Source organism: Musca vetustissima, unplaced genomic scaffold, assembly GCF_032173495.1.
Source record: "Musca vetustissima isolate MV318-11 ecotype Yass unplaced genomic scaffold, APGP_CSIRO_Mvet_v1 utg10440, whole genome shotgun sequence".
NCBI classification, from domain to species: domain Eukaryota; kingdom Metazoa; phylum Arthropoda; class Insecta; order Diptera; family Muscidae; genus Musca; species Musca vetustissima.
Window position 1 is genome coordinate 21,833 of NW_026888210.1, and position 72,089 is coordinate 93,921.

The 72,089-nt window shown below is 34.2% G+C and overlaps 3 protein-coding genes across 3 annotated transcripts; 2 read left to right on the forward strand and 1 right to left on the reverse strand.

Annotated features, from left to right (window-relative positions):
• Window positions 1-12,355: 12,355 nt before the first annotated feature.
• Window positions 12,356-13,436, forward strand: LOC133336008 (uncharacterized). Its single transcript, XM_061544300.1, has 3 exons — window positions 12,356-12,836; window positions 12,908-13,283; window positions 13,432-13,436. The coding sequence occupies exons 1-3, from the start codon at window positions 12,363-12,365 to the stop codon at window positions 13,434-13,436; spliced, it is 855 nt and encodes a 284-aa protein (XP_061400284.1). The 5' UTR covers window positions 12,356-12,362.
• Window positions 13,437-46,702: 33,266 nt separating this feature from the next.
• Window positions 46,703-47,723, forward strand: LOC133336010 (uncharacterized). Its single transcript, XM_061544301.1, has 3 exons — window positions 46,703-46,765; window positions 46,827-47,309; window positions 47,373-47,723. Exons 1-3 carry the CDS (start codon window positions 46,703-46,705, stop codon window positions 47,721-47,723), a joined length of 897 nt encoding a protein of 298 aa, XP_061400285.1.
• A 7,239-nt stretch (window positions 47,724-54,962) lies between these two features.
• LOC133336011 (uncharacterized) lies at window positions 54,963-56,762 on the reverse strand. Its single transcript, XM_061544302.1, has 3 exons — window positions 56,687-56,762; window positions 56,148-56,587; window positions 54,963-55,298 (listed from the first exon to the last, which is right to left on the reverse strand). The coding sequence occupies exons 1-3, from the start codon at window positions 56,760-56,762 to the stop codon at window positions 54,963-54,965; spliced, it is 852 nt and encodes a 283-aa protein (XP_061400286.1).
• Between the last annotated feature and the right edge of the window lie 15,327 nt (window positions 56,763-72,089).

Sequence of the window (72,089 nt, forward strand, 5' to 3'; positions counted from 1 at the left end):
GGTTTTCCTACACATAAACTTGTAATTTGCAATTTTTGTGAAATTGTAAAGATTAGTGATTTTGACATCCTTTATTAGATTATCGCCAAGACAGTAGTAGTGTTCTACAGGTTGTTGGCTGCTACAGGAAAGAGGAAAATACACAATTCAAGATTTTTATCACAAATTTATTCCATTATTAATGACGTATTTTTTGTTGGTGTAATATCGATGCTGGGAAATCTATTGGTGCAGCGATCGAAAAGAATTTTAATTAATAATAAAAAATGAATTAAATTCGTTGAATGTTGGGTGCAGTAAGTAAGTGGGGGCTAGTTGTAATAAACTGTGGTGATTAAAGTAGGGTGGAGCCTATTCCGTGGGACAAAGAGGAGAGTATTTTTCTAGGAGGTGTAAAAGGCAATACGTCCCATCTCGAAGTGTTATGTGGGGTTATCTAAGTAAAATACAGTGAATCTGGATGGGATTGTTTTGTTTTGATGTTCGGAATATATTTAGGGCTCAATTACTCCAATACACATTTTCCTAATTGGAGTAATTGAGGGAGGAATTTCTTGAAACATCAATTTGGTTTTTCGACATATTTTCGATGCAGGAATATAAACGCGGCCTATTTTAAAAATATATTTTTTCAAAAATTATTATTACTATTTATGGCCAAAAAAATGGATCTCGGGCCCATTGTGCCTCTGTATATTGAAATCACGATAGAGATCGGAATATTTAAGATATAGTTTTCGAGGCGTACTGTTGTACTACGCCTTGAATATATGTATATATATATATATATAGTTTCCTCATAAAGGTACCGACCCATTTTCGACATTTTGAAGTTTTTAGCCGCAATTTCCAATATAATATACTTTAATTGGGCATTCCGCGTTTTAGGAGACTGTCATATCTCTATGCAGAAAACTATCAATCAGGTTCCTCCCTATTTCGGCAAATGTATCGTATTGCATTATGGGTTGGTAAAGGCTGACATACATAATCCCATAACCCATATAAAGATCGATATTTTAAATTTTTAGTCGAATTTTTTAACTAATGCAGTCATAATAAGGACATTTCGGTTTCTTGGAGGGTAGAAAACATTTTTGCAGAAAATGTTTATAGGTTACGATAAAATTTATAGTTTTGAGTCGCAATTTCCAACCGAAGTTGAGGTAATTTGGAATTGTGGCTTTTTCGGTGCTGACATGCGTGACAAATTTCCATATCGACATATTTATTAAGAGGGCATCCAGATAAAGTTGCAGGACATTTTAGTATACCGATCGTCATCTCTGCGTGTCCGTCTGAAACGAAGTACAGATCACAGTTATGGTAACATTTTTCGTCAAGAAATTTTGTAATTCCCAGAAGGTGACCTGACCAACGAATAATTATGGTTGCTTTTGTGGTCAATATATAGCGGGTCACATGGACCCAGAGTTTTGTGTGAAAAATAACAAATTTACTACCAATAGATAAAAGTGAAATCAAGCAAGCCAAGAAAAAGTGTTACTTTCTGCAAGTCGATAGAAGAGGCAGCAAGGTTTCAAGTACACTAAATCCTTAGAGGCGACTTCCAAATCCAAACAGCTGTGGATTCGTAGCTCATTAGCAAGTCAGTCAGCAAATTATAAACTATATATAATGCACTTTGCATAGCCAAATTTATATCGGATTCTAAAAGAGATATAAGCTATTTTCAGGATGCATATAAACAACTCTGTGGAATCTGCACTGCATGGGTTTCTAAAAATAACTTTCTAAAAATAGGAGGAGATTTCAACAACGGAGAATTTGAATCCATTAACCTCTCATTTAAACCAGTAAGGAAAGTTCGAAAGTCGGACGGGGCCGACTATATGATACCCTTCACCACTTTGGGTACATGCAAGAGATGATAATGTGTACAATATCCTGTTGATAGATCGGGTGAAAAACGAATGTGATCTACATACCATACCATTTAGAAATCAATAATCAATCGGACAGACTTGAATTTTTGGTGTAACATTTGTGTGAAATTCGGCAATTTTATTTGGGAGATATATGAAAAATGAAATGAAAATTTCACACACTTCAAACTGGACTTAATTCAGTAAGCTGTGCAAAATTTTGTCTCAATCGGTCAAATATTGGGAATTTGGTGCATCATTTACCTAAAATCGAACGAAAATATATATCTAAATCTAGACCGATTTCAACAAAAACTTCACAGATGTCAAACTGGACTAAATTCCGTAGGCTGTGCAATATTTTATCCCAATCGAGCAAATATTTTCAGTTTTGTGCATCATTTACCTAAAATCGGACGAAACTATATATGGGAGCTATATCTAAATCTGAACCGATTCCAACAAACCTTGGCATATAATGTAGACCTAATTCAATACTCTGTGCTAAAATCTGAACCAATTTCAACAAAACTTCGAATACATCAATCTGGACCTAAGTCAGTGCTCTGTGCAAAATTTTGTCTCAATGGGACTAATATTGACAGTTTGGTGCTCAATTTACATAAAATCGGACAAAAATATATATAAGAGCTATATCTAAATCTGAACCGATTCCAATAAAACTTCGCATACATAAATTAGGACCTAATTCAGTACGCTGTGAAAAATTTTGAACCAATCGCTCTAAATTTTATTCTTTGGTGTTCCATTTACGTAAAATCGGACGAAATTTTGCATATATAATTCTGGACATAATTCAGTACACTGTGTAATTTTTTCTCAATCGGACGAATATTGGCAGTATGGTGGTCCATTTACCTAAAATCGGACGACACATATATGGGAGCTATATCTAAATCTGAACCGATTTCAACAAAACTTCGCATACCCCAAACCGAAAGATAATAAGGGACTTTGGTACACCATTTACCTTAAATCGGACGAAAATATATATGAGAGCTATATCTAAATCTGAACCGATTATCACGAAACTTTGCACACATCATTCTATACCTAATTCAGTACGCTATGCCAAAATCCGTGCAAATCAAAAGATTTCCAGGGACTTTAGTGGACTATTTACCTAAAATCGGGCGAAACTATATATGGGAGCTATATCTAAATCTGAACCGAAACTTTGCACACATCATTCTAGACTTAATTCAGTACGCTATTCCAAATTTCGTGCAAATGGAAAGATATATAGGGACTTTGGTACACCATTTACCTTAAATCGGATGAAGATATATATGGGAGCTATATCTAAATCTGAACCGATTTTTCCCAATTTCAATAGGCTTCATCCTTGGGCCAAACAAATGAGCTGTGCCAAATTTCATCCAATTCGGATCATAAATGCGACCTGTACTTTGTCCACAAAAATACATGAACGGACGGACATGCTTAAATCGACTCAGAAAGTAATTCAATGCATATTCTGTTATTTTTGCCTGTTACAAACATATGCACAAAGAAGGATATAAAAATATGGGAAGATCCAAATGAAGGTAATACTAAGCTAAACTTAACGCTGAACAAAAAGCTGTATTCTCACAGGGCATATCAGCCTGCAGAATCTTTAACACAAGATTGGGTGTAAGGGCGGCAGCTGGTGTAGAACGGGGAGGAACAGCGAAACGCTGGAACATTTCCTATGTCACTGCCCAGCCTTTTCAAGACTTCGTAAACAATTCTTGGGAAATGACACTATGCCCCAATTAACCGACCTAAGGGGGTGTGAAGGGAAAGGTCATAAGGACTTCACTAAGAACACAGAATTCCTAGAAGTAAAAGAAGTATACTCTTGTGTTGGCACCAATCGATACCATTTATTTTTGGAGCGATTAGTCGGGATCAAAAAATAACTTGTAAATGCTGCTGCTGGTTGTGGTTGGTTAAACGACATGTTAGCTCTCAGGAGGTTGATCGACAAGTGAATGATGCGGTGCATGCAATCACAGAGGATCGCGGTGATTGCTGAGGATCGGCAGTCATTTAATAATACATTTACATATTCCAATAGGAGAAAAGGTCAAGCAGGGAGAGGAAAACAGCAACAACCACCGTGGAGATGCCCGTGGTGTCAATCAGCAGACGTGATTGACTGAGCTCGGTAAGTTGAGTCAGAACGTATCAAACTTATACAGTCGTATTAAGTTTTATTAAAATCAGTTCATTATTAAATATAGCTCCCATAAATATGACCTATATGGTGCACCAAATTTGGACAAACGTTGGGTTTTTATCATAACATGTCAAATAGAGCAACGAATGATATATTTCAAGTTCTGTTGAAATTGTTCATATTAAGATATAGCTTCCATAGACATTATTCGGACTCATGCAAATATTGAAATTCGGAATTTTTGCATGAAATTATAAATAATTACCAAACAGGTCTTGAAAATATATTTTTCTACAATTTTATTTTCAACCAACTGATTTCACACATCGACATTCATTTCAAAAAACGACTGCAATTTGTGTTCTAATTTAATTGTTTAGCCAATATCACACCTAAACTACCATTAAGCTGTGATCTCAATCCGCTTAAGTTTGCTAATATATTACATTGAATTCCAATTGCACTAACAAGATTTTACAAAATACGATTTGACCAAAAGCCAACTCTATTTCAAACAAATCCAACAACAACGACAAAATACAAATGATCACGAACAATGATCTGTTGCAAGTACGTATCTTGACCACGTTACGATTAATTAAATGTCTCATGTATCACCACTGACAATTTTCGGCCAACCACAGCAAAAAAATTGTATTTAAACATCTGAAGAAACAACTGCTAAATGCTCCGACTGGCCTGCTCGTAGGCGTAACAAACATAAATATTTTGAACATTTCATATTACACCAGTCGTCGCGTACGATTTTAATGCTCTTAAAATGGTTTTGGTCATCGATTTTCTAGCAGCCGGCTCGGTTGCATAGATTTGCATTTAGTCAAATCGCCCCTCTTACGATTCATTCATTACCATCATATCATATAGGAAACAGCATCGCTGCCACCAGCCCAACTCCATCACAGATAGTCGAAAAGGAAAATGTTAAGCATTTGCTCAAAATCAAATCCCACTGTGCTGGAGACAAATGTGTTCATTAGTTTGAAAAAAGTGCAACATGTTGCTGCTGTTGACTCGTAAAACTGCGCTATGATGTTTTTTTTTTTTAACGTAAGCGCGGCCTCATGAATAGCTTGATATAAATAAATTCAAATAGTTTTTATTTTCTATTTTTTTTTTTTTTTTTGTTGTTTTTTTCACTAAAAATATGCAATTCATTTGTACCCGAGCCAGGATAAGTGCTTACGCGGTATGTTTAGCATTTGGTTGGCTAATGTTTTAGTTTCTGTTTTCTACACCACGTCTCCTGTAAATGTCATAAAATGCTTTGATTTATATGAAATTAGTTTGGACACACGTTAGCATTTTAATGTTGCACTCTGGTGAAGTTTGCAAGGTTGCCAGATTTGGTAAAATTCACTGTATTTTCTATAGAAGAAAATAAAGTGTCCACAGTTCAATATGCCAGGCTTTGTACATGGTATCAATCTCAAATAGGGTGTATAAAAGAATGGCAGGATTTTTCGACCCAGACTCCTCTGGCCAAGTCGCAAACTGCTGAAACTTTTTTCTGTGTTATAATGTCATCTTTATTACCATCCAGATCTCAATTGTGCCAAGACCACTGTGGTTTGTCGTGTTAGCCGAGCATCGTATTCACACTATATTCTCGAATTGCTTCCTCAACTGCATCCATGTGAATCCGACTCAAGCCTGATTGAACAGCCTGATGATCTAGAGGTTCCCTTTTGTACCTTTGGACCACTCTCTCCAGATTATGAAGATCATTCCTGACATACCTAGGTGGTGGGTGCATATACATTAGGAAATGATTTGGATGACTACTTCTATAACACCCAAACAGGTATTGCATCTACAACATCTTATTGCGTTGACGCACAGGATGGATCTTCGTCATCTCATGTAAGTGGTCTATCGGAGTCATGAGGACTAGGTTTCTTTGTCAGCTCCCCAAGTGCTGCCGGCAAGAGACTTCAGAATTTTGTTTCTGCTCATGATCTTATCACAAATAACTGTGACATGCGCGTATGTATATAGGCTATCGAATGTGACCCCTAGAACCTTGGGGTAGTTGGTGGTCGGAATTGTGGACCCATCGACCTACACATTCAAAGCTAGCCGCATCTCCGCTGTAAATGTGGTAACCAGTGTAGCCGTTGATTTTGTGGCGGATATTTCCATATTCCTCGTTTAGCTTCTCGCAAATGTCATAAATGTTGGGTCCTGACGCCATGATTGTACAATCATCCGCCTATGTTACGATCTTTGTGCCGTCCGGTGGGAGTGAAATTCAAGAAAGGCAGAGGTTTAACAGTTCCGGAGATATCATGAGCAACTAAGTAGCATTCACGAATGCTAGGGAGTAATAATGCCTTAACTGTCTTAGCTACTGACGACAAAAGTGAGATCGGCCCGTATGACTCACCTTTGCAGACATCCATGTCTGGCTTTAGTAGCGGAGCCACCCTGCCCATTTTCAAGGTATCGGGAACTATTAGGGTGGCTAACGACAAGTTAAGGACTTTAGTTAGGTACTCTACTGGCTTATCAAGCTGCTTCAACCTTACCATAGAGATTCCGTGTGGACCATACGCCTTAGATGATTTCGCGCTTCTGATGGCACTTGCAACATCCTCCAACGTAAATTGTGGTGGTTCCTTCTCCACTCTTGGGGTTGCTCTATAAACTGCTGATTCAAAAAACTCGCGCACCTCTTCGAATCTGTCACCTCATCGCCGTTAAATTAGACAGACGTCCGACCATCCTTTCTTCCTGGGCTCGAGAGCGACTTAATCGTTGCCCACAATTTACTCACTCCGGACTGATGTTGCAACACTTTTTTCCGCTTTTGTTCGCCGACTAACCTCTTCACTTCCTTCATCAGTTTTCTGATTCTGGGGATTGCTAATCCCACTGCCTTTTCTGGGAGGTTTTGCCTTAATTGGGGTATACGACCCGCAGGTATATAGCTAACGGTTGCAGCAATGATGATGCCCCGGAAATACCTTTCTGCAAGCATCAGAAGGATTGGACAGTTTTCTAAAGGGACGTTTGGTGAAATTTTTGAACTCTTGCCAATTGGCTTTCGCATGATTAAGGAAAGTAGGACGTTCAGAAGTTATGAAGTCGGGAGGCCTGTTGATGGGAACTGAATGAAATGACGAGTTGCAAATCCACGTCATTAGTCAGACCTGGATACTCGGTGGAAATGTCTGGTGATGTTTTGCGGTCTCCCCTTATTCAGGTGAGAATGTCCTCATTCGCCATGCAAAACGTTGAACTATCAATTTGCTCGGCCAGCTCCATGTCCCTCTAGTTATTACCTAGGACGGAATGCCATAATTCATGATGTGCATTGAAATCCCAGACGGTTATTGCCTTCCAATAGATGACTAATGTCTGACAAGTAACACGAGGCGCAACTATTTAACGGCGGAATATAAACGTTAAACACCTCTACCTCGGTAGTACAACACTTGACAGCTACCCACATACATTCCATGTATGGGTCACTAGAGTCAAACTTAAGCGAGATAGGTCAGAGTGATGCAATAGGAATGCTAATCCTCCACCTCTCGTGTTGTTGAGCTTCGTTTCCTGGATCGCAGTGCCTCTTCGACTCATAAAATCCACGATCTCGTTGATTTTTCCTCGTAATACATAGCAGTTGAATTAGAGAAATGAGACATTATCAGGAGTTGTGACAGCAATGTGCTGTGTTAGCGGTTCCGGAGGAGTCACGTAGTCCTTAAACGACGATGTTGACGTGAACCGAGGTGATGACGACGACTTACTGGGGACTGCATTGGCGCAGCATGAAGCAATGTAATCTTTTTCGCTATACTCCTGTATATCTAAATAAACCCATTCTCCGGTTCCGGGGTTTATTTCAATCCCTGCACGAACCAAAAGAATCCAGAGCAAATATTCTGAGCAATTTAGCTCCCATGTTGAAAAAATAGACGAGCATGTACTTGCTGGATTGACAGCTCTTGGTCGAATTTTGGTTCTTCCGAGTCATTCCGTTGCATAGAACCGGCCGTCGTGGGACTGTTTAATTTTGGTAGGAAGATTTCCTATCCTGTGGGAACCTAAAATATGAAATTACAGATAATATCGAATATTAAGAGACACCGTTATAATGAGCTAACCGTGATTTATAAAAAAAATCCCTCAATTTTCGAATCCTCAAAATATGCATCTGGCAACATTTGTCGGCTTCGCTTGCGGTGGAATGATAATATTGATTTTACATTTTCTGTGGCTTCCTGCGGTGGCGACAAGCCATAGGGTGTTCAAATGAATGCGTCGCTGTCGGTTGCTTGTTTTCAGTCTACAAATATGATCTTAATTTTTGACAGTATTCGGAGCACAAATTCAATAACGACGGCAGATCGTTGAGAAGGATAGCTGAAAGAAATTAGTTTGGCCGAAAAAAATAGAGTTGTGATATAATCTCTGACACTGGACTGCTGCGTAGTCATGGTGGTGGTGGTAGTAGTGTGATCATGTCATTAATGCGAATGACATATGAACATGTAAATGATTGTTGTTGTCGAGGTATTCCAACGGTTGTTTCGACTAGCTGTCGAAATAGGCAGCTATGTTTTACGATATTGTAATAACATATATATTAAGAAATATTCAAAACAAACAACAAGATCTACTTTAGTTTTGATATAATCTAATAAGTTTATGATATTTAAAAAAAATATTTTTATTATTTAAAATGAAATATGTTAATTGCATATAGCCTGGAAAATTAAAATATAAATTATTTAATATTTTCATACAAATTTTTAAATGAATAAATTATATATTTATATGTGTACCTTATAGGCCGCACTTGTATTTGGTATATCAACTATATTTTTTCAATACCAAATGAATACGAAACCCATCCCACATATTTATCGAATTGAAAGAATTTCAAATATTCTATTAAAATACTTGGAACCAACCATCCATCCATCCACAACCCCTTGGGCAAGAAGATACAAACCAAGCCCTAACTATTTTCTTCATCTTTCGCTTAGCTTGTTATGGGGCCACATATTTCCTCACCCAAGTTTCTTTTTTGGAAAGGACCACACATTAGCCAAGGCAACATTGTTTTGCATCTCCATAATGACACAAACGTTGAAATCATTTTTGCAAATTGTATTTGGGCGCCACTCTCATTAGAAAAATCAAACTTGACGAGTGGCGTTTCTTAACAACAACACAAAACACATCAAACAAAACAATAGCCAGCCGTAGATTAAAACGCCAGAAGCTATGGTAGAAAACTGATAGTCGTATCTTAGCTTAAATTGTTTGAAATCAATAGAAATTTTGTAATAGAGAATTGTTATTATTGTTTGAATTTAAACAATGAGTCAAAATAAAAAAAACGAAAGAAACTGACGGGCACTCCCAAGTCATGCTTTGGGGGGAGATAACAATTTCTAATCCATTACATTTTAAGCTGCAAAACAATTTGTTGTTGCAACAAAAAAAGCCCTTACCCAATTGCTGTCAACATTAGAGGAGATATTTGTGTTTGTTTGTTATCAGCAAATTTGCGGAGAATGTTGCAGTAACTAATGGGTTAATGTACAAATAGATAGTATGAATTAACGTTAAAGCATACTTTTAGGATGACAGCACAAAAATAAACAACGTTTAAAAAACAGGGTGATTACAATACAAAAGCGTGACCGCTGATTTTTCGAAAAGTATATCAGAAATTATCCTTTTGGAAAAAAGTGGCACAAATCTTTTGAAAAGGTGTCACAAAATTTGGCACACTATTTTTCTACATATTAATGGAATCTGATGAAATTATATATAAACGGTACTAAAAAATTTTAAAATCGGTAAAAAGCTAAGTCTTATATTCAAATATTTCAATATTTGAGACGATTTAAATAAAATGAACATTATTCCCATCCCAAGCCTGTATCCCATGAAAAGTCATTGTAGACTCTATTCGATACCCAATGGAAAACTTTTATGTTTTCATTTACCTACCTTTATTTGGGTTACAAAAATATGTCATAAAATGCACAATAACAATTCCCTGTACCACAGGATGTAAAAATTCTAATGGGCAATTTCAATAAAACCAATTAAAAAATGGTTCACATGAATATTTCCTTAGTAAATATCTTCATGTACGAGCATTTCAAAACAAAGTGGCAAAATATAGGAAGAAGTTGGACAAAATTTCAAAAAGTGGCACATTTGGTATCAAAACAAAAAAGTGGCACAAGAGTGACAAGGCCGAAAAAAAGTATCAAAATTGCTACTTTTGTGACATAACGGCCACTCTGGATGGAACCTTCCTTATGGGGATACAAGCTTTGGTGAGTATATTAGACATCCTGATAGACAAATTCGCCATAAGTCCAGTTTTTAAGTAACGACAACAAAGGCGTGGATTTATTAAACATATTTATACCCTTTACCACACTGTGGTCTTTGTGCACATGTTTGTAACAGACAAGAGGAAACGAGATAGACATATGGTTCCTTTTGAGAATATCCACAGAATCACTTTCTAAGTCGATTTATGCATGTCCGTCCGTCTGTAGATGTTAAATTGTAAACAAAGTACAGGTCGCATTTATTATCCGATTTAGATGAAATTTGGCACAAGTCACTTGTTTGGCCTAAGGACGAAGCCTATTGAAATTAAAAATCGGGTCAGATATAAATATAGCTCCCATATATATTTTCGTCCGATGTAATGTAAATAGTGCATCAAAGTCCCTATATATCTTTCGATTTGCACGAAATCTGTTATAGCGTACTGAATTAAGTCCAGAATGATGTTTGTTAAGTTTCGTGAAAATCGGTTTAGATATAGGTATAGCTCCCATATATATTTTCGTCCGATTTTATATAAATGGTTCACCAAAGTCCCTTTGATTTACACGAAATTTGGTACAGCGTACGGAATTATGTCTAGAGTGATGTGTGCTAAATTTCGTGAAAATCGGTTCAGATTTAGATATAGCTCCCATATATATTTTCGTCCGATTTAATGTAAATGGTACACCAAAGTCCATATATATCGTTCAACATGTACGAAATTTGGCACAGCGTATTAAATTAAGTCTGGAATGATATGTGTTAAGTTTCGTGAAAATCAGTTCAGATTTAGATATAGCTTCCATATATATTTTCGCCCGTTTAAGGTAAATAGTGCACCAAAGTCCCTTTTATAGCCTTCGATTTGCACGAAAATTGGCCTAACGTACTGAATTAAGTATAGAACGATGTGTGTTAAATTTCGTGAATATCGGTTCAGATTTAGATATAGCTCCCATATATATTTTCGTGCGATTGTAGCTAAAAAGTGCATCAAAGTCCCTTTATATCCTTCGATTTGCACGAAATTTGGCATAGCGTGCTGAATTGAGTCTAGAATGAATTGTGGTAAGTTTCGGTTTAAATGGCTTAGGAAACTCCTCAAAATTGAGAATTAAATCGAATATAAATCGATTCACATAAGTTTGCACCTTTGTAAACAAACGACTCTATATCTGTCCAAATGGACAGTAAGGTTCATCCAATTTCTTGCTAACGGTCCTTCAAAACAGCGACGTCTGTTAGAACACATCTGTTGAACATACCCAAAGCGGTGAAGGGTAGTCCGACCGACTTTTCTACTTTCCATACTGTGTTTCTTTTTTTTTTTTGCAAATTAATATTCAAAGAGCTGTAAAATACACAACACAAAATAGCATGAAAAATAATCTATTTAATATAAATCTATTTTTCATCTCATTTGTTTACATAGTTTACAAAATTCACATTCCATTTTCAATAACACACCTCTCATGCCACTTAGTTTTTATGCGCGGCTATTAAATTAATTTCCAATAATATACTCGGAAATAGCCTCAACTAAATACGAAATCAATGCAAGTCTACGAAGAAAAATCCCATAACATAAGCTTATCAGTTTAGGAAATAATGCGTAAAAATTTGCAATCAAGGAGTGGAACTAAACTCTTATCGCTATTATAAAGCGCAACTTATTCTATGCAACTGAACTTGATCTTGAAATCGTTGACTATAAAACGGATTGTAATGTCGACAATCATAATTATTTCAATAAGTATATTTCGCCAAGAAAATAGTATTGAAGAAAGAAACTCAAAATATAAAAAATTAACAAAATGAATTTTTTATTTGTGAATATTTTATTAAGTGCCATCGTCCTGGCAGGATTTACATGGGGAGTAGAGGTAAGTAAAATAAAATTCGGCTGTTGTTTTCTTTAAAGAGAATATTCTTTACTGTAGAGTAATACTGTTGTTGTAATGCCGGAGGCTATGTATGCAAACCCAAATCCCGGCGCCAAGGTGGAAAATTATGTCCTACAACATCAACGTCAATTTGAAGATCACATTAAGGATTTAGATGATCAACTGGAGGATATGCGTAGTAATTTCAATATGCGTTTAGATGTTGTGGAATATTACAATGTCGTGGTGGATGTGAAACTGGGGGAGTTACAAAATAAATTGGATCCCATGGAAATGTTGGGTGATGTCAATGATTATTGTGTGGAAAAATATCGTGGTAAAATACCAGCGGAGGGTACAATTAAGGAAACGTTGAAAACTTGCATTAACAAGGCAAAAACTTCATTTACGCCACTGCTGACCAGCCCTGAAAATACCCTGAAAAATATTAAAAATCATTACAACAATCAATTCACCAATGCCATGAAGGAATGCAAAAGGAAGTTTGAGAAAAATGAATCGAAATATCAGAATTGTGCTGCTACTGGGGTAAGTTAGAAGTGGATTAAAAAACGGGAGACTTTTGTTCCACTAATTTATTTTCCAAAAATACATTTCAGATTAAAACAACCAGCAATTATTTCACCACCAATACCAACACCTTCCTCAATCAAATGACCACAGTCGAGTGTAATGCTAACACAAAAATAGATGAAGCTTTCGATTGCTATTCATCGAATGTCTATCAGACTTTCACATCAATTGGTGAAGTGACGGGCCTCATAGAGAATTGTGTTGCCGGACATGAATTCTGTCCGCCATGTAACAATGAAGATTTAGATGCAGTCAAAGGACGCTGTCCATACCAAATGGCATGGCATTTGGCCGATGATGACTTGACGGGTGATAAAATTGTTAATCCCTTTAAGGGTATCAATAGTACGACGCCATGTTTACAGGTTAATTTTATAACTAAAAATTTTGGTGTTAAATTGAATTAAAATTTTGTTATATGGATTTGAAGTTTTTATGAAATTGTTTTAATAAAAAGTTGTTATTTATGAAAAAATCTTTTTATTCGAAAGATTTAGTATTATTCATTCATTTGTATATAAAAAACGATTCGAAATTGTGTATCGAATAGAATAGAAAACATATTATATTTACCATACAGACATACAATTAATCCGATACAAAATCGTATTTATTATATAAATATCTAAATTGCGCCCATGCTCCGACCGAAGATGAAGATGAACATACATATTTTACGAGCGCCTAGAATCAGCATATAACCGTTGCCCTGGCCATGAAATCAAAATTGTGCTAGGAGATTTTAATACAAAAATCGGAAGGGAAAATACCATTGGTCCCACCATCGGAAAATTCAGCCTCCATGAAGAAACATCAGACAACGGCATGAGGTTGATTGACTTCGCGGCAGCTAAAAACATGGTATTTAGCAGCACCAGATTCAAGCATCTCGATATAGACAAGGCCATTCGGATTTCTCCCGATCGAACAACGAGAAATCAAATCGATCATGTTGTAATAGACGGAAGGTATTCAACAAGTGTTTTAGATGTCCGATCGATCCGAGGAGCGAATATCGATACGGACCATTACCTTGTGGCAGCCAAGATACGCACCCCTCTTAATGTAGCAGCAAAGGTGCGATCTAACACAACACGGAAACTCGACGTCGAAAAGCTGTAAACACAACAGGTAGTAGAAGCCTACTCCGCTCAACTTACCCAACTGCTTGATGAAAGCACCCCTTGTCACGATAATAATATAGAAGCACAGTGACAGAGAATTGACCACTCCCTAAAAACAGCAGCAAAAGCAACACTTGGGTACCAAATACCACCATCAAGAAATCCGTGGTACGATCAGGAGTGTCGTAATGCTACTGATATGAAAAACGCAGCGGGTAGGGCAACCCTGCGGACAGTATCAAAACGTAATGCTATAGAGAACTACCGGGAGAGAGGAGAAACGTATTTTCACAAAAAAAGAAGAAAGAACAAGAAAAACGTGAGCGTGAGCTAATCGAGATGTACAGGAGTCAGAATTAAGTTCGTAAATTCTACCAACGGGTAAAACACCAAACCGAAGGCTTTGGTGCAGGCACATCCCCTATAGGAATGAAGAAGGAAACCTGGTGACAGATACAGTCAACGTGCTGAGGATCTGGAAGGAGCATTTTGAAAAACTTCTGGTATCAAATAGTAGCGGTGAAGAAAATACCCCAGAACAAATAATAGATAACGGTATAGAGTGTATACCACCTAGCCAAGATGAAGTCAGAATAGCAATCAATCGGCTGAAGAATAATAAAGCAGCAGGGGCCAATGGGTTACAAGCCGAACTATTCAAGACTGGTGGTCAGATGCTGGTAAGGAGCATACACTAGCTGATTAGTACAATGTACTATGCATGCCCAATGATTGGAACCTCAGCATCCTGATTGGAACCTCAGCATTGGAACCTCATCTCGTGCACAAAAAAGGAGACAAGACGATATGTGCCGACTATAGAGGAATAAGTCTCCTTCCCATCGCATATAAAGTGCTATCCAGCGTACTGTGTGAACGACTGAAGCCAATGGTCAATGACATTATTGGACCATACCAATACGGCTTCAGACTAAGCAAATTCATCATTGACCAGATTTTTACACTGAGCCAAATCCTGGTAAAACCCCACGAAAAACACATCGACACATTCCACCTATTCGTCGACTATAAAGCCACATTCGACAGCCCTATTGCCCGTTTAAAGGTGTTTAAAGCCATGTCAGCGTTCGGCATTCCTGAAAAATTAATACGGCTATGCAGGATAAAGTCGGAAAGGACCTCTCAGTCAATACCGAACGAGGAGTCAGACAAGATGACAGTTTGTCGTGTGACCTGGAAAAGGTCATACGAGAGGCATGTTACTCACCTTTAAAAAAATTGAGAAGAAGTCTGCCAAAGTGGGTCTGGCAGTAAACGGCGAGAAGACCAAGCTGATGGTATCAACGCGCAAGACGTCCAGTAGACTCGGGCCAACTGTGGAACTTGAGAACTACAGCTCCGAGGTAGTCAAAGATTTTATATACCTTTGTACCGCCATAAATAAAACTAATCATATCAGTTTTGAAATTCGGAGAAGGATAGTGATGGCCAACCGGTGTTTAAAATACTTTGAACAGATTTTTGTGTTACAGAAGAATTTATCGTTGGAGTGTTTTAAAATAAGAGTATAAAATCCCACATTTATGACGCACACGATGGAAAACTCTCCACAGATCAAATTCTACTATTAGAACAAATAGTTTATTGATAAGTAATTTGTGTTTGAGATTAGGCTAAGCAAGTGCTGTTTAAGTAGAACCTAAGGATAAATATTTTAAAATAAAATTAGTGCCCTACAACCACTCAAATAGAACGGTCGGGAGCACTCTGTCGCAATAATTTTTTATACAGAGAAGTGCCTTACAATCACTCCACAAGAACGGTCGTGTATCGCCGTGTCTCATATATTTATTATACAGACGAGCTGCGGCTGTCTGCATTTTTTACAACCGCTGCTACTATGGTCTGAGCAAACAACTCAAAAGCAAATCCACCTCCCGCCAGACCAAACTCACACTCTACAAGACGCTGATACTACCCGTGCTGTTATATGGATCTGAAGCATGGGTTCTTGCGCAAGCAGATGAGGAAGCTCGTGGAGTGTTTGGGAGAAAAATTCTCCGAAAGATCTATGGGCCGATCTGGGTTGACGGTGAATATCGCCGTCAAATGAACCATTAGTTGTACCAGCTATTCTCGGACATCGACATTGTTAGACGTATTGAGCTGCAGCGACTACGTTGGCTAGGTCATGTTGTGAGAATGGATGAAGATGCCCTAGCCAAGAAGGCATATAAAAGCGAACCAGCTGATGGTTCACGCAGAAGGCGAAGGCCACGTATACAATGGAAAGACCAAGTGGAAGACAACATTGCAGAATATGGTCTTTCAAATTGGGAATCAAAATGGAAATCTCTTTTTAAGCTCGGCTTATTGGAACGAAAGTTCTGCCGCAATCCAGTAAGTAATTTTTTAGGTAAATTTTTAATCATTGTTAATAACTTTATTTATATATATATATATATATATATATATATATACATTTTATGTAATTTGTCTTTAGTCAACCTTCAAGAGCAAACAACTGGGAACATCGTAACGACCATAAAATGGATTGAACATTGTATCATTCTTAAGGTTAACCAAATACGATGGTATACGTTCGACGTTTTCACAATATGTTCCATTTTGATAGAAGATATTATTAGAGCCATGAATGCAGCTATCAATTTCTGACCTAACCTCAGCTAATGATGATAAAACCGTACGTTGAACATTAAAATTACAGTCTAAGGCCGATTGAATATAATCATTGGCGGAGCATGTTGCCGCCTTCAATTGTCTATTAAAGTTTCTTTGATTTGTTGCAGTATATGTTTGGGCATTAGTAACCTGTAATAATGAAATAAATAATTGATTTTTTATTTCAAACAAAAAAATAAATGTTCAAAAACATTTACCACTTCAATGAGACAATCAATGTCATTGTCACACTTTGCTACACCCTTTTCATAGGCATAATCATAGTACTGCTGTAAGCGATAGCGTATCGATATTGGTTCAGCAATCAATGTTGTTAGTGTATCATTAGCATTGGCATAACATTGTTCAATTGTCATCTTCGTGTCAGCAACTTTGGGTAGCCGATATTTATATTGGTCTACACATTTCCTATGACGATCGCCTAGCAATTGCAAATCATTTATGTTTTCGGTAGTTTGTTTTATACTAGCATACAGGAATTCCGATTGTACATCAATGGTGTTCAGACGTCCACGATAGAGTTGTTCAAACAAATCCAATTTGTAGTTGTAATCCTTTATGACGTCATTATGTTGACTTTTATTTATTGCAAGAAAAGCTTTTATTTGACTGGTGTAATTGTTCTGTAAAAAAAAATAAAAAAATAATAAATAATAAAATACCTAACCATGGTCGGAACCATTTATGTGGAGCTATAGGCTTGGATTTTTAAAGAATATTTTCTCAACCTATATCCGAGCTATAGGCGTGGATTTTATAAAGAATATTTTCTCAACGTATATCCGAGCTATAAACAATATTTTCTCAATGTATATCCGAGCTATAGGCTTGGATTTTTAAAGAATATTTTCTCAACCTATATCCGAGCTATAGGCGTGGATTTTTAAAGAATATTTTCTCAACGTATATCCGAGCTATAGGCGTGGATTTTTAAAGAATATTTTCTCAACGTATATCCGAGCTATAGGCGTGGATTTTTAAAGAATATTTTCTCAACGTATATCCGAGCTATAGGCGTGGATTTTTAAAGAATATTTTCTCAACGTATATCCGAGCTATAGGCGTGGATTTTTAAAGAATATTTTCTCAACGTATATCCGAGCTATAGGCGTGGATTTTTAGAGAATATTTTCTCAACGTATATCCGAGCTATAGGCGTGGATTTTTAAGGAATTCACAGATTCGCTATTTTATTTTCAAATTGTTTTAAATTATATTTACCTGTGCCTTGGCAGTAGCCACGATAACCAAAACAGCTAATAGTTTTCCGTAAAACATTACTCCGAATTATTTATTGAAAAATGACTGCAATAATAGTGGCAAATTGAATCGCTTTTATACCCTGATATCGAAAAATGCAATTCTTCGAATTGTTTCTTATCTAAGAAGAAGCTTCCCATCCAAATTACATCGAAGTCTATCTAATTAATTGAGTGTGCACTTCAATCCATACAATTGAATAAATTTGTTTTTGTAATTCCCAGAAGTAAAACTTTGTAAACGAAGTCTAAATATAATTTTAAACTGTTAAAAGTGATTTATTACCACCATAAGTGTGAATTAGGTACATCATCAGAGTAACAATGTAAAGGATTATTCATATCGTGGTTTCAAAATTTTTGGAACTATTGAGGAGAGGACATTCCAGAAAGTGTGTCGGAAAGTATGAGTGGATCTTAATTCTTCGGAACTACTACTAAAGTGTAATAAATTTTGGGCTTAACTGTAGTTTAGTAAAATCAATCAGATTTTTTTGAAATTTTTCTTTCTCTTTGAGGATACACCCATTTATATGATCTAGGAGTTCTATGGTCCACCAATCCTAACTCAAATGATACACTATCCTGAAATTTGGAGTTAGGATCACTGTTGGGGTGTAGGATTCAGGTGATCGGATCGAGCTGAAAATTAGAATTAAGATTGTTACTTATTTCTACTAAATTTGAATTTGGGTGAACTGGAATCCTGAAATTTGTAAATATGATTTCTATTGGATTGTGGTGATTTGGTTGAACCTATAGAGCTCGAATCATAAAATGTGAAATTAGTTATGGTAAAAAATGATCTAAAAAGCACAAAACAAAATAAATGGTACAGAGCTAGATATCTTTATCGGGCAGAATTGGTGTGTAGTGTTGAGATATGGAGATTGTCTTGGAAATACGCGCTATAAGAGAACCAAGGTACTAAAATGGTCGGTATTGGTGTCTAGCTTGATTAGCTCTTCAGGCATTTGAAGTTTTCGTGAATGAATTGTATTTAACATGTCAAATCGAATGAGGACTTTTTTGTAAAACAATCGAATCCAATGGGGAAGTTTTGTAAAAATATCTTCCTTATATCTCGAGTCTTTGTGCGGCTATATACCACAAATAAAATATCACCTTCAAGTATTCTATAAAAATGTCGCTCAAATAGTTATACCCTTCACCACACTGTGGTACAAGGCAAAAGAACCTATTGAAATTGGTTAAATCGGATATATGGGAAATTACAAAATTCTTTTAAAATTCCATTTAAAAAATTTTGAAAATTTTTTTTGCGAGCACATTTATGATTTTTGGTACATAGGTTAAGAAAAATATGCTGATTCGAAATCTGTTCGCGTTCACAAATTCGGATGCTGCGCACAAAAGTTATAGCGGTTTTAAATCTTGTATTTCAAATATATATTAAATGGATTCCTATTCGTTGTAATTCGCGAATTTCTTCACAAATGCTTAAACACCATTGTTTTCTTTGCATACTAGTCAAATCACACTGAAATACGGTTTAATAGTCGCGAAAAACAAATAGAAACATGAAGATATCGGAAAATAAAATAAATTAATTTTTGAATTAAAACTATTTTTTTTTTTTTTTTTTTTGTGAATTTTCGATTTTTTTAGTATGGTTAAGAGGATACGGTTTTGCCTTAATCTTCTAAAATATACGACGCTTTCTTCTGCAAATTCTTTTAGATGATTGTTAAATATCGGCAGATTCATCTGATAAGAGTTTCGACGTCATTAATGGCTAAATATATTGCATTTACAATACATAAAAATGATCAATATTGAAAAGCTTGCAATTCGCGAATTAATTGAAATCAGTTGATGCGCATGCGATTTTCGTATAAACCGAATCAATGTCTTTCAATAATTATTAATTTTTCAATGTTTAATTTGGCGGTCAAAGTGTGCCACTCGATGCACTTTACTATGCAAAAACCCTAAAAATGGCTAAAAATCACGCAACGTGCATACGATTTTTATGCGCATCCGATTTTAGTTATCTCCTATGAAAATACGCAAAAGGACACCTATTTTAAAAGGATCGGTTAAGAACCGCGGATGTGCCTCCACAATCAATTTTGGATAAAATACGCATATTATTCGCGTATCGATGTATTTTTGACCTATTTCCACGCAGATTCGCGAATTTGACAATACAAGCATAAATGCATGTAAAATTAATTCGAAGAAAACCGCGATTATTTACGCGAATTTGTCAAAATAAGTTTTTGCAGTTTTTCCCACATTCAAGGTACCTATATCCGCCGTTTTAATGGGCGGAATTGAACATGGATGGGCTCATTAGATCCGGCACGTAAAAAAACTAAAATCACGCGGGGTTCCACGGAATTTGAATGGACTTTCTTAATTTTAGACTAAAAAAATATGTTTTTTATAAAAATTTACGCACTAAATTTTCGTCTTTGGAACCCAATTGCAAAGAAGCTACAGTGAGCACATTCATGAGATATACACTAAACGAAGCAGAATCACGAGTTCTACGATCCTATAATTAGTTTATTCTATTGTCTGGATGCGCATCCTAATTATAAGAAAAATTCAAAAAACACCGAAAATCCGGCTTCAAAATGTCAGCATCCATTTTGGGTGGATGCAGTGATTATATCGAAAAATCATACATTAGAACCATATTGTCCATGGGGTATTCTGCAACTTAGTCACTGATCACATGTGTGTGCGTTGTGTAGTTTAGCCACAAATCGGGAACGAACACAAAAAAACTCGTTGGCTTCAACACATTTTCACCCATTTTTTTACATTACCACCATCACAGCTTCCACGCAACTTATTACTTATTACCAATATTTCAAGATTTTGACAAGAACACTTCATTTTATAGAATTGAATTTAAATTATATGCAATATGTTCATATTTCGCGAGTTATAACCTTGCAAACCTCAGCTTCAAGGAATTTAAAAGATTTTTGTAATTTCCCATATATTTTCGTCCGATTTTATGTAAATGGTACACCAAAGTCCCTATATAAACTTTGATTTGAACGAAATTTGGCATAGGATTCTGAATTAAGTCTAGAACGACGTGTGTTAAATTTCGTAAAAATCGGTTCAGATATATATATGCACCAAAGTCCCTATATAACCTTCGATTTGCATGAAATTTGGCACAGAATTCTGAATTAAGCCTAGAACGACGTGTGCCAAGTTTTGTTGGAATTGGTTCAGATTTAGATATAGCTCCCATATATATTTTCGCCCGATTTTATGTATATGGTGCACCAAAGTCTCTATATATCCTTCTATTTGCACGAAATTTGGATTTACAAGTAATGAAGAACTTAAAATGGGGCCGAACATGTGACTAGTTTCGATGAAATCGGCTTAGATTTCGATATTTTGCTTTAAATTTATTTACATAATTTTGTCCCATTATAAGAAACAACTCAATATCTGACCAAAATTTAGTATAGGTTGCAGAATGACATGTTTAATTTCATGTTAATGGTCCTTCAAAAAGTGGTGAAGGGTATCATATAGTCGGCCCCGTCCGACTTTACTACTTTCCTTACTGGTTTTGATAGGGCCTTTCGATAGGAAAACCTTATCTGAATTCATATAAAACCGACAATAAGAACGAAATGGTGCACAGGGATTCGATGTAGAAGAATGATATGTTTTACAAAAAATATCCCCATTTCAAATAATACCACCAATAGCTGCAAACACTGGTATAACGATTATCTATCTTCTATATATATATATATATATATATATAAAATAGAAAAAAATTGTTTGTTTGTATGTTACCGATAGACGCCAGAACCGCTGAACAGATCTTAATGAGATTTACACTGTATGTCGGGTCATGCCCTGAAAGTAACATAGGCTATATAAACTTTTAAAATTCCGCGTGTATGCGGAGTTATAACATCAATAGTAAGCATACCTCAAATTTTCTGAACATGTAATATGCGATTATCTCAAGAACGGTTACAGATAACGCCTTCAAAATGTATCTGTATATCGTAGGTGCGAATACACATTATTCATAAAAATATGAGCAAGATAAGGTCGCTGGAAATGCACTCTCCGTTACACTTAAATAATTTACATGTAGGAAATAAAAAATGTTTTGTTTCTAGACTCAAAAACCGTTGAACATATTTTACTGAGATTTTTACCGCACATCATGCCATTCGAGGGAAATTATATAGGCTATATAAACTTCCAAAATTTCGAGAGATATAAGCTCATTTTCTGAGCTTATATCTTAAGAAGGGTTACAGATTCCCACTTCAAAATTTGTCTGAGTAACTTGGTAGCAAATACGCATCATCCCTATAAAAATTGGCGTGGTACAATAGGGAAAAATGTACTCCTAACTGCATTTAATTAATCTAAATGTAGAAAATGGAAACTCTTTTGGTTGTTGACGCAAAAACCGCTAAATAGATTTTACTGAAATTTTCGCAGTAAGTCATGCTAATCCATGTAAGTAGATAGGCAAGATAAACTTCGAAAATTCCGCGATAATGAGGAATTATAGAATCAACAGTAATCATACCTCTGCACTAATATTCATTTTCTATGCATATATTTGAATATCTTAAATAAATCGGCTCATACAAATTTGTATGACACGCAGATAATTACATACTAATCATAAGTGACCAGGAATTAACAAAATTGGTCCACATCATAATTTTTGGTCCTTTCAGTTCAGTAATTCCGCTAACGTCTGGTGTTTTTCATCCCTCCATTATCTACATATTGGAATGAAATTTGTGTTAAATGGAAATTTTTGACATCCAAATTTTTACAATTTGTCAATTTGTGAAAAAAAATTTTTGTTTTTTTTTTTAATTTTAAAAATTCAACCACCATTGAAGAAAAAGACTATGAATTCAATATGGGAGATATCCAAAAGAGAAATGGTGATTGTGGAATAAAAGTTATAAAAGTCCGAAATCTGTGGTGGCTTATCATTTTAGTTGATATATTTCGAGGATGTATAGAGAAAATTACTAACTCAAACGCCACAAATCCTATCTTCGGACTTTCTTAAGAATAACAATCCTATATCTAGGTTCGGTAAAAATATTATGATGTGATGTGAATTTTTCTTGGCTATGAAACAATTAAAAATGCACAACTCAAACTTAACAAGGTTCATACGTCAGGTATCTAAGCTATATTAATCGGAGTGAGAAATGGATCCAAATCATATCATGGGGAAATAGTTGAGAATACAGACATAAAAAATTGCTGTAAAATAAATGAAGGAAGAAGCGAAGCGCCACGGTTCAGCATATCGAAAGATATATGGGGACTTTGGTACATCATATACATTAAATCAGACGAAAAAATATATAAAAGCTATATCTAAATCCGAACCGATTTTTCCTAATTTCAATAGGGTTCGTCCTTGGGCCAAATAAATGAGCTGTGCTAAATTTGATCCAAATCGGACCTGTACTTTTTTTACAATTTAACATCAACAGAGGGACGGAGAAAGTGATTCTATGCATATTCTCAAAAGGAACCGTAGTTCTATCCAATTTCCTTTTGCTTTTGCCAAACAAAGACATAATACCCTGTACCACAGTGTGGTGAAGGGTATAAATACAAATGTCAAATATAGTTTCGCCTAAATCCAAATTTAGCACCACTTAGTACACATTAATATAAATTTTCCACATACACCAATCTTATTTCCAAACTTCAGTATTCCAGCTCATCGGTTCACCTAAATCCAAATTGTATTAAATTTAGTACCATTTAGTATATATAAGTACAAATGTCCATTACTATCTACAACATACAATCCAATGGAAATTGTTTTGCCCAATTTTAAAATTCTAGCTATATCAGTTCATTATATCTCTTAATTCGAATTGTACCAAAGACATTTCCAAAACATCCTACACACCCAATCCAACACCCCAAGAGTGATATTAACTCCAAATTTTAAGATTCTGCTCCATCGGTACACATAAGTACGAATTTCCACAATTAAACACTCCAAAAGTAATCATAATTCCACATTTCAGGATTCCTACTCTGTTGGTTCACCTAAATCCAAATTGTATCAACTATAGTACCGCACATACCTCAATTCTACACTCTAACAGTAATCTTTATTTCAATTTTCTTATATTCCAGCTCTAAATCCAAATTATATCATATTTAGTAGCATGTAGTACCCATATGTACAAATTTCCAAAAGTACATCTATACCACCAATCCTACCCTCCAACAATCGGTTCACATAAATCCAAATTGTACAAAATTTAGTACAAACTAGTAAAAATTACCAAAACTTTCTACAACCCCGAATCCTAACTCCAAATTTCTGGATTCCAGCTCTCTTTGTTCACCCAAAATTCTAATTGTACCAAATTCAGTACACGAATTTCCAAAACTACCAACATACCTCAATTGTAAAAAATATTCTATCGGTTCCATTCCTATAGAATATTTTCCTTTCGTAAACATAGGTACAAATTCCAAAACTAGCTACATATTGATATCCAGTACTTTATTCAAATCTCAGGATTCCAGCTCCATCCGATTCTCAAAATTCAAATTGTTCCAAATTTAGTACAGTTTAGTACATTTTATACATACTTATTAATGCAAACATGAATTTCTAACATAGCCTCAGCCAATGATGATAAAACCGTACTTTGAATATCAAAATTACAAACTAAGACCGATTGAATAAAGCGATTGGCCGAAAATGTTGCCTCCTCCAATTCCCTATTAAAGGTTTTTTGACTATCTTCAGTCATGCTTTGAGCTTCAGTATCCTGCAATAATGAATTAAAACCAAAATTGAATTAAATTAAAAAAATAAATATTCAAAAACACCTACCACTTTAATAACACAATCGATGAAATTGTCACAATTTTCAACTTCCGCTTCATATTCAGAATCATAGTACTCCTGCAACCTATAGCGTGTCGATATTGGATTAGCAATAAAATTTGATAATGTATCATTAGCACCGGCATAACATTGTTCAATTTTCATTTTCGTGTCAGCAACATTGGGTATATATTGATCTACACATTCCCTATGAGGTTCGCTTAGCAATCGCAAAGCATTTATGTTTTCGGTAGCTTTTTTTATACGAGCATACAGGAATTCCGATTGTATATCAATGATGTTCAGACGTCCACGATTAAGTTGTTCAAACAATTCCAATTTGTAGTTGTAATCATTTATAACTTCATTATGTTGACTTTTATTTATTGCAAGAAATGCTTGTATTTGACTGGTAACATTGTTCTGTAAAAATATAATTACAAAGTTAATAAAATACATAACCATGCTTAACTATGTCAAAACATAAAACAATATTGGAAATATTCTACGAAGAAGCGGTTTAACCACCAAAAACCCGAAATACAGGCACATCGATTGAAAAAGGGGTTGTGGGATTACATGGGACCACATTTTTTAAAGAATATTTTCTCAACGTATATCCGAGCTATAGGCGTGGATTTTTAAAGAATATTTTCTCAACGCATATCCGAGCTATAGGCGTGGATTTTTAAAGAATATTTTCTCAACGTATATCCGAGCTATAGGCGTGGATTTTTAAAGAATATTTTATAAACGTATATCCGGCTATAGGCGTGGATTTTTAACGAATATTTTCTCAACGTATATCCGAGCTATAGGCGTGGATTTTTAAAGAATATTTTTTCAACGTATATCCGAGCTATAGGCGTGGATTTTTAAAGAATATTTTCTCAACGTATATCCGAGCTATAGGCGTGGATTTTTAAAGAATATTTTCTCAACGTATATCCGAGCAGTGCCAATTAAATAAATGTCAATCAGGTGACATGTTATTATTTTTTAACTTCCTAGACTCTCTTGTATTTCAAAACGTTTTCAAACTATATTTACCTGCGCCTTGGCAGTAGCCACGATAACCAAAATGGCTAATAGTTTTCCGTAAAACATTACTCCGAATAATTTATTGAAAAGTAACTACATTAATAATGGCAAATTGTATCACTTTTATACTCTGATATTGAAAACGGCAATACTTCAAATTATTTCTTATCTATGAAGAAGCCTCTCATCCAAAAGACGTCGTTGTCTATCTAATTATTTAAGTGTGCTCTTCAATCCATACAATTTAATAAAATTGTTGTTGTAATTAATTTCCAGACGTAAAAGTTTGTTAACAAATTATAAATTTAATTTTAAACTATATTCTCGATAATAGATATATTATTACCATCAGAAACATTAGTAAGTTTAATAGACAACATTTATCAAAGTTTTTTTTTTAAAATATTTCATGTGAGCTTGACTGCGTGAAACGTCATATACTTAATCCGTCTGACTGTATCCATTTTCTAAAAGTAGATCAAGTTTCTAACTTACTGGGCCCACCCTACAGACTGGGTATGCAGTATTGGCATTTTTTTATACCCTCCACCATAGTATGGAGGATATATTAGTTTTGTTTTTCCGTTTGTAACGCATCGAAATATATGAAATATGAAGTATATATATATTCTTGATCAGCGTACAATTCTATGACGATTTAAGCATGTCCGGCTGTCTGTTGTAATCACTCTAGCTTCTAAACGAATTGAGATAGATCGCCAAAATTTTGCATAGAGTCGTCTTTTATCTGCAGGCAGGTCAAGTTCGATAATGGGCTACACGGTCCACGTTTAGACATAGCTCCCGTATAAGGGTACCCCCCCCCCCCCCATTTTTTGGTATATTGAAGTTCTTGAGCGCGTTTTTCAACTGAATTCGCTGAAATTTGGTACATTGAGTTCTTATTGGGCAGCTAATTTCTCCATTAAAAATTATAAATATGGGTCCATATTTTCGGATAGCCCCCCCATATAAGGGTACCGCCAATTTTGCGGTATTTTGGGGATTTTGATCGCATTTTTCGACCGAATTCTTTGTAATTTGGTTTTTTATAGTCGTATATGGTAACAAACCTCCCTCCCAAAAATTATTAATATTCGCCCCCTTTTAGAAGTATTCCCCATATAACCCACTCTTTTATATTAAAAAGTTATCTGATTTGTTCCGCGTTTTGGGTTGGGTTCTAAGACTTTGTTGTAATCATTCTATCTGCAGAGGATATCGAGATAAAAAAAAATTAAAACGTGAGGTTCGAGAATGAACTATATAAAAACTGTGGTGATGGCCTTATATAACTGAAACCTCAAAATTGCAGTATTTTTTTTTTGATGTTCCATCCTACCATGCATCGTCAATATCGATCCACTTTTTGGGGTTTTTAGGAAAAATATCCATAAAAATTCCTGAAAGTTGTATTTCATGTATATCGGCAGGTATTCAGGCAGCTCCTGAAATTGCTGAAATTTTTATTTGATGTACATAAAGGTTTACATAAATCCGTTTGTAAAATTATCGGTATAGGTTCTTTTTGGTATTTTCGGACCGGTCGAACATAACGCTTTTTTCACTTGTTACTTCTAGAATTTTTAAAAAAGATTCTAAACTTCGAATGTGATGTTAAGTGATAAAAGTCTTACCGAGCCGTAATTTGTTTAGCATTAGGCTCATTTAAGCTTAATCGGTAAATCGAAGATTCAAGAACTTCACCAAGAAAAAAATCAAAACTATGACTCATAGCCTTGGCCAAAATGAATATTTTTTTTTTAATAGGGAACTCGAACTGGAAAAACCCATTACCATTTAAAATACATAAAATCGAATTTTTAAATGGGGTTATGCCATGGTAAATTGGTGACAGGGAAAAACATGATACCAAACTACGGGCACACATGTTGGAAATTAGGATATGACTTTGAACAAACCGATAACGTCGCATGACATGTCTATTGGGACTATATAGAAACATGGGCTGATAGAGTTGTTGACCGACCAAGCTCTCAGAATGCCAAAAAAAAGCCAAATAAGAACTTCGGCTGGAAATTTATATGGGGGACATCCCCCAAGATCGATTGATATTTAACTAGTACGAAAATTTGTACGAATAGAACACTAAATAGCAAACTAGAGGAAATTCGGTTAAAAACCATTAACAGAATTCCAAATAATCCTCAAAACATAGGATAGTATTAATAACTGTTGGTTAGGGAAATGGTAACCAGAAATATAAAATTATAGACAATTTGATTAAAAAAAGGGTATTCAAACACCCTAAAAGATCGTAATATGTGAGGTTTCTTTCTATGTGGGCAATACACAGTAGACCAATAATAATGACAATGCTTGGAAAGAAGATTTCTGCCGAAAAGTTTGTAATTTGAGTAGGGAATCTTCCTACCAAAAATTATAATCATGAGTCTACCTACAGCGGTGCCCCCAATTTTAGGTAGTTAAAATTTCCTAATGCCTCTCTCATAGTAGTCCTGCTCTATATTTGCAAAAAAACTCTACTAGACGATTTTCACAATCCTCTCTAGATACCACTTTTATATCATTAAAGAAATTTTGCAATGCAAGAAAAAGAAGTCCGGACTGTATGGCGGATGCATTAAAACCAAGCTCCCCAAGTTTTTGGCGAGTTATTGTAGAAGGGTGTGGCCTTGCGTTGTCCTGGTGGAGCACGACACCTCTCCTGTTGGTCAATTCTGGCCGTTTCTGGTCAATTACTAACTTCAAACGGTCCAGTTGTTGACAGTAAAGATCAGAATTTATCGTTTGGCCATATGGAAGCAACTCATAATAAATAATACCCTTCCAGTCCCACCAAACGCATAGCAGAACTTTCCTGGCCCTTAGTCCTGGTTTGGCCACCGTTAGAGGTGCTTCACCGCACGGGGTTATCATATGTGATTTCTCATCTCCAGTCCCCATCCGTTTAAGAAATGGGTATATCTTATTCCGCTTGGCCAAGGCTTCGCAGATGGAAATTCAATACATCCTATTTTTATACCCTTCACCACACTGTGGTACAGGGTATTATGTCATTGTACATGCCATTAACTTTGGGGTGGGAAATTCCTTATGGGGATGAAAGCCCTTAACGAAACCAGAAGAGTAAATTTTAAGAAACCAGGAGAATAAATTCGGCATAGATAACATTTTTGGATTTTTTTGTTGCTAACTGTAATATTAATGAAAAAGGCTTCAGTTACATCGAATGAGGACTATTTTTCTAAAATAGTCAAATCCACAGGAAATTCTTCTATAACGAGTTCTTGTGCTTCGTTTGGGTCGTTAATTTCTTAATCCATAATATAAATACCACAAGTCAAGATGTTGTTCACCTTCAAGTAAATCTATAGTCGTCAAAGACAAGAAATCTATATTCCTATGTTTTCATCGTTCTTTTACACGATATATAGCTGCAAACAAAGATATAACGATTATTCTTCATGAAATGTAAGGTCATCAGAACAAAATTCATCACACCATAACTGAAAAATGTGTCCTATGTCGAATTTGTCTTTCCGGGTTCGTAATATAATCTCCAAAAGAATTTCATCCTTAAAAACTTGACCTATGGCGAATTTATACTTCTGGGTTCCTAACTCTTCAAAGTCTTTCATCACCATAAGGTATTTTCTTCCTCCCAAAATCTTGTTGCTTATTTCATATATATATATATATATATATATATTTTTTTTTTTGTTACAAAGTAATTATTTATTTATTATTTCCAAAAAATATCATAAAATTATTATATGTTCTCATCTCTCATTACCTAGATTTTATCTCTATTTTCCATTAAATTATGGCATGGTCTTATTGCCCAGTTTAAACGATATCCAACATCAAACAGCTAAGTGTCTCATTACGGCCAAAGAAGGGATTTGTCATTGTCTGATTTTTAGGATTAATGGTATTAGCCGGAATACGTTCAACATTTTGGCAATAGTATCCACTGCAGGCTGTAGAATTGGTACCCTGAATGCACATATCGATTTGAATGTTAACGGTCGACATCAATTGGAAGGTATTGCTTTGAGCCGTAAAACTACAATCCAATGCCTTGTGTACTTGGCCATTGGCTGCACAGTTGGCCGTCTCCATTTGACTATTAAAGGTTTTGCGATTCTCAATTGTATAGACATTGGCATTTTCGATCTGTAAACAAATGAAGCAAAATATTAAATTGTGTTCTGAATTTTGAAAACAATTAAAGAAAATATATATTTTTACTCACCACATTGGTAACACAAAGTGTATAATTTGCCTGCGATGTTTTATTCACCATATTGTCACATTTCTTCAATTCATTATTCAGTGTTACATCATAATAATATTCCAAACTGTTGCGTGTAGTACGAACATCCGTCACCAAACTATTGTAATAACTTTTAGCCGATGCAGTACAATTTTGCAGCGTCACTGTAACGTTGTATTCCGTTGGCAAAGAGGTTTGGAACTTGGCAACACAATTTTTACTAAAATCGCTTAAAAATTCCAAAGTACTCAAACGTTCATTGGTCAGCTTCAGAGAATCAATCATGAAGTCCTTTTGAACATCGATAGTATTAAGACGTCCATTGTAAAGTTCTTCGAATGCTTGCAATTTGAAATCATATTCTTTCACGTTGTTCTCATAATTGCGCTTATTGGCAGCAATGTAGTCATCAATGCGTATTGTTGTGATGTTATTTGTGGTGTTCTTCAAGTGGCATGAAAATAGTATTTGAATTAATGTTTTATTGATTTCAAAATATTTAAATCATATGCACAGCTTATTAATTACATACAACTCCAGATAATAGGCGAGGGTCATTAAACATAACATTTTTGTGGCAAAATTTAGTTTTAATAAATCGAATCGGAATTCGTACGAATTCAAATGTCTCTTAATAAAAAAGGACGAAAATGACATACAAGGGATAGAGTTAGAATTTGTCCTCATTTGATTTTACTGAAGAAATGTAATCTCCAAAAATACATACAATAGCTACAGATCACGATATTGTGCAATCTCCTCATGTATAATAGGGTCGCCAGCAAAAAAATTATCAAGTCATATCTCCTGACCTATGGGGAAGATTTCATCTCCAATAGGAATTTTTCACTTATAACTTATTATTATAATAAAATATATATATATATATATATATATATTTTATTCCAGGTAAGTAACATGATGGAATGTTATTACACACAACCTAATTCTAGCAGATGGTAAGTCTTTTATTTGCTTCTGTAATCAGATCGGGAGTAGAATACGTTGCATTTGTGAAATTATGTAGGCACCCATTTTTATACCCTTCACCACACTGTGGTACAGGGTATTATGCCTTTGTGCATATGTTTGTAACAAGCAAAAGGAATCGAGATAGATCCATGATTATTTTTGAGAATAAGCATATAATCAATTTCTGAGTCGATTTATGCATGTCCGTCCGTTCGTCTATGTATTTTTGTAAACAAAGTACAGTTCGCATTTACTGCCAATATTGGTCTGTCAATATTGGTCTGCCAATATTGGTCTGTTTGACTTTTTGACTGCACACAGTACTGAATTAGGTCCAGATTGATGTATGCAAAGTTTTGTTGGAATCGGTTCAGATTTAGATATAACTCCCTTATATAGTTTAGTCTGATTTCATGTAAATGGAGCTTCAAATAGTCAAATTTAGGCCTATTGGCACAAAATTTTGCACAGCGTACTGAATTAAGTCCAAATTTATGTATGCGAAGTTTTATTGGAATTGGTTCAGATTTAGATATAGCTCCCATATTCAATGTATGGTGCACCATACCGTCAATGTTTGTCCGATTGAGACAAACTTTTGCATAGCGAATTGAAGTAACTACAGGTTGTATGTGTATGGGTTGTTTTTATTTAGTTCAGATATCTATGTACTTCACGCAGTTAATTTCGTCCGATTCCATTTCAATGGCCGTCAAACGATTCTATGTACAGGATATTGTACATGAACATAATTTGAAGCTATAACTTCTCAAGAATGTCTCTTTAAAATTTCAAGTGGAAATTTCAAAAACTCTTGAAGACATCGATTTATTGTGTCAGCGACAGGTGACGGCGAGAGCACTTCTCAACACTTCAAAATAGTGTTTCTACGATTTTCGAACACTATAACTCAAAAACTCATATTCACACAATCTAATTATGATGGAATCGGTGATCGTTAATTAAAACAAAAACAAATACATTTTCTTCCTCTTTAAGTCTTCCAATATACAAAATCCAGAATGTGGGGTAACCCTTATATTTCAATCTAAAATAATTCACTTTTAAACTGTACATAAAATTGGGTCTTACAAATACATAGTAAACCCAAAAAATCACAATTAAAAGATATTTGCAATTTAAAAAATACTTTTTGAAAAATCACCTGTATAGCTTTGAAGGTCATCGAAAAAATACTTTTTGAATATCCACATATATATGTCCAGAAATACGTAAAAAATCACATTTTTAGAAACAAAATTATTCAAGAAAATCCAAGCTTATTGCTCCAGAAATCCTTGAAAATTGTTTTTAAGAAAATGCAGGCGTATAGGTCTTGTAGTTCTTGAACAAATTACAAAATTTACGCTTATAGCTTCTGAAGTCCTTGAAAATATTGTTTAAGAAAATCCACGCTTATAGCTCCTGGATTCCTTGAACAAATTGTTTAAGAAAATCCACGTTTATTGCTCCCGAAGTCCTTGAAAAAATCATTTAAGAAAATCCACCTTTTTTCATGTAGAATCATAATCAGCGACCTCGAACCCCTTATATGTGATACTTATTTTTTTCCATAAGCCCACTGTTCTATACGAATATTTTTATACCAAAGAAAATATCATAATTTCACATTTTCCATACTCAATTCCATACCCAAAAATATTTTAAATTTAAATATGTTTTGTTTTAAGTTACCTGTGCTTTCACTGCAGCAATCACCACCACCAAAAGCATTAATACATTTTTAAAGAACATTTTTGCTTAACTTTTCACTTTGAGTAAATAAACGAGACTTACTGATTGGTATTCGGCTATGTTTGTTGTTTTATAGCATTTTGGGGGATGGCAAACTTTAACATTTATCTTCCGATAATTGACTACTGTGGTAAGCTTAGTTATCTCCAGTTGCAAACATTTGTCATTAACAGATTTTGCGAGCTACAAAAAAAAACAACCCATGTGTGGTATTATCTCAAACGGAAATGTTTGAGACAACTAACAAATTTTTTTGTATCCAATTGATGTTTTCAATTTAATTTGTCGTTATTAGAGTTTGTTAAAGATAAGAAAACTTTAAATTTTTTAAAAATTTGTAAAATAAACAGACACAGTATCATTGATTTGTAAATCCTCCTCTTAAAAATAGATGTAAATTTATTTTGTTAGTCCATTTGCAAAAGCTCGGAATATTTGTAGGAAGTACCATAGAAGTATTCTGCATAAAAATAAATTTCTATGTTGTTTTATACATTTCTATGTACATATACGGGTATATACATTTTGATACAGCACAAATGTGCTCCATCCAAAAAATTGATTTTGGACCCCATGTTTCTTTGGATTAAACTGTTTCAAACAATTTGGAGTCCACTTACAAATGTCCGTTCCTCCTCCACAAATTGAACAACCCAATATTTTACCAATGCCTGTATAATTTTTAAAAATAGGACTTATCGGTTCACTCCTTCTAATTTATTAAATCCTATATATTGTATTTCCAAGTTTCCGAAGCTATACCTAAGATATTACGATCTCTGTCGTGAATTCACACTGAACCATATACAGTTATCTACATTTGTATGGCTGAACTAAAATTGTGAAAAGATCACATAGCCAAGACGCACATAGTTCAGCTATACACTAATAGATGTCACTTCAAACAAAAATTAATGATTTAAACGATCATATGAACTATTAATATACAGTAGTTAACACATTACATTTCAAATTTTCAAAAGTAAAGGATTCAACATATACAGAACCAAGTTCTTAAGGGAAAAATATTTTTGCAAATCGCCGATTTCTTACCAAAAACCAAGTTAAAAAATAAGGAAGATCTTCACCGATTGGCTTTATCCTAGTTCATACGATAGCTATACACTCACAAAGAAACGTGTAAAAATTTGGAATCGATTGGGATATTATTTCACCATTTCACCGAGAATTGGGACCCCCATTAAGCCAATTGAGAATCCCCGAGTAATTGTTTTGTCTGAGATACCGCCCCATATGTGTCATTTATATGATATAGTGTTTCACACATAATGTCTACGTTCAAATTTTAAATAAAAACCAGTAAGGAAAGTAGGTATATTATACATATGGGAAATTACAAAATTCTTTTAAAATTCCATAAAAAAAATTCAAAAAATTTTTTGCGAGCACATTAATGATTTTTGCTGCATAGGTTAAGAAAAATATGCTGATTCGAAATATGTACGCGTTCACAAATTCGAATGCTGCGCACAAAAGTTATAGCGGTTTTAAATCTTGTATTTCAAATATAAATTAATTCCTATTTCCTATTAGTTGTAATTCGCGAATTTCTTCACAAATGGTTAAACACATTTGTTTTCTTTGCATACTTATCAAATCACATTGAATTATGGTTAAATTGTCGCGAAAAACAAATAGAAGCATGAAGATATCGGAAAAGAAAAAAAAATAATTTTTTAATTAAATCGAAATGTTTTTGAATTTTCGATTTTTTAGTTTGGTTAAGGGAATATGGGTTTGCCTTAATCTTCTAAAATATGCGATGCTTTTTCCTTCAATTTCTTTTAGATGGTTGTTAAATATCGGTATATTCATCTGATAACAGTTTCGACTGTAAAAATGACTAAATATATTGCAATTCGCGTATTATTTGAAATCAGTTGATGCGCATGCGGTTTTCGTATAAACCGAATCAATGTCTTTCAATAATTATGAATTTTTCGATGTTTTATTTAGCGGTCAAAGTGTGCCGCTCGATGCACTTTACTATGCAAAAACCCTAAAAATTGCTAAAAATCACGCAACGTGCATACGATTTTTATGCGCATCCGATTTCAGTAATCTCCTATAAAAATACACAAAAGGACACCTATTTTAAAAGGATCGGTTAAGAACCGCGGATGTGCCTCCACAATCAATTTTGGATAAAATACCCATATTATTCGCGTATCGATGTAGTTTTGACCTATTTCCACACAGATTCGCGAATTTGGCAATACAAGCATAAATGCATGTAAAGTTAATTCGAAGAAAACCGCGATTATTTACGCGAATTTGTCAAAATAAGTTTTTGCAGTTTTTCCCACATTCAAGGAATTGAACATGGATGGGCTCATTAGATCCGGTACGCAAAAAAACTAAAATCTCGCGGGGTTCCACGGAATTTTAATGGACTTTCTTAATTTTAGACTCAAAAAATATGTTTTTTTATAAAAATTTACGCACCAAATTTTCGTCTTTGGAACCCAATTGCAAAGAAGCTACGGTGAGCACATTCATGAGATATACACTAAACGATGCAAAATCACGAGTTCTACAATCCTATAATTAGTTTAGTCCATTATCTGGATGCGCATCCTAATTATAAGAAAAATTCAAAAAACACCGAAAATCTGGCTTCAAAATGTCAGCATCCATTTTGGGTGGATGCAGTGATTATATCGAAAAATCATACATTAGAATCATATTGTCCATGGGGTGTTCTGCAACTAAGTCACTGATCACATGTGCGTACGTTGTGTAGTTTAGCCACAAATCAAAAAAAATTGTTGGCTTCAACACATTTTCACCCATTTTATTACATTACAACCATCACTGCTTCCACCAAACTTATTATTTATTACCAATATTTTAAGATTTTGACAAGAACACTTCATTTTATAGATATGAATTTAAATTATATGCAATATGTTCATATTTCGCGAGCAAACCTCAGCTTCAAGGAATTTACAAGATTTTTGTAATTTCCCATACATACAATTGCCTTTCAATGTCCCCTCGAAGAACATACTTTCAGCAACCAATGATCAATTTAATATAATTCAGGCCGATTTTGAGTCGTCTGCGTACCATGGGACAAATTTATGGATAACGATTTATAGCAAAATTGATACACGCTATTCGGTACGCTGCACTATGGAAGCTATGGCTGCATCTGCATGAATTTCAACAAAACCTAATAACGTCATTCAAGTCTCAATTTGATACGTTGTGCAAAATTTCGTGTGAATCTGACAAACATTAGGAGTTTGGTGCAACATTTATGGGAGCTATATCTAACTCTGAACGGATCTTCACGAAACTTAGCACACATCATTCTACACTCAATTTAGTATGCTATGCCAAATTTCGTGCAAATCGAAGAATATATAGGGACTTTGGTGTACCATTTACCTTAAATCGGACGAAAATATATATGGGAGCTATATCTAAATCTGAACCGATTTTTAAAAAACTTAGCACACGCCATTCATTCTAGGCTTTGTTCAGTACGTTGTGCAAAATTTCGTGCAAATCGAAAGATATATAGGGACTTTGGTGCACCATTTGCCTTAAGTCGGACGAAAATGTATATGGGAGTTATATCTAAATCTGAACCGATTTTCCCCAATTTCAATAGAGCCCAATAAATGAGCTGTGCCAAATTTCATCCAATTCGAATCATAAATTCGACCTTGAAGCGTATCAACTCTATTTTATTCAAATTTTAATTACAATAGTATAAACACATACGTTTTATTGATCACTTAAATACTAAAATGCAACTCAGTTTTAAACATTTGAAATTAACGGTTAACTATGTAAATATTTTGTAAATAGTACCAAAATCTACATCACTGATATCACTACCTTTTTACACAACCAATACTAGATAAGAATCTTGCTTCTCATAATTAGTACCTAAGCTCAATTTAATTTCAATAAAATCAGCTTCACTCCGAGTCCTGGACCACCCGGCTCTAATTTGTTTAGCGAACACTGAAGGCTTTAAGATCATTACCCACGCTTGCCCAAGTTGATGGACTAGATCATAAGCTGGAAGTAGTTCCTAAACAAGGAGTAGCCAACATTATTTTAAATCTTGGTGTTTCGAGTTGCTTTATTGACGCCCAACGTGGGGCAAGCTTCATTGAAACCCAAGGAGTTTCTTTATTGGCGCCCAACATGGGGCAAGCTTCATTGAAACCCAAGGAGTTTCTTTAACCTGTATTTTTTTACAAATTAACATGGACAGACAGACGGACGTCCGGACGGTCGGACATGCATAAATCGACTTAGAAAGTGATTCTATGCATATTCTATGCACGAAGACATAATACCCTATACCACAGTGAAGGGTATACATATATATCATGAGAAATTTTGTTTACGCTTAAATTTGAAACCACGAAATGGATAACAGGAACTAAAAAATCAAAGCGAAATCGATACCATTAATTAATTAATTTCCATTAAATTTTTTAGGTAAGCCAGGTTGATCCCATTAACAATTATAAATATACTGGAGCCACTGAAATTATTTGTCACTAACAATTTGCCCTATATTGATTGATTATTGATTAATTAATTTTATCTCAAATTTAAAGAACAGCAACGTTTCCCCTGGATCAATTATATTTCAAATTAAATTTACTTTATATTATCTCTCAGCAGACATCTCTTCCGATCGCGTCTAAACTTAAAATTCCCATAAATATAACACTTGTTTAAATACTTTGCAAATAAACATTTATCCATTATTATGTTATCAGTTCAAAAGTACTCACAAAAATTAAAATCAACTTTATCAAAAATATACATTATAATATCTCCAATTTTCTTAATAACCCCCTTTATGTTCTACGTAATTAAATTTATTTATAGCAATTGAGAGGGTATCCCCAAATGAGGTTTGTTATCTGTTAAATTGTTTTCACACATTTGTTATCTATAATTTTTACTTTCTCAGAAGTTTATTATCTCAGCTGGCTGGGTACTAAGAAATTCGAATGTCTAGGTCATATATTTTCAAATTGATTAAATGGGTGTATGCAATTATGAAGCTTCAATGAAAAGAGCAGTAAAAATTAATTAATCATCATTCAACACATGTGTCAATATCTAGTGAAACATAAATAAATACAGTGGTTACATTTCATATATGGAGCTTGCAAAATGTATTTAGACTTTTTAAAAATCTACGTATAGAAGTTGGCGGAGAAAAATATTTTTTAAAAAATAGAAGCTTTATAGTAGGCCTGGAAAAATAAATTTTTAAAAATAATAAAATTAACGACTTGTAGTAGGTCTAGAAAATATTTTTTATAAAAACCACGCCTTGTAGTAGACTTTAAAATATATTGCTAATATTCACTATAGCCCTTCTAATTACTTGTCTGATCATCACCGAAAATTATACACGTTGTTCTTGACCATAACTAGATCATCATGAAGCATTTCTAAGCGATCAGAGCTATATTTCCTCCCTCCAGTGTGGTAATGGTTTACTAAATAACATCTCTCGTAAGCACCTGTAAATATTTACGTGTATCTCCCACATCCGAGTACATACGACAATATAATAGGTATCAATTTAAAGGTCAACCACTCCTCTTGGATATACTATCAATTTCTCGGTTATATTTAATTCAGAAGTAAAAATAAATTTTTGTCATTCTTCACAGAAAAGTCAGCGTCCATTTGACCCGCTAAATATTTTGAGCGATCTTTATCAGAACAGGCATACTTATACTTTGGCCCGATCCCCTTCTCCCTGTAAAAATTCGCGATGTTTGGGCTATAATTGCACCCTTTGGAGCGACCAGAAAAACCGACAAAAATTAAGTATTTGTTCTATTTTATCCCCTAAACATCAACCGATCATTACCAAAAACAACAGGGGTCTTCATTGGCCAGAACACATCCTACATGCAAAATTTCATAAATATTTGTCCATAACTGTGGCCTGTATCGTGTTTAAAAATTATAATGGACGGACGGACGGACGGACGGACACACATGTCTAGATCGACTCAGCTAGTCGAGATATGACGATCGGTATACTTAAAGGTGCGTCTAGGACCAATATTTCGCGGCGTTACAAACTCTTGGGGCTTCACAAAGCTATAATACCCTGACAACATAGTTGTGTAGGGTGTAAAAATTCACGACAGGAATAAGCAGTAAGGAAAGTAGTAAAGTCGGATACCTTTCCCTACTTTTGGTATATTCAACAAATGAATCCTAACAGACGACACATTTTTAAAGGACCATTAAAATGACATTAAATCCATAAACATGTCATTCTGCAAAATTTCGCGTCAATTTGATAAACATGAGGAGTTTGGGGCACCATTTACATAAAATCGGACGAAAATATATATAAAATCTATATCGCAATCTCAACCGATTTCATCGAAATTTGTCACAGGTTAGGTTATACTAATTATAGTATGTTTTGTGCATACGGGCCACATTTTGAGTTCTTGGTGCATCATTTACATAGATATCGATAAAAAATATAAATCGGAGCTCTATCCAAATCTGAATGGATTGTGCAAAATTTTGTGTCAATCGGCCTAACATTGGGTCTTTGATGCACCATTTACCTAAAATCGGACGAAACTATATATGGGATCTATATCTAAATCTGAACCGATTTTCCCAATCTCAATAGGGTTCGCCCTTAGGCCGAATAAGTGACCTATGCAAAATTTCATCCAATTCGGATCATAAATGCGACTTGAACTTTGTTTACAATTTAACATGGGCAGACAGACTTATAAAGTGATTCTATGCAAATTCTCAAAAGTAACCATGTTTCTGTCGCATTTCCTTTCGCCTGTTACAAACATATGCACAAAGACATAATACCCTGTACCACAGTGTGGTGAAGGGTATAAAAATGTAATAAATAAATAGAAAAACGTTTTATGATTGCATTAATTTCATTTATTATTAATAATTATTTTTGATAATATCGTTTTGTTTAGAAATTGTTGATAATATCCAACATTAAACAACTGCCTGTCTCATTTCGGCCATAGAATGGATTGGGCATTGATTCATTTTTGAAATCGATCAAATATGATGGCATACGATGTACCTGTTCACAATAATAACCCTTGCCAATACATTTGGAATTTTCATCCCAACCATTAAGGCATTGATTAATCAGATCTGTAGAACGTTGGATATTTGAAATGGTGGTATTTGTAACGGTAAAACTACATTCGTGGGCAATTTTAATGAAGCCATTTGCGGATCCCTCGGCTGTTTGCAGTTGATTTGAAAAAGTTTTCTGGCTGCTGGCAGTGTAGGCATTTGAAGCAGACACCTGAAAGGAGGAAATAAATATGTTTTTTATAATTTCTATATTTTAATGTGAGATTAATAAAACTTACCACATCGGACAAACAACGCGTGTATGCTTCCGGATTGGAGGCATTAAATTTACTCTGGCAATTAGTTACACCCTTTTCGAATGTCGAAGTGTAATAGGTATCCAATGAACGATTTGTCGCAACCATAGGTGAAATCAATGAGCTCGATTGACTTCTTGCATTAACCATACACTTATCCATTTCACTTTGAGCTGCAACAGTTTTGGGTATCAAATTTCGATATTTATCAACACATTGTTTGCTAAAGTCATTCAACACAATAAGGGGTGTTAAATTTTCATTTGCCCGTTCAATAACATTCAGCAGAGATTCCTTGTGTATTTCAATATCATTGATGCGAACTTTATAGGTTTCCGAGAAAGTGTTAATTTGTTGGGTATAATACCAAATGTGGAAATTATTTTGATGTCTAACAGTTTCGATATATTCATCGTTGCGTATTATCGAACTGTTACGTTGAGCATAGAAGTTCACTGCCGTGGACTGCAAAGAAAAAAAATATGTTTGCTTAATGAAATTCATTTTATAAGAAATAATATTTTTTATTTAATTTAATTAGTAGTTATTGTACTTTTTTAATTTTATTTTATTTTTTATAATTTTGTTTATTCAATTTTTTATACCCTACACAACTATGTTGTCAGGGTATTATAGCTTTGTGCAGCCCCAAAAGTTTGTAACGCCGCGAAATATTGGTCCTAGACCCACCATTAAGTATACCGATCGTCATATCTCGACTAACTGAGTCGATCTAGACATGTGTGTCCGTCCGTCCGTCCGTCCGTCTGTCCATTATAATTTGTAAACACGATACAGGCCACAGTTATGGACCAATCTTCACGAAATTTTGCATGTAGGATGGGTTCTGGCCAATGGAGACCTCTATTGTTTTTGGAAAAGATCGGTTAATATTTAGGGGATGAAATGGACCAAATACTAAATTTTTGTCGGTTTTTCTGGTCGCTCCAGAGGCCGCAATAATGGCCCGAACATCGTGAAATTCTGCACGGAGAAGGGGATCGGGCCAAAGAATAAGCTTGTCTGTTTTGATAAAGATTGGCCAATATTTAGCGGGTCAAATGGACCCTGACTTTTGTGTGAAAAATGACAAAATTTGTATTCTATAGCGTATATTTTCACCCCTGAATTACATAGACCCAAGAAGTTGATATTATATCCAAGAGGAGTGGTTGACCTTTAAATTAATACCAATTATATTGTTGTATATGCTCGGATGTGGGAGTTACACCTAAATATTTACAGGTATCTCCGTATCCGTATATTATTTAGCAAATCATTATCACTCTAGAGCGCGGAACTATAGCGCTGATCGCTTTGAAATGTTCCATAAGGTTCCAGTTATGGTCAAGGACAACGCTTATAATTTTCGGTGATGGTCAGATAATAATTTTGCAATGAAGTGGACCGAAAACTTAATTTTTTTGTGTTATTTTCGAGTCGATATATAGACCATAAATGAAAGCCGAACATCACAACACAACCCACGGTGAAGGGAATCTGGACAATAGCTGTACTGAATACTCGTAATATTCGGAAAATATGTCAGTGTGAGGAAGAGGTGCTGTTTACCTCTAATCGGGCAAGAGGATGCCAATATCACGAAATATTGCCCAGGCTCGGAATAAACATCCGCAGAAAATTTGAGTTCCGTGGTAGTTGTGTAGGGTATCGTATGGTCGGCCCCGTCCGACTATACTGCTCCGCTCACTGGTTATTTTCTATTTTCTTCTTTTTAAATTAATTTTAAAACATTAAATTTCAATATTGTTACTTACCGGTTGTACATAGGCAATAATGAACATTGCCAAAAATATCGAAATTTGTATATTGGCCATGGCTGCTACTATGCTGATTCTTTGACTTTCGTTGAAAAATTCTCAAAACAAACTGATATTTTCGAAAATAAAATCGTCAATTTTATACTTGAATTTTTTTGATGGTTCTATCCTCATTTACTCTTTTATTTGTGATTATTTTACCAGGAAACTAGACCATATTATCGATTTTTTTTATCAACGGTAGTGGGGGCTGCCTGTGCAGAATTCTATCATAAATTATGGGAATTAGGTGAAAGTTATTATTATCAATATAATATAGAGGGTACCCTTCATTTAAATGGAGGTTATATTAAATCTGGTAATCTTTTCGAGGCACTTCAAACACATTGTTACAAAATAGAATTCATGGTCTGGAATTTGTAAAAAATAGTTATCAATGGCTTTATGAAGCGTAAATAATAAACAGAGGTTTTTTGGGACCACGTGACTTATGACTGTTGTCGCAATGTATACGTCACCTTGAACTAATAAGCATTATTTTTTTATGAAGGTATTTGCAAAGACTCAGACTGATACGGATCGCCATAATTTGTTAGAAAAATATTTTATATATAACTCTATTTGAAAAATGTGGAGCTCATGGTATGGGAAGTGCGAAATTTATTCGAAATTGTCAATTTGATATTTACAGTAGGGTATATACACTTCGTATCGGACGAAAGTGTTACCATATTTAATCTTTATTAAAATTTATAGCACCTGATAATTTTAATATTAGCAAGTTTGTGCAGTTATCTTAACAGTTATTCAGTAAGCAACAATATATTAAGTGATTCAATATTTTAGACATTGAAATGAATCATCAATATAATCAATATTATGCAGAGGTCATTGTCAATATTGAAGGGAGAGAAAACCCCCGGAACCATATTAAAATTATCTTTCCAGTCACTGAAATAAATCTGGAATATTCTTAGCAATATGATTTACGAAAGTGAGCCAATTTGACTCACACAAGAAAATTTAATTTAAGTGCGTTAAGAAAACTGTTCCTATTTACTATTAATAACATATTAGGTTAGGGAAAAAGAAATCCATTAGGCAGGATCTAAAAATCGACCATAAAACTAAGTTGCTTCCATATCGCCAAATGATAAATTCTGATAACTGGGTCATTTGAAGATAGCAATTGACCAGAAACGTCCAACAGGAGAGGTGAACTTCTATGAGAAGTTCAGAAACGTCCAACAGGAGAACTTCTATGAGAGATGTATTATGAAGTTACCTTTAAAATGGCAACAAATCATACGGACATTCCGAAGCATGTTAAATAATGTCCTATAGTTCAAAATAACGGATTTATTTTTCCCTAACCTAATATATATTGCCTTTAAGGATTCAAATTGCATTTTTTGAAATAGATAAAAAAATAATTTAAATGTGTCTAATGGGCTGATACATTTTCATTTGACAATTTTGTATAGTCAAATACTTTTTCAACTAAATGAATTTCCAAATCTTCGTAAATATCCCAATCGTACATGCCAACAGTACCCCAACTCCAAATTTCAGAATTCCAGCTCTATCGGTTAATCCAAAATTTAAATTATACCAAATTTAGTACTCATTACTATGAATTTCAGAAACTTCCCAAATATCCCAATCCAAACCCAACAGTGATCCTAACTCTAAATTTCAGTGTTCCAGCTCGATCGGTTCACCCAAATTTCAAATTGTACCAATTATAGTACGATTTAGCTCTATCCGTTCCTTCAAATTCAAATTGTACCAAATTTAGTACCGTTTAGTACTTTTCCGTTACATGAGTATACACTTCCAAAACCACCTCCTTATATGGACCCAACTTCTCAATCTCGATTCACATTTATCCGTCCACATGCTACGAAATTGGAACAAATTTTTGTACATTTTAGTACGTTTCGGATACTTATAGTTCGAATTTTCAAAAACTCTTTCGTGCATCTATCCTACACTTCTTAAGTGACCCAAATCTAAGAATTCTAGATCTACCGGTTCGCCAAATGCAAATGGAACCATATTCCGTGCTTTTTAATACTTTTCGTGCCGTTCTAGTACGAATTTCCGGGAGGTACCAAGAACCCGTATTTCCAAATTAAATCCATTTCGGTGAGAAACATTTCCAAAATATCGAAAATTGTTCGGTAGGGTTATGTGGGAGATATACAATTTGTTTGATAGGAAAATATTGCAAATCAGATCCACTTCGGTTGAAACTTTGGTTACCGAAACCCCCAAAATTCTGAATAATGATATTTTAAAGTGGAGAAATTTGCTATCCAATGTTAAACTAAACTTTACAAAATATCGAAAATTTGGGAGGTACAATTATATAGATACTACCCTAACAGGTGTAAAAATATTGATATTTTTTTAGTAAGGTTTCCAGTCCACACCATGTGTTCCCAAAATACCAAGTTACAACCAAATTCGATTGAAAATCGTCCAAACTCGTCAACATCCCGAAATTTTGAAAGGTACAATAACAAACATCCTAACGGTAATTTCAATATGTATGGCAGATTTCAACGCTCTTTCATTTTTATATAGACTCCATCTTATGACGGAAATGTTGAATACAAATAGTCCTATATTTTATATTAGCAATACATTTTCTGGTCATTGTGTGGATGTGGAAAATCAAAACAATGCTACCAGTGCCTATCGATTTGGACGTGACCACAACAAATGAGGTCTGACCAATTTTTTTTATAGAAAGCTTAAACCCAAGGTCCGACAAATATTCTTCTATAGAAAAAAGTTGGACCTAAGGTTCGAGGATTTTTTTTTTCTATTAAAAAATTTGGGCCTGAGGTCCGACACATTTTATTCAAAAATAAAAAAAATACACTTGAGGTCCAACGAATTTTTTCTTTCGTTTTTCTATTTTTTCTTCTATAAAAACACTTTGATCTAAGCACGGACGATTTTTCTTCTATAGAAAAAACTTAGGAAAAAGTCCGTCCTCAGGATTTTTCTTCTATAGAAAAACTTAGTGCAAAGCACTCACAAATATTTTTCTATAGAAAAAATCGCGTTGGCAAGAACAAACAGTATATTGGAATTATTTATATTAATATTCTGAATATTTGACTCGTTTAAGTTTGTCAGGGTAGTATCGAATTATACAAACGTGAATTAGAGAGAAACGTGGATATAACTGCTAGGCAATTTCGTCGATAGACTTCATATTTTTATCACCCAATTACAACCACATAACAGCCTAAAAGTTCATAAAGAAATACCTGTACGGGGGAAGTACCATCTTTTTTGATCATCATAACAATCATAACATTTTGTCAAATGTGAAAAACTCCCCCATTGATAGCAAAAACCAGTGAGCGGAGCAGTATAGTCGGACGGGGCCGACCATACGATACCCTACACAACTACTGCGGAACTCAAATTTTCTGCAGATGTTTATTCCGTCCAGATTCCCTTCACCATGGGTTGTGTTGTGATGTTCGGCTTTCATTTGTGGTCTATATATCGACTCGAAAATAACACAAAATATTAAGTTTTCGGTCCACATCATTCCAAAATTATTATCTGATCATCACCGAAAATTATAGGCGTTGTCCTTGACCATAATTGGAAGCTTATAGAACATTTCAAAGCGATCATCGCTATAGTTCTGCTCTCTAGAGTTATAATGGGTTACAAAATAATATACGAATACGGAGATACCTGTAAATATTTAGGTGTAATTCCCACATCCGAGCACATACAACAATATAATTGGTCTTAATTTAAAGGCCAACCACTCCTCTTGGATATAATATCACCTTCTCGGGTCTATGTCATTCAGGGGTAAATACATACGCTATAGAATACAAATTTTGTCATTTTTCACACAAAAGTCAGGGTCCATTTGACCCGCTAAATATTGACCAGTCTTTATCAAAACAGGCATGCTTATTCTTTGGCCCGATCCCCTTCTCCATGCAAAATTTCACGATGTTCAGGCCATTATTGCGGCCTCTGGAGCGACCAGAAAAACCGACAAAAATTTAGTATTTGGTCCATTTCATCCCCTAAATATTAACTGATCTTTTCCAAAAACAATAGGGGTCTTCATTGGCCAGAACCCATCCTACATGCAAAATTTCGTGAAGATTGGTCCATAAATGTAGCCTGTATCGTGTTTACAAATTATAATGGACGGACGGACGGACACACATGTCTAGATCGACTCAGCTAGTCGAGATATGACGATCGGTATACTTAAAGGTGGGTCTAGGACCAATATTTCGCGGCGTTACAAACATTTGGGGCTGCACAAAGCTATAATACCCTGACAACATAGTTGTGTAGGGTATAAATATATCTTTCAGCTATTGTGCTTGTAAATAAACCAATTATTTACCCTAACATTTCGCAAAAAAATTAAACATTAAAATTAAGTAAATAAAAATAATTTTTTATTAACACATTTTCCAAGTAAAAAGGTTTATTTCGGTTGAAAAAAAATCTGATATTAAATACAAAAAAGTAAAACATAGCAGATAAAAACAAAAAACACTTGAAGATGAAATGTAATTTTCAGATATATAAACCAGTGCAATTTTACAATATATGAACAGTTGGTTTGTTAGCATTCAGACGAAAAATTGAAAACAATAAAAACCAAAAAAACGATAAAATGGTCTTTATAAAGATTTTTGCCTTTTTGGCATTACTGGTGATTGCAAAGGCACAACAGAATGTAAGTGAATTTTAAAATAATTCTCTAGAAAATAATAATTCTCTAGAAAATGAATTTTCAGACTGGTCTAATCAACTACTATAATAGCCAAAATAGTTCTCTCATACGTAACGATGAATATATCGAAGCTGTGAGACGTCAAAATGATTTCCATATTTGGTATTATAATCTGCAAATTGAATCATTCCGTCTGGGCTATTTGGATCGCATTAATTCGATTACAATTCAGCAGAAATCCCTGGTCTATGAAATTTCACGAGTGAATGAAAATCTGATACCCCTAACAGTGTTGAGTGATTTTAGTCGAAAATGTGTTCAGAAATATCAGTCGCTGATACCCTCGGAAATTGCTGCCGAAAGTGAAATGGAACGTTGTATGATATCGGGTAGAAGTCAAGTGAATAATCTGATTACTTATATGGTATCAACCAATCGCACTTTGAGCAACTATTACACGGGAACCTTTGAACGGGGTGTTACAAATTGTCGCAGCAAATTTAATGAATCGTATCCCGTAAATTATACCCAGTGTTTGGCGGATGTGGTAGGAAATTTTTTCTTTTAAAAATTAAATAAAATTTTAATATTCAATTTTATTTTCTATTAGGTCTCTGTTTCGAATGCTTATACCGTGAGCAATCAAAAGTCATTCTCTACGCAATTGGAAACAGCCAAGGGCTCGTCGAATGTCTATGTAAAGCAGGCCCATGAATGCAGTTTCTCTGTGCAAAATTCGACAATTTCAAATGTTAAACGTGCCACCACACTCATAGATCGCTGCCTTCATGAGTTAGAGAAGACAAATGCCAATTGTGCTACCACAGGATATTATTGTGAAAATGTTCTTGGCATACCATCGTATATGATTGATTACAAGAATCTTACAATGCCCAATCCATTCCGTGGCCGTAACGATACAGAAAATTGCTTAACTTTGGAGATTTTGAATGCACCTTAATGTTTTTTTTTTTCAAATAAACTTTTCTGAAAATTCTAAAAATAACAGATTTGTTCTTGCAAAATAGTCAGGCTGAATCCCAGTTTGTTGTTTTTATAAAAAAAAAACAACTATTTATTATTTGCCGAGGGGTAAGGCAGGGAAGACTATAGTTTCGGATCACGCCACTGATCCTCATCAGTTCCCTTAGTTTTTTGTTGGGATATTCTCCCCAGAAGCTATTGCTTCTATACAAAAAACATCGCGACAGTGGGAAAGGTGTGGTATTGTTTGTAAATGCCTTGTTAACCTCGAAGTGAGGCTCCAGCGAAATTCTCATGCAGTTTATGTCGTTAGTCTGCTAAGTACTTCGCTTTGTTACAAGAGACATTTGGGTATGAAAGGTTTTTTGTATAGAAGCAATAGCTTCTGGGGAGAATATCCAAACAAAAAACTAAGGGAACTGATGAGGATCAGTGGCGTGATCCGAAACTATAGTCTTCCCTGCCTTACCCCTCGGCAAACAATGCCATACATTCCCCACTAATAAATAGTTTTTTTTTATAAAAACAACAAACTGGGATTCAGCCTGACTATTTTGCAAGAACAAAATACAAATGGTATCCCAAATAAACCGCCAACACTACTGAATAACAGATTTTTATATATATTTATTATGGCTTTGTGCATATGTTTGTAACGGGCAAAAAGAATCGATATAGACCCATGGTTCCTTTTGAGAATATGCATAGAATCACTTTCTGCGTCGAATTATACATTTCCGTCTGTTGATGTTAAATTGTAAACAAAGTACAGGTCGCATTTATAAGCCGAATCAAATGAATTTGGCACATCTCATTCATTTGGCCCACTGAAAACTCCTATTGAATTTGGGAAAAATCGGTTCAGATTTAGATTTAGCTTCCATATATATTTTCGTCCGATTTAAGATAATTGGTGCACCAAACTCCCTATATATTTTTCGAATTGCACGAATTTTGGTATATCCTACTGAATTAAGCCTAAAAATCATTCGATTTGCACGAAATTTGGCTAGCGTACTTAATTAAGTCTGGAATGGTGTGCGCTAAGTTTCGTAAAAATGGGTTCAGATTTATATATACCTCACATATAGAGTTTCGCCCGATTTTAGGTAAATGGTGCACCAAAGACGCTATATATCTTTCGATTTGCACGAATTTTGGTATATCCTACTGAATTAAGTCTAGAATGGCGTGTACTAAGTTTCGTGAAAATCGGTTCAGATTTAGAAATATCTCCCATATATAGCTTCGCCCGATTTTAGGTAAATGACGCACCTACGTCCCTGAAAAGCATTCGATTTGCACGAAATTTGGCATAGCGTACTTAATTATGTCTGGAATGGTGTGCGCTAAGTTTGCTAAAAATGGGTTCAGATTTAGATATAGCTCCCATATATAGTTTCGTCTGATTTTATGTAAATGGTGCACCAAAGTCCTTATATATCTTTCGATTTGCACGAAATTTGACATAAAATACTGAATTGAACCTGGAGTGATGTCTGCCAAGATTCGTGAAAACGGCCCAGATTTAAATATAGCTCGCATATATAGTTTCGTCCGATATTATGTAAATGGTGCACCAAAGTTCCTATATATATTTCAATTTCCACGACATTTGGCATAAGGTACTGAATTGAACCTGGAGTGATGTCATATATCATTCAATTTGCACGAAGGTTTTATGAAAATCGGCTCAGATTTAGATATAGCTGCCATATATTTTCGTCCGATCTTATGTAAATGGTACACCAAAGTTCCTATATATATTTCAATTTCCACGACATTTGGCATAAGGTACTGAATTGAACCTGGAGTGATGTCTGCCAAGTTTCGTGAAAATCGGTTCAGATTTAGATATAGGTCCCATATATATTTTCGTACGATTTAATGTAACAGGTGCACCAAAATCCCTATAAATCTTTAGATTTGCACGAAATTTGGCAAAGCGTTCTTAATTGAATCTGGAATGATGTGTGCCAAGTTTCGTGAATATCGGTTGAGATTTAGATATAGCTCCCTTATATATTATCGATTGATTTTAAGTAATTCACGTACCAAGGCACCAATATATGGCTGATAGGAACAAAACGTACTGAAATTAGTATAACCTAACCTGTGATAAGTTTCATATTTGGATATAGCTTCCATATACATTTTTGTCTGATTTTAAGTAAATGGTGCATTAAACTCCTCATGTTTGTCAGATTGACTCGAAATTATACACAACATACAAAATTGAGCATAGAATAACGCAGTTGCTTTTCTAGAAGTACAGACATAGCTCACGGATGTCCTATTGATATTTGTTTGAAGTCGATTTACATAATTTTGTCCCATTATAACAATCGATTGACATGTTTAAGTCGATTCAAATTTAGAAAAATATCATATATTTAGTTCATCCAATTTCATGTTAATAGTCCTGTTTAATATACCCCTAGTGGTGAAGGTTATCATATAGTCGGCCCCGTCCGATGTTACTGCTTTCCTTACTGGTTTAAATATATTTTTTTAACGACCATCAGAGACTTAGGCGTGGATTTTCAAAACAAATGTAAGTAACAAATGAACCTCACCGATAATAATCTCGTACTAGTGTTACTTTCTCAAATCAGAAAAAAAAAACATCTCCATAAGACAAAAATATTATCTTTCAGCTTTTGTGTCCATAACTAACCTATATAATTATTTACAGTTAAAAGGTAAACATAATAAAGAAATAAGTGATCGTTCTACTAGTAATTACCATTTTCTCAGTATTTTTTTATATGAATCAAAATGTAACATACCGAGATATTAAACAAATATAATAACAGAGAATAAAACTTCTGAATAATTTTTAGATTTTAGGTATAAAAACAAAAACAATTTTAAATAATTTCACAGTTTTCACAAGGACATTAAAACGACAGTTTAATATTAAAAAAGCAAAATGTTCTTGTTGAAACTCGTCTCCTTTTTGGTCTTGCTGGTTTTTGCGAAGGCCCAGCAAAATGTAAGTAGATTCTCCTAAACTTCCTTAGAGACAATAAATTTTTGAAATCTCATTTTCAGACTGGTCTTCAAAATTACTATAACACCCACAATAGTTCTTTGATACGTAACGATGAATATATTGAAGCTGTAAGGCGACAAAATAATTTCCATCTTTGGAATTATGATTTACAAATTACAACATTCCGCGATGGCTATTTGGATCGCATTAATTCCATTGCAATTCAGCAAAAGTCTCTCGTAAATGAAATCGCACGTGTCAACGAAAATTTATTACCTTTGAAATTACTGAGTGATTTCAGTCGACAATGTGTTCTGAAATATCAACATTTGATATCCTCTGAAATGGCTGCCCAAAGCGAACTGGACCGTTGTATGATCTGGGGTAGAGCCCAGGCATTAACCAATGTTTTAATAGGAACCAATCGTACATTGAGTAACTATTACGTTGGAACTTTTGAAAAGGGTGTTACGAATTGTCGTAGCCGATTTAATTTATCCTATCCCGTGAATTATACCCAGTGTTTGGCTGATGTGGTGAGTTATAATTACAACATCTTATTTTTCTTTAAAAACTAGAAAAATAAGTTACTCTTCTTTCAGGTCGCCGCTTCAAATGCCTACACCGCAAGTAATCAAAAGACATTTTCCCTACAATTGGAAACAGCCAAGGGCAATTCGAATGTCTATGCTAAGCAGGCACATGAGTGGGCTTTTTCAATACAAAACAGTACCCTGACAAATATTCAACGTGCCACCACCCTCATCGAACAGTGTCTTCATGAAGCTGAGAAACAAGAAACTGATTCTAATTGTAACGGCAAGGAGGGATATTATTGTGAAAATGTTCTTCAACTACCATCGTATTTGGTTGATTATAAAAATCTTACAATGGTCAACCCGTTCCATGGTCGTAACAATACTGAAAAATGTTTAACTTTGGAAATTTGGTCTGGTGCCCAGTAAGAAAAAATTTCCACTTTTTCTTATTTATTTTGAAAATATAAAAATAAATAAATACACTTAAATATGCAGAAAATTTAAATCATATTTTCTTTTAACACCAATAGGGAATAGGTACGTCAAAATAGAATATATAATACCCTATATTTAAAAATCCGCGCCTAAAATTATACCTACAAATATTTTTTTTAATCCACGCCTAAAAGTAGACTTAAAAAATATTTTAAAAAATCCATTTCTAAAATTATACCTAAATATAATTTATAGAATGGATATATAAAAAAAACTCCACATCCAAAAACCATTTCTCATGTTAAAAAAAAACCAGGCCTAAGATTAGACTTGTAAGACGATCTTTAAAAAATCCACACCAACATTTCAAATTACAACCACTTCGATCGAAAAAAACATGTCCAAAATCCTATAAATATCGAGAATTAGGAGTACATTTATTTGCCATAAATGTGGACCGATTATCGAACTTCTTAATAATTATACCCTCAGCCTTATAGGGTATAGGGGTATATATACTTTGAGGGTATATATACATTGATACGGTGAAAATGTGCCTCTTTGAAATATTGATTTTAGGCCCCATGTTTCTTTTAATCAAATCCGTTTCAGACAATTTGGAGTTGATTTACAAATGTCCTTCCGTCTGTCTGACCGAGTGGTGCGCACGATAACTCTCGAAGGGAGTATCCGATTCCAACAATTGAACAACTTCATGTAGGAAGATGGGGCTCTCCACCAATATTTATAAATCCAATTTAAGACGAATGGAATGTTCGATTTGAACCAAACCTTGCACAAACTATTAACTTTACCAAGCCCTGATCAAGACCGAAGATGGGACTCATTGCTTCACTCCTTCTGGTGCATAAAAGTGTCTATATACTTCCAAATTTTGATATACCCGCCACATAAAGGTCTCGCTCCATTTTCGGTATTAGTTATTTTCTAATCGAAGTGTATATAAATTGGCATATCGGATTCTCATGCAGCTGTTCCGTTTAATGAGTAATTGTAATTTGAAACATTATTTTTACAGAGCATGAACAACCAACTATCACATAATGCAATCGCAAAGTCCCCAAAGAAAGGTTCCGACCAATTTAACGAATATTGACTGCTCACCACCATATTGAACTTAACGATGTTTATAGATTTGGCACATGGTTCCTTTTGAGAATATGCATAGAATCACTTTATGAGTCGATGTTAAATTGTAAAAAAGAACATGTCGCATTTATGACCCAAATTGAATTAAATTTGGCACAGCTCATTTATTTGGCCCAAGGACGAACCCTATTGAAATTGAAAAAAAAATCGGTTCAGATTTACATATACATATAGTTTCGTCCGATATTGAGTAAAGGGTGCACCAAAGACAGAAAGTTAAGCCGATCTCCACTACATTTTGTACAACATACTGAAGTTAGTATAACCTAACGTGTGTCAATTTTTGTTACAATCTGTTTAGATTTATATATAGCTTCCATATATATTTGTATCCGATTTCAAGTAAATGGTGCACCAAAAACCCAAAGTTAGGCCGATTGCCACAATATTTTGCACAACGTACTGAAGATAGTATATCATGTGACAAGTTTTGTTGAAATATCTTTACATATAGCTCCCATATTTATTTTTGTCCGATTTTGAGTAAATTATGCACCAAGGACCCAAAATATGGCCGATCATATTTCTTGGAGGACGTACATAGTTTTTTGGAACCATACGTGCTATATGGATACCCGGTTTTACGGGACCGAGGAGTACAAAATGTGTATCATTCGGAGATACAGTCGAAAACCTCTTTTGGGACCCTGATTTTAAAGCAAGTCCTTCAAAAATTGAAAAGGTACATAATAGTCAGTCCTTTACCAATCGACGCCTAGGCGTTTTCCAAAATGGAGCGATATATGGTCCTCAATAAACCATTTCTTCTAGCTATTTCTTGAATATGTCATACTTTTTAATAAGGAGGTCACTAAAAAACGTTAGTAACTATCTACAAGAGCCACAAACCTTCGCAGATTATTTGATTTTTCGGCAATTTTATGTAAAACTTGGTGGTATCTTCATTTATGGCCCCCGGGAAGCATATAGTCTACGCCAACAGCCCAACGTCGAACTAAAGCCCAGGCCTCGAAATTTGATGAAAAGGATATAGTCATGTTGGCGAAAGCCATTTGACCGATAATGTTTGTAGTTTTTAATGCCATGCCTTCCGCTTTATCATTTATGTGTATCAAAATCTGGCATTTTTCTTTGAATACCAATTGGAGAAACTCTTGTTTCCTAAGACAATTTTTTCATATATCATAGTTAATGTATTTTACTAAATTTTACCTTTCAGGATCAAATTGTACAAATCTGTTCTTATAGTTTTTTTAATAGATTCCAGAATTCTTCAGTTGCTATACTAATTTTGAGTAAATTTAAATGTAAGATTACAAAAACCCTGCCTTATCGCAAACCTACTTCCCTTATACTAATCTGCATTTCGTAAGGCCGTCTTTTGACTTATATATGTCGGTCAGAGCCGACTATGGAATACCCTACAGAATACATCAATATAATTCTGCCTAAAAAATACTCAATTATTGGGACTTGATTTTATTAAATAAAAACTTGAGAAAAAAATGAGAAGTTTTTCCCTTTAAAACCTTCATGTATGTTGAATGAACTGACATCATTGTTATCAGTTGCAATATGATTTGTCACCCATCAATATATTGGTCACTGATTCTTTCATTGTCTTATCGTATCGAGGTCTTTTTTTTCTTTGTTCAGTTTTGTTTGCCTTTCCGAATCCAACCCTTTTCAATGGAATCACGTTTTACATTCCATTCCATGAAAATCCACCTACCTTCTATCTTGTTTTTTTTCAAGATTTATACTATAAATATACTAAAATAATAACATTGTTTATAATGGGCTAATAAAACAGTAAGTAATCTCTAAATATAACTAACAGCAGTGTATTATTCGAGAATTAAATGTGATTATAAAAGTATTGTTATTCATATAAAACCTCTGTTTATTATTGGACCCCCTTCGTAACACTGATATGAAAATAAGAGAAAAATTTTTTTTTTAAAATTATATTTTCTTAAATTAATAAATTAAAAATATAAAAAAATGAAAATTACTGTTCAAAATCAATTTACATTTATAATTACGATTTCTTTAAAAACTACACAACCTCACTTAAAAATCTAAAATCAAATAGAATCATCAAAATAGACCCACCCTAATAAACTTCAATTAGCAAACAATTTGTTGTCGTATTACGACCATAGAATGGATTTAACATTGTTGAATTACTGAAGTCCACTTGATATTGTGGTAGATAGTAAACATTTTCACAGAATCGTCCTTCGCTACAACGTTCACAATCGTCCAGTCCATGTATACATCTGTCTATCATTAGATTTGCTTCAGCATTCATGGTTATCGTACGATTTTGAACACTAAAGCTACAATCTAATGCGGTTTTAATTTGAGCATTCGATGAACAATGGGCAGCGTCCATTTGATTGTGGAATTGTTTAATCATGGTTCGCGTATGAGCCGTAGCTGCAGAAATCTGAAAATATAAAAAAATTAAAAAATATTTTTTTTAAAGATTTTAAAGAATTTTAAATTATTTTTTCAATGGCTATCAGAGCCTTACGCGTGGATTTATTAAAATTATTTTTCAATAGCTATCAGAGGCGTGGATTTTTTAAATAAATTTTCAACGACTATCAGTATTTTAGGCGTGAATTTTTTCAAATTATTTTTTCTACGACTATCAGAACCTTAGGCGTGGATTTTTTCAAATTATTTTTTCAACAACTATCAGAACCTTAGGCGTGGATTTTTTCAAATTATTTTTTCAACGACTATAATGCCTTAGGCGTGGATTTTTTCAACGACTATCAGAGCTTTAGGCGTGGATTTTTTCAACGACTATCAGAGACTTGGGCGTGGATTTTTTCAACGACTATCAGAGCTTTAGGCGTGGATTTTTTCAACGACTATCAGAGACTTGGGCGTGGATTTTTTCAACGACTATCAGAGCTTTAGGCGTGAATTTTTTCAAATTATTTTATTCTATGGGCCACAATTGAAAGCCGAACATCACAACAAAACCCACGGTGAAGGGAATCTGGACAAGTAATTAGAAGGGCTGTACTAAATATCAGTAATACTTGATGACCTCTAGTGGTCAAAAGGGTGCAAATATCGAAATATTTTGCGTGTTTAGAATATAGAACCACAGAAAGATAGATTTTCGTGGAAATTGTGTAGGGTATCATATAGTCGGCCCCGTACGACTATACTGCTCCGCTCACTGGTTTAAAATTATTTTTTCAACCACTATCAGAGCCTTAGGCGAGGATTTTGGAACTATTTTTTTCAATTATTTTTTTTTTAGTTTGGTAATACTCACCACTTTTGCAATACACTCTGTAAAATGATTATCCTGTGCCGGATGTTTTGTGGTGCATGCCTTCAAATCTCGTTCCATATTATTTTGATAGTAATTATAGAGATTTACTTTTGTTGTCACCGCTGCGTTCACGATGTTATTCAATTGATTTTGAGCTGCCGTTATACACGCCTGCATTGAGGTTTTTGTTACCGCAACTGTTGGTATTTTTGAACGATATTTTGCCACACAATCTTTACTGATATCACTCAAAACCTCAAGCGGATTTAAGTGTTCGTTGGTTTTGATAATATCCGTCACCAACATATCCAACACCAGTTGTATAGAATTCAGGCGCTCTGTAAAATGTTTCCGAAACACATCCACCGTTTTTTCACATTCCAAAATGTGATCGGCATATTGTCGACGATTTAAATCCAGATAATTATCGGTACGTAAAACTGAGACATTATAATTTGAATAATTTTTCATAAAATTTGTTGTTGTATTCTGAAAAAAAAACAAGAAAGTGGAAGTTAATGTTGATTTAATTTATTTACATTTCAAATACAATACCAGTGCTTCAATGTTGACAATGGCAAAGGCCCACAATACGAAAGCTGTTTTAAAATTCATTGTATCCTCGTCGAAGTCGATATTCTACTGCCACCAAATGTTTGCGAAATACTAAATTAATTTTGAATAAATTCTTGCAATTTATATTTAAGAATGGTTTAGTCCCACAAAAAGGGGACTTTTTTGAGCTTTACTTTCTTCCAAACGTTGAATTGTGGTTGACTGCAACCACAGCTTATTTCCTTTGAACATAATCTCATTTTGTTGAGTTTAGTTTGTAGCAAGGAAAATAAATTCTCTTTTTTAGTTTATCGTTTTGTAGCCACACAATTTTAAATGCTTTGAATGAAGAACATCACTTAGCGTAGGGGGGTTCCCACGAGCAGTTTGGGAATATTAGTTTTGCAAAAGGGGAATTCCATTTTCCACTGTAATGAATTGAAGATGCCTTGGGAAGAAAATTGATTGATCAAAGAAAGGGGGACAATGTATCAAGATGACAAACACACAAAAATTGTTTAGTTGTGCGCTGAGAAATTTGTTACTGCTGACTGAAGAAATCGCTTTAAATCTTTGTTTGTAGATACTGCTGATTATTTTTGAGAGTTTTGTGAATGAAAAATCGAATGTGGAATATTATGTAGAACATTTCGTCCCTCCAACTTAATTCCTTGTGTATGCTTTCCGTCTTATTTCCTTGACCCGTAAACTAATTATCACAAGACTTTTCCAAATATTCTTAAGAAGTGTCTCTCATAAGATTTTAGATAGTGTATGATAAAGGAACTCTTGACCTTAAATCAGATTTTAATATGGGAGATAAATAAAAACAATATTCTAATATTGTTTAGTATTATCATTATCACACTGTAGCGTGAAAATATGCTGAAATATTACCCTGACATTTTAAGTGTAGGGATAGTTATGTAGGATATCGTATGGTCGGTTCGTCCGACTTTTCTGTTCCGTCTAATGGTTTATTACATTAAATTTTCTTTTCATCCTTGACATTCGTACATTTTATTTAGAATGCAGTATTGAGAACATCTTTCATAGACCGGGGCTAGCGTTCAGATGAAAATTCTCTAGTTCGTGATAATGACAGTCATGATATGATAGTGCCATGGATATCATTAATAACTACGCGTCTTTATTTTGTACTCGATAACCATTCAACACGACATTCCATTCGGGATTTCGAGCTGTATACACCATGGACGTACGCAGGGGGGCGGCCCGGGGGGCCCGGGCCCCCCCCGAAATCAAACTTTTTCACAGTAAATTCATGTTTGCAACACCGATTTTTTTCATTTTGTACTACCGGGCCCCCCCGAAATGAAATCCTGTGTACGTTGCTGGTATACACTATCAATAAAAAAGTGTATATATAGCCCCAGCCTATGGTTTGAGGAGCTCTTCGGAATTACACATTTGGTTCCATTTAGTACACATTATTACAATCTTCCAAAACGTCTTGCAATTTTCTATGAACCTATGAAAATTTTATACAACCTATGAAAATTTTATATCCCTATCTCAGGATTCCAATTCTATCGCTTCACTTATAATTTAAATTGTACCTAATTTAGTACACATTAGTACGCATTTCCCACCACAACTTCAACATCGGTTCACCCAAAATTCAAATTGTACCATTTAGTACCCATAAGTAAAAATTACCAAAACTGAATCCATACACCAATCCTACACTTCAATAGGTAACCCTATTTCCAAATTTCGGTTTTCTAGCTCTATCGGTTCGCCCAAATACACATTTGGTACTATTTAGTACACATTAGTAAAAAATTCCCAAACTTCCTACATGCCCCAATCCTACACCTTAACAGTAACCCTAAATTCAAATTCCAGAATACCAGCTCTATTGCTTCACCCAATATCCAAATATAGTACCATTTAGTACTTTTCGCGCATCTAAGTAGGGGAGACTGGGGCACCTTCGGCACTTTTTTTTTAGAGCTCTATATCTCAGTACTTATTCAACATATATAAAAACTTTATGGCTGATTATTGTCCTCTGACTCTTAATTATAAAAAATAGTACCAAAAAGATATAAAAAAATAGTATTAGTTAAAAAATTTTACAGTTTTGTAAAAAAAGTCAAATTTGCCGAATGTGCCCCAACCCGGGGTAGCTTCGGCATTTGATGGGGCACATTCGGCACCATAGTCATAGCCGGGTAATTGTCATCGCTATCAGACTGGTTGAGATTCTGATCCTCTAAAGGCTCTATTTGGTTTTAATAAGCCACACAATGTTTGAATTATATGGCTTTATTTTCTAGCGGCGGACCTTTACATCTCAAGGTCGCACACACCATCAGAAATAGGGGTTTTCTATCGCATTTTCGTCAATACAAGCACGTTTGATCTTAAATATGCAATTTCGAGCCATATTAAAGGATTAGTTTTAAAGACAAACTCAAAAACATTTTAAGGAAATAATATTGCACAATCTGTATATGGCCGAATGTGCCCCATTGTAAAATGCCGAATGTACCCCGAATGTACTTTTTATAGTTTTTTTCATTTTTTTCGATCAGATTTCTAAAACATTATATTTTTAAACATTTTAGTAATAATACACATCGTAGTTAACCACTTTTTAATAATATTGTCTTAAAAATTTTAAAAGTTTTATACACGAAATACTTACGAAATGGGATTGAAATATTACAGAAACATCTTTAAAAACACAAAAACCTGTGTATCTAAATAAGCTTATTAGCTAGAAATTTCAAACTTTGTGTCAGTTATTTATTTCGATATTCGATACCTATGTATCGAAACTAGTGATGTACGGTGAGAGCTTCATATCGAAAACGCGATTGCCGAAGGTGCCCCGATGCCGAAGGTGCCCCAGTCTCCCCTACATATTTCCAAAATTAACTACATATCACTATCCTACACTCCTACGATAATGTTAATTTCAAATTGCAGGATTCCTGCTTCATCCGCGTATCTAAATTCAAGTTGTACCAAATTTAGTTCAATTAGTACTTTTCGTATACATGAGTACAAGCTTTCAAAACTACCTCCTTATATCGATCCTACCTCTCAACCTTGATTCGCATTCCAAATTTGAAGTTTTTACCTATATCCGTTCACATACTACAAAATTGTAACACATTTAGCACATTTTACTATTTTTTGGATACTTAGATTTCGAATTTCCAGAAGCCCTTTTGTGCATCTATCCTACATTCAAGCTGCACCGGTTCGCCAAATACAAATGGTACCACATTAGTACATTAGGCCAAGGGTAACCCTCAGCCCAAATTTCAAAATTCTAGCTTCAACCGTTTCGTATGGGCGTTGATGAATCGCTAAGTCAGTCAGTCAATCACTTTACACTTTTATTTGTATATATATGTATATGTTTTTTATCAAAAGGGTTTCGCATTTAATGTTGATCAAATCGGTTTGCAATTCGCTTCATATTAAATGTATAAGTTTATAAAATATTGACCATTTATAAGGGAGGTACCGGAAGGAGTGGGTTTAAAATCAATATTTCGATAAGGAACAGTTTTGCGTAGCTGAGGGTATAAAAATAATAAATAATTTGCTATTTTTAAACCAGTGAACGGAGCAATATAGTCAGACGCGGCCGACCATATAATACCCTACCCAACTACCACTGACCATTAAGTTTCATGACATTTGACCAGATCGTCTTTCCCATGGAAAGACGATGATGTTCGTTTTCGGTCTATTTTATCCGCAAAATATAATCTAATCATCATCGAAAATTATAGGCGTCGTCTTGAACATAATCGGGACTTCAATGCAAAATTTCCTAGCCCTCAGCGCGACATTTCTGCCCTATATTCTGGTAATGGTAATACTAAACAATGTCAGAATACGAGTATTCTAATATATCGAGATTCTTATATATAGCGAACCTTCCTTATAAAAATGACTAATATTGACCCAAGATTTGGGGTAGCCCCCTTATTAAAGTACCCTCAATATTCGGTATTTTTGGGATGTTGGGGACGTTTTTAATCGAAATTGGCTGTAATTTTGTATTTTGAATGTTCTCATGGTGGAGGGTAAAAAAGTTTAGCCCGGCCGAACATAACGACGTTTTTACTTGTTTCTCCTCCATTAAGACTCAAAATACAGATACGAAGTCTGATCAAAAATGGGCCGTTTATTTATATATGTTTTTGTGCAATTATTGAAAAAAAAACTCTGAGACTCTGATTTTTCCACAATTCTGCGTGTATCTGCCGAACGGCTTCATTTTTGGAAAAAAACAGTAAGGAAAGAAAGACTCAGCCTTTCCGAAAGAATATTGACATGAAATTGAACGAACTTGAAAATGTGATCTTTATGCCTTCCTGGAGCCTATACTAAATTTCATTTCATTTTGGCAAGTTTATAGACGTTTGCGTACAATGGGACAAATTTATGTAAATCGATGTAGGGCAAACATGACTCACGCTACTCGGAGCAAACATGACACACGCTTCAAAAATTGAAGTTCAATCATACACCTGTTTGGAATATATATGGAAGCTGCATATGTATCTGCACCAAATTCAACAAAACGCAATAACATCATTCTAGTCTCAATTTGATACGTTGTGGAAAATTTCGTGTCAATATTTGCACATAATAAATGTACGCTACGACGATTCGAACAGTGCGGATATACCCTATTGTTTATTCAAATTAGTGTAGGTCATCATATAATTTGTGGTTTCCATTTTAAATGAGCATTGAAAATGATCATAAATTTAATATCCCATAAAATTTTAAATAGAAATGAATTTACTATGGCGCCACACTTGTATTGTATGGTTCATAAAAATAAAACATTTTTCTTATCAAAAGTGCCAAAACAAATTTAAAGCAAACATAAATTCTGGATAGCAAAATTCTTTGTAAATTTGCTGCATTCCTTTTAAGAATAGTAAATAATTTATTATTTTTTTATGAGAAAGCAATGTGCCTTTTTTGCACTGTAAACTAATATCGAAATTTTGCACATGTTATATATCATAAATATTTGGGAAATGATATATGTTCTTCCGCTTGTAGGAAGAACTCAGAACATCATACATGTTCATAGTTATTACTAAAAAAATATTGTAAAATTTTGAAATTGTTGTAAAACTTCAAGTCCATAGAAACAACACACATTTCAAATAAACAAAACTCAAAAACAAGTGTTAATGACTTTTTATGACAAATAATAAATAAGCAATCATATTGTTGTCGTGTTCATCACATACTTTGGCTAGTGCTAGACAAAACTTTTTTTTCAAAATGAATCATTCAAGCTCAAACAACAAGGTGTTCATTCACGCTTCAAATTTTTTGTTAGAAAGACCGTAAGTCTGCTTAGACAGCCATAATATCAGCCCCCGCAACATTGTCTTTGAACAAATAGTTTTTGCTCTTCATACATACATTTATGGTCTGATCGATCGATCGATTGTTTGTTCATTTTGAAAGCAAACAAATTTGTATTTTGTTTAAATGAAAATTCGTTTAGACATGTATCTCAATTGTTTCAATGTTAGGAATTCTCTTACGCTATGCAATAAATTGCAATGAACAAAAAATATCAGCTCTTATTTATTTAAAATTATTTTTTGGATATTGTTAATAAACTATTAATTAAGTTTATTACATAAATGTTTTTTCGGAAAAACATGTACTACCAAAATGTTTAGTATTTATTACAAGCGTAAAACTTGTTGCTATCGATATTTATCTATATTTGTAATTAATTACATTATAATTGTATATTTTATAAGTTCTAGTCTAGTCGTCATACCTCTTGAACTAATTAATTAAATTTTATTACATTTGTTTTTCTCTAAATCAAAAATACAACTTAGACTACATTTTTCTGAAAATGGAATACTTTGTTATTTAAAAAATTATTAACCCCACGAGTATTAAATAATTATGGAAACTAGAATTTATAGAATCGGTCTAGTCATATCCGCCCAATATGTACTAACAAATGTTGTAATGAAAATTTATTATTATTATTTTTATACTTTTTGAATGCGTAATATTATTGTACTAAGGTTATGAAATATTTTTTTAGTTCGACGTTATAACTATTCACAAATTTCTCTGATAATTTTTTTCAATGAAATGACTATACCTATGTACTTAGTACTCTTTATACACATATTTCCACTTATTTCGGAAATATCTTTTTATTTCCATTATACAGATTTAAACATGATCAGAATTCCAATTATATATTTTAGCAAATACCTACAGATTCTACTCTCCGACAGTAATCTTTGTTGCAACTTTCTGGATTCCAGTTCTACTTTTTCACCAAAGTCCAAAGTGTACTAAATTTAGTACTTTTCGTACCCATAAGTAGTCCACATTTAAGGATTTCAGCTTAATCCGTTTATTAACATCCAAATTAAGTACAATTTATTACTTTTCGAAGACGTACGTACGATTTTCCAAAACATTCTCAATTCTACACTCCAACAGTAATTTTAATCATAGATTTCAGGACAGGGATGCAAAAGATGGTACAATTGTACTAATTTTAGCACAATTTGGAAGTCAAAAATACAATAGCACCCCAATGACATATTTAGCACTATTTCTAAATTGTATCAAACTATTCTCACTTAAAAGTATTATAAGTGCTTAAACATACAATATGAAATGGATCGCCATCCCATTTTAACGTAGTGTCCTATGCCAATTTAGAATTCAGTATTCCCGATCAGAATCATAAATTCAGTAAATATATTAATTATTATTTTCGTAACAGTTCTATGAGAGAGATGATTTTTCATTGTTTAAGGAATATTTCGGTACATATATTTCTGTTGTTTTTAAATACTCACCAACTCGGTGGCTTTCACGTCAAGAAGTTATTGAAACAATTTTGGCGCAGTGGGAATCACTTCAATATTATTTGAATAATGATTTCGAAGCTGATTTCCAAAAGTTAAGGCTCAATTCTATTATTTCAGAATTTTCAAATCCTTTTTATACCCTTCACCACAGTGTGATACAGGGTATTATATCGTTGTGCATATGTTTGTAACAGGCAAAAAGAATCGAAATAGACCCATGGTTCCTTCTAGAGAATATGCATAGAATCACTTTTTGAGTCGATTTATGCATTTCCGTCCGCCCATCTGTCCGCCCGTCCATGTATTTTTGTGAACAAAGTACGGGTCGCATTTATTATCCGATTTGAATGAAATTTGGCACAGGTCATTTATTTGGCCCAAGGAAATTGGGGAAAATCGGTTCAGATTTAGATATAGCTCCCATATATAGTTACGTCCTATTTTATGTAAATGGTGCACCAAACTCCCAATATTTTTCCGATTGAGACAAAATTTTGCACGGAGTACTAAATTACGTCTAGACTGATACACGCCAAGTTTTATTGAAATCGGTTCAGAATTAGATATAGCTCCCATATATAGTTTCGTCCGATTTTATGTGAGTGGTGCACCAAAATCCCAATATTTTGAGAAAAAATTGCACAGAATACTGAATTAGGTCTAGACTGATGTGACAGATTGTATTAAATTGAGATTTGAGTCATGTGTATTAAGGGAAACACCCCCCATTCTCGATATTTTATTTTCAGGATTTTAAATGGGCTGGTAAATATCAATACCAAATACCAATGCTTGTTGAGGTGTGAGATTTGAAAAGGGTTTTGTTGTTGTTTTTTGTGATGAAAGGAAAGTGCTTATTTTTGATGGTGGGCATGATAACTAGTCACTGGAACATCGGAATCTGAAAATTCCAAGGGTGTTAGAAAAAGTACATGTCTGGATCTCGTATGAACTAGGATTGTTGATTTTGCACAACAATTAACAAAATGGCGGAACTTTGAAATCGATTGCATTATTAGTTTTTGAGTTATCGTGCCCGCCATTAGCAAAAAAATCTGTTTGGAGACAAACGCGTTTAAAGTTTGAGAAGCCCTCCTGCCGTCACTTGATGCTAACACATAAATCGGCTATATCTTAAAAAAATGTTGAGATTTTCACTTGAAAATTTATAGGGACATTCTTGAATTAGTGTAGGTTCGAATTAAATCAAAATACAAAAATTATTTTTTTGAATGTATGCAACGGTTACTCAATTAGGTACATATTTGCATATAGCTCCCATACATAATTTTTATCGATTTAAAAACAAAAGACACCAAAGAATCCAAGTCTGCCATGCCATTTTTGATATGCAATTTTTCATTGATTTCAGAATGGTATGTGTATGTTTTTTTATATGTACAAATATCTATATTTTAGCATCTCTTGTATGTACCTAAATTGGTGAAGGGTATCGTATAGTCGCTCCCGTCCGACTTTTGAACTTTCCTTACTGGTTACTGTTTGTTCTTGCAATATGTACAAAAATTATAAATAATATCAACATAGAAATGCAATCTGAGGATGCCAGAATGCATGTAGAAATTTTTAAGTCTTTCAAAAACGACAATATATGCACTTGTTGGTCAATGGTGACTGAAGTCAAAAATGAACTATACGAAGATATGTTTCCTTCGCATTTCACATTTTTAGAGGGTTATTATATATTCCACATTCATCTACAAATGTGGAAAGGGTATTTTCCTATCAAAATATAATTAAAACCAAAGAAAGGAACAGAATACATGCTTCGACTGCTTCAAATCTTAATTAACTTCTTTATGTATGTGTTTATTAATTGTTAATAACAATAAAAATTTTATTAAAAAATATGTAAAAAGTACAATCGGACTGAAAAAAGTACACTTTTTATTGAAAGCCAGTACAATTTGAATAATTTCATTTCGCATCCCTGTTTCAGGATACCACCCCTATCCGTTCAAATGCAAGTCCAAATTGTACTAAATTTAATACCATTTAGTACTGTTCGTACCTACACTCGAAGAATAATATTAATTCCCAATTGAAATTGGGACTCCAGCCCTCTGTGTTCACCTAAATTCAACTTGTACCAAATTTAGTACCATTTAGTATTTTTCGTACACATAAGTACGATTTTTAAACCTACCTCAATCCTGTACTCCAATAGTAATCCCAATTCCTATTTTCAGGATTTGAGCGTATAGAGATGGACTCCAATGTGTATAAAAAGTACTAATACCAAATTTAGTACTATTTATACACATAAGTACCAATTTCAAAACCATGTCATTACTTAAAAATTAAAATTTCAAGATTCTAGCTATTTTTTTCTTAAGAATCCTTATTAAAAAGAAAACGAATAAAAAAGTCATTAACTTCGGCTGGACCCCACCACCACGTGATGAGCATTCAAAATGGATTAAGTCAATTGTGGGAATTATATCAAAACTAAGACCTAAAAATACATTTTTTCGGCACAAAATTTGTTTGGGGAAATCTAGCAGAAAACTATGTCAACATTTGGACTTATATAAATTAGCTTTCCATAAGGATTTATAACAAATCTTAGGTCTTCAAAATACCGAAAATGTGATGATATTTTTCTATGGGATCTATATCAAAACGTAAAGTGGCACTAATAATATTAGGTAGGAAGAAAAATCAAATTAGAAACCGGAAACTAAGGTCAATCTTGATAATTTCTGGTAGGTAGATTTTCTACTCAATGAGAATACAAAATATAAAATTATAAATAATTTGCTTGTAGCACGTGCCTAAGCCCCCCAAAATCACGACATTTAGGATGTAGCGTTATATGGCGTGGATTCCCTAAAAAGTGAACCAATATTGATCATGTTTATTGGGAATATTTGAAACCCCATGAGAATCTGAAAAATAAAATGAAATGCCAATTCGGTCAAAAAAACTTGCCCAAAACTCTCAAAATACCGAATAATGGGAGTTACCATTATATGAGGGTTACCCAGAAACGTGGACCAATGTTGATAAATTTTGTTAGGTACATTTTGTACTCCATGAGAATTTAAAATATTAAATTGCTCCCAAATTTTTTGAAACAGGTATTCAAGCTCTTCAAAATACCGATTTTGGGTTGCAGCGTTATATGGGGACCTCCCTAACAGGAAGATTTACTACTATGCCACAACGAAACTAGCCAATTAGGTAGAAACGTATTCCCAAAACCATCAAAATATCGAATAGTGGGGGAATATTTTTCTCTGAACCAAATCCGTCTGTCTGCCTGAATGGTGCGCACGATAACTTTCGAAAGGAAACCGATATTATTCAACTTTACCCATCGTAATATTTCTACCAAACTTAGTCCAAGTTCGAAGATGGGGAATATCGGTCCACTCCTTCTGGTATCTCTCCCGAAAAATGGTCAAAATTTAGCTTTTTATATTTTAACCATGCCTGTATAATATTTAAATTTAGGACTCATCTTCTCCCCACAAAAAGTCATCATTTTCAAAAAAAAATTAATATCAAGCGAATGGAATGTGCGGTGCCTTGATTATTTTCTGCATAAATAATAGCCATTGAAATTACAGCCAGTTTGTTCGGGAAAATTCTGCTACATCTTAAAATATATAAATTGGGCGCCAAATTGTTTTCACCTTCCAACATTTATATGGGGGATATGTCGAAAAATAAACCTATGTTGAAATTTGTACCCTCCAAAAATCTGGAATGCAGTGCGGAGAAAGATCACTTTAACTGTCCATATCTGCTGATATTTAAGTTTGATGCGGATATTAAGTACAGAGTCTAAATCTAATTTTTAATTAAGGGGAAGATAATCGATGTTTACATTATGTTTAAATTTAGTATTAATATAAATATGCACCAAGGCTCTGGTATGAACTGGGATATTAACTTTGCAATTAACGAAATCGCCGGCTTATGATTTTTATGAAGAATCGACTATTATCGGCCCAAAAATCGTCAGCTATTAGTTCATACAACAGCTATGTATGTACAGAATAAAATATTAAACGTTGGAACTGATTGGAGTAATAGGTTTGAATAATCGCGTTTTGAAACAAATACGTTAAATTTGAATTTAAATATCTCGCCCAATCGATCCTATCTATGGATCAAATAGGATAATGCGTTTGCATAAATAACACTTATTTTTTTAGCTAAATATTAACCACTCAAATAAATAGTGCACCAATATTCCCAATCCTTGAAGAAAATATTACGATGTGTAAAATTGGGATACAATGGGTTACTACTTTCGAGAGTTATCGTGCGCCCTTTTAAATGTTAACGACATGCACATTCTTCATAGATTCATAAATAATTAGTAGCACAAAACATTTGTTAGTATTTATTTAAATTTGTCGCCTAAGTATTGACCGAGTTCCATTTCACAGCTTTGCAAAAAAACCATATTGATGCACCTAAATCAATTAGCACAACACGAAGGCGTTAGTTTGTCCCGACCTTAAATTTAGCCAAGCATTTAATATAGTTTAAACGTTTTACCGTTTTTGGAATTTATTTTGTTTATTTATTCATCAGCTGTTTGTTTGTCTAGCGGTTATTAAGTGTTGATGGTCCAGCGGTTAGTGTTAAAATTGACAAATTCCAAAACACAAATAATATAAATTCATATTTGTCATTATTTTATTTATTTTATTTTTTTTTTTTTTTTTTGAAATACAAATTGCTTGTGCTGCAATTTGACGACGCCTAGGCAAATACAACAATTCTTGGGCATAAAAGGAAATTTTATCTCGACAATTAAAAGTGTTTTTATCGAATTGATTTTTTGTTAACTTTTTTTGTTAAATGTTGCACATGTAGGTGGATAATAAGAGCTGCTGCTGTTGGCGTTCGTTTGTGTTTGTGTGCGGAATTTAACAAGCTTTAATTCCGTAGTTTACAGGCAATTATAAGTTGAAGATACCCATTGGTGAAGGGAACTAGGTATTTAGATCGGTTATTCCTTGAAAAAATATTATTTAAAATCTCCACGCCTCTGATTGTCGTTAAAAAAATATTTTTTAAAATCTCCACGCCTCTGATAGTCGTTGAAAAAATATTCTTTAAAATCTCCACGCCTCTGATAGTCGTTGAAAAAATATTCTTTAAAAAATCCACGCCTCTGATAGTCGTTGAAAAAATATTCTTTAAAATCTCCACGCCTCTGATAGTCGTTGAAAAAATATTCTTTAAAAAATCCACGCCTCTGATAGTCGTTGAAAAATATTCTTTAAAATCTCCACGCCGCTGATAGTCGTTGAAAAAATATTCTTTAAAATCTCCACGCCTCTGATAGTCGTTGAAAAAATATTCTTTAAAAAATCCAAGCCTCTGATAGTCGTTGAAAAATATTCTTTAAAATCTCCACGCCGCTGATAGTCGTTGAAAAAATATTCTTTAAAATCTCCACGCCTCTGATAGTCGTTGAAAAATATTATTTATTATTTAACAAATTATAATTTTTTATTTGCAAAATTTAATTTCCATTCCAAATATCAAAGATTAAACAATCTCCCGTCTCATTACGACCATAAAATGGATTTGCCATTGTTGTATTTTCCGGATCAACCAAGGATGCCGGTATAAGAAGAACATTTTCGCAGTATCCTTCACAGCTGGTATCTGCATCCTCTTTCTCATTTAGACAGAGCTCAATCGAATTCAAGGCACGTTGAACATTAGCAATGGTGCTGTTTTGAACCGAAAAACTACACTCGTGAGCCTGTTTTATAAATACTTCCGAAGAACCCTTAGCATTGGTTAATTGTTCAGAAAATGTCCTTTGATTACTGGCAGTGTAAACATTCGACGCAGATACCTTAAAATAAAAGAAAGTTTAATTTTTTCCTTTCAAGGTATAGAAAAGTGGATAACAGAACTTACCACATCTGCCAAACACTGGGTGTAATTTAAAGGATAGTCTGCATTAAATTTGTTTCCGCAATTGGTAACACCCTTTTCAAAGGTCGCAATATAATAATTACTCAACGAGCGGTTAGTTGAGACCAAGTACGCGATCAGAGAATTCACTTGACCCCTTTCCCACACCGTACAACGTTCCATTTCACTTTTTGCTGCAGCTTCTGAGGGTATCAACGCCTTATATTTCTGAACACATTCTCTGCTAAAATCACTCAAAACTTCAAGGGGTTCCAAATATTCATTGATACGGATAATTTCATTTACCAACGATTTTTGTTGTATTCCAATGGTGTCAATGCGACTCAAATAGGCATCTTGGAATGATTTAATTTGTCGATTATAATACCAAATATGAAAATCATTTTGACGCCTCACCGTTTCAATATATTCATCGTTGCGTATTATCGAACTGTTTTCGTAGCCATAGTAATTTATTAGACCAGTCTGGAAATATAAATCGGCATTTAATTAATTCTAACTTTTTTAAGGACAATCCACAAATCTACTGACATTTTGTTGGGCTTTTGTTGTGACAAATATTGTGGCGAATATTAAAAATTTTATAAACAACATTTTTTCTGTTCTACACTTTCATTTGAATTTTCACCAAACTGATATTATCTTCTAACATTGTACTGATTTTTATATCTAATAATTATTATACACTCATCTTCGATACTTTAAAATTTATCTTTTTAGTTTTTTTGTAATATTTACAAATGTCAGAAATCCCCTTTTACTGGGAAATTGCGATTTTTATTTTTATCAGCGGCAGCGCTCGTACTTCTTTATTTCGTTACCGGTATATGACTGTAAATAATTGAATTAATAAACATTTTGCCACCAGTTTGGGAGTTTTTTCACATTTGACTAACTGATAGGTGATTCCTTATCAACAAAAGATAATTTCGTACCATTGAAAATAAGTTCCGAGTTATTACGTTTCTAATCAGATATAGGTGACAGATTCTGGAACTGGTAAATTTCTCAATACCTTAACTTTCACAGTCATAGGAGGGGAATTTTTAAAGAATATTTTTTCAGAGACTATCCAATGTGTGGATTTTTTAAAGAATATTTTTTTTCAAAGACTATCCAATGCGTGGATTTTTTAAAGAATATTTTTTCAAAGACTATCCAAGGTGTGGATTTTTTAAAGAATATTTTTTCAAAGACTATCCAAGGCGTGGATTTTTTAAAGAATATTTTTTCAAATGACTATCCAAAGCGTGGATTTTTTTAAAGAATATTTTTTTCAAACGACTATCCAAGGCGTGGATTTTTTAAAGAATATTTTTTCCAAACGACTATCCAAGGCGTGGATTTTTTAAAGAATATTTTTTTCAAACGACTATCCAAGGCGTGGATTTTTTAAAGAATATTTTTTTCAAACGACTATCCAAGGCGTGGATTTTTTAAAGAATATTTTTTCAAATGACTATCCAAGGTGTGGTGGAAGGTGTAGGGGATGATAGATACCATGCAACGGCTCAGATTGGCTTTAACATGGCTTAGTTCAGGCTTATCTTGGTCCCTCTTTCATCTCAATTGTGGACACTGACCTCCCCGCGGTGTCACCTGGGTTAGGTATTACCCGTTGAAATAGAGATGATGTGTGCCGTGAATTCACCCATAAAAACTATAAAAAATGGGTTGAGACGTCGGGTTAGTTGCCCACTCTCGGAAAATCCAACCTACTATAAAAAAAGCAAAGAAAAAGAAAACCAAACCCCCATAACGTTGACGACCCCCGCAAAAGTATAAAGGACCACGATCTGCGAATCTGCACTTGGAATGTGCGTACGTTGAACAGGACAGGGGCATTGTTCGCTTTGGCGGATGTACTCAAGAAGTACAAAGCCTATATTATTGCCTTATAGGAAATGCGATGGAAAGGGACTGGCGTAAGTAAATCAGATGATTGCGCCCTGTATTATAGCTGCCATGAAACGAGACATGAATTTGGTTGCGGATTTATGGTTAACAGGAGAATAAAAGACCTCATCACCAGATTCACTCCAGTAGATGAGCGAATTGATATAATCCATATAAAAGCGAAGTTCTTCTACATCAGTCTCATTTGCGCCCATGCTCCGAACGAAGTTAAAGATGAACAGACCAAAGACATATTTTACGAGCGCCGAGAAATAGCATATTATTGTTGCCCTGGCCATGACTTTAAAATTCTGCTAGGAGATTTTAATGCAAAAATCGAAAGGGAAAATATCTTTGACCTTAATTCAGCCTCCATGAAGAAACATCAGACAACGGCATGAGGTTGATTGACTTCGCGGCAGCAAAAAACACGGTAGTTAGCAGCACCAGATTCAAGCATTTCGATATACACACTTGGATTTCTCCCGATCAAACAACGATAAATCAAGTCGATCATGTTGTGATAGACGGAAGGCCATCATCCAGTGTTTTAGACGTCCGATCGATCCGGGGAGCGAATATCGATCCGGACCATTACCTTGTGGCAGCCAAGGTACGCACCTATCTTAATGTAACAGCAAAGGTGCGATCTAATGTAACACGGAAATTTGACGTCGAAAAG

Excerpts from the sequence above, each read along its gene's own strand:
- LOC133336008 (XM_061544300.1), top strand. The coding sequence starts at position 12,363 with ATGCCGGAGGCTATGTATGCAAACCCAAATCCCGGCGCCAAGGTGGAA. Across the intron at positions 12,837-12,907 it reads AGAATTGTGCTGCTACTGGG|ATTAAAACAACCAGCAATTA; the intron begins GTAAGTTAGAAG and ends AATACATTTCAG.
- LOC133336010 (XM_061544301.1), top strand. The coding sequence starts at position 46,703 with ATGGTCTTTATAAAGATTTTTGCCTTTTTGGCATTACTGGTGATTGCA. Across the intron at positions 46,766-46,826 it reads TTGCAAAGGCACAACAGAAT|ACTGGTCTAATCAACTACTA; the intron begins GTAAGTGAATTT and ends ATGAATTTTCAG. Across the intron at positions 47,310-47,372 it reads CCCAGTGTTTGGCGGATGTG|GTCTCTGTTTCGAATGCTTA; the intron begins GTAGGAAATTTT and ends ATTTTCTATTAG.
- LOC133336011 (XM_061544302.1), bottom strand. The coding sequence starts at position 56,762 with ATGAATTTTAAAACAGCTTTCGTATTGTGGGCCTTTGCCATTGTCAAC. Across the intron at positions 56,588-56,686 it reads ACTGGTATTGTATTTGAAAT|TTTTACGTACCGATAATTAT; the intron begins GTAAATAAATTA and ends ATAATGTCTCAG. Across the intron at positions 55,299-56,147 it reads CAGAGTGTATTGCAAAAGTG|ATTTCTGCAGCTACGGCTCA; the intron begins GTGAGTATTACC and ends TTATATTTTCAG.